The 67,191-nt window shown below is 61.8% G+C and overlaps 3 protein-coding genes across 3 annotated transcripts; 1 reads left to right on the top strand and 2 right to left on the bottom strand.

The window, feature by feature from the left end:
• Positions 1–7,397: 7,397 nt before the first annotated feature.
• Positions 7,398–15,184, bottom strand: Mymk (myomaker, myoblast fusion factor). The gene is made up of 5 exons (XM_076843040.2): positions 15,050–15,184; positions 11,371–11,485; positions 10,386–10,534; positions 8,048–8,164; positions 7,398–7,547 (listed from the first exon to the last, which is right to left on the bottom strand). The coding sequence occupies exons 1-5, from the start codon at positions 15,182–15,184 to the stop codon at positions 7,398–7,400; spliced, it is 666 nt and encodes a 221-aa protein (XP_076699155.1).
• Positions 15,185–24,835: 9,651 nt separating this feature from the next.
• Positions 24,836–54,872, top strand: Adamtsl2 (ADAMTS like 2). The gene is made up of 18 exons (XM_076844970.2): positions 24,836–24,925; positions 25,449–25,576; positions 26,361–26,436; positions 27,551–27,653; positions 28,322–28,467; positions 28,575–28,698; positions 30,912–30,992; positions 33,242–33,417; positions 39,586–39,901; positions 40,880–41,252; positions 45,802–45,899; positions 48,501–48,627; positions 49,622–49,835; positions 49,919–50,074; positions 50,642–50,812; positions 51,467–51,643; positions 54,033–54,177; positions 54,733–54,872. The coding sequence occupies exons 1-18, from the start codon at positions 24,836–24,838 to the stop codon at positions 54,870–54,872; spliced, it is 2,841 nt and encodes a 946-aa protein (XP_076701085.1).
• Positions 54,873–58,083: 3,211 nt separating this feature from the next.
• Fam163b (family with sequence similarity 163 member B) lies at positions 58,084–59,209 on the bottom strand. The gene is made up of 2 exons (XM_076843039.2): positions 59,117–59,209; positions 58,084–58,491 (listed from the first exon to the last, which is right to left on the bottom strand). The coding sequence occupies exons 1-2, from the start codon at positions 59,207–59,209 to the stop codon at positions 58,084–58,086; spliced, it is 501 nt and encodes a 166-aa protein (XP_076699154.1).
• Positions 59,210–67,191: the final 7,982 nt, after the last annotated feature.

Genomic DNA, 67,191 nt, shown 5'->3' with positions numbered 1-67,191 from the left:
AGGCGTGGGCTCTGTCTCCAGGGACTCAGCAGAAGGACCCAGCCATGAGAGTCTGAATGGCCCATGTGGGTACCGGTTCCTCTGACCACAGCCCTGGCTGCCACTTCCCTGTGGTGCCTCTGCAAAGGAGGGCTCTACACACCTCGACGGGCTCACAAATGCCCTCCACCCTCCCCGTGTCCACTCCCACAGGTATTCCAGTTCCGAGGGAGGATGTCTGTCTTCATCTTTCCCTGCTGCGTCTCCAGGCCTTGAACAGTGTCTGGCACACAGAAGGAGCTCAGTGAGTAGCTGGTGAAGGAACAGATGGATGAAGGGATTCACTCGTTACCATCCTGTGTTGAGAATCATAGAGGTGGGATCATAGACCTTAGAGTCAGCCGCCTGGTGCCAAGGTTTCAATCTGTCATTTACTGGCTAGGAATGAGTTAGGCATTGTCCCTGTCCTCCGTTTCCTCATCTGTAAAATAAGAGCAGAAGATTTGTGTTCCTAAAACACAAGGAAACGAGGCGCTGTGAGTAGGAGCCCCCAGAAATGGGAGGTGGTAGAATCAGGTCCGCCAAAAAATTCGGATACTGGAACTATCAGAACCGGAGAGTAAGAAGAATGTTTTATATATAAAAAAGAGGAATACATTAATAAAGAATGAACCTGCTTGAAAAGGAACCAAAATACTCCTAGAAATAAAAAGCATGACCCTAGAAAAACTCCAAAGACATTTTGACAAGTTTAGACACCACTGAAGAGGGGACTGAAGGATAAGAGAGAAAAAGTTAGAAACAGGGCTTCTCCTAAAAGATCAAGAAGTGGACCAGGGCAAGCAGGAGGGCGCTCAGAAACACACTGCTAACTGGGGTTCTGGGAAAGGGGGAAGGAGAAGAGGGCTAGGGGTCAGGTGTAAAAAGGATCATGGCTGAAACCATCTCAGATCTAATGAAAGACAGCAACCCTCAGTCTAAGAAGCCAATGAGTCTGAAGCAAGATGGAGAAGGATTCCACACTCCTCATATCAGAATAAAATGCAGAACACTGTGGTATTGAAATAGAGCCAAAGGGAAATGCAGATCACCAGAAAAATAAGATAATTCACCTGGAGACCCCCGCCGCCTGCCTCCCACCATTCCTCTGTTTCCTTGGGTGTTGGGACGGAGCCCGGCATCCCCTGCTTGCTAAGCTCACATCCCCACAGGGAAGCTTGACTTCTCGGCTGTGGCGGTGGGACCTGGAAAGCCAGAAGCAGTGTCTTCAGAACGCTGAGAGCCAGTGACCCTCAGTTTCAAATTCAACACCCAGCAAAAATGTAATGACCACCCAAGGAGGTCACAACCAAGGACGTCTCCCGCAATCCTGCGACCCCAAGCCTTCGGGGTGACTTGAGGCAGAAGGAAGGGAAGGAAGGTAGGAAGAGTGGGGAGTCTGAAGGAAGGGAAGCAGACACTGAGGCTCAGAACCTCACGGGGCTTCAGTGAGGACCGAGCAGGAATTCAGGTCGGGGATGGGGGTGGACAGGAGCAGTGCACATGTTCTAGCTCAATGGAGGAAAGCAGAATTCAAAAGCTCCACCATCCACAAGAAGGCAGGAGAGAGGAGAAAAAGAAACAGAGAAGGTGGATGAAGGATGGTGATGGACCGTCCACAGCCAACCCCTGCATGTGCCACCTGATGGCAGAACAGGGCACCGTCAGGGCAACCCATAGACACAAGGCCGGGAAGCTCCAGGTCAGGCATGCCACCGCTCTGCCGAGGCGAGACCCTGGACACACCAATGCTTCATGAAGCCGCAGCAAGGTGGCTAAGATGCGTGACCTGGAGGACACGGCCTGGTGTGCGGGTCGTCTTCAGGGGTGGTCCCTGGGGTTGGAGGGTGTGGTATTCACAGGCGCCAGGAGCAGAGCCCGCAGGCCTTGGGTCTGTCTGGCTGAGTCTTTGGTCCCACTGTCCCCTAACTCCTGGGATGGGCTGGCTGCCTGGAGGCCAGAGGATGCCCCAGTGCCCTCTGCCCAGCCCTACCTGGCTGGCTCGGCAGTGGCCTGGTGGTTAAAGCCACAGCTTGCTGAGCCCCGGGGTGGCAGCAGGCACTCGTCAACTGCTGCTCCGAGACCACTGCCTCTGTCTGCCCTGACGTCTTCCCGATGTGACCGCGGCAGCTCTGCAGGCTGGCTTTGGCTGGGCTCTGGGCCCGCGGGCTCCGGTTGGCCGGGCTGTTGGGAAAACAAAGCCCAGTGAGGGCGTGGGAGTCCCAGCTTCCCGGAAGGGAAGGGGAACGATCGGGCAGGACCTGGGCCAGGCCAGGCCCATATTGGGCTTGGCCTCCTCCCCTGCAGCCTCCTGCCTGGCCCTGAACTCGGGTGCTCTCAGCTGTCCGCTGGTGACTGCCGTGGTGAGCCCAAGCTCCCTGCAGAAGGAGCCTCCATTCCTCGGCCGCCCGCAGTCCCTGTGGGGTGGGGGCAGAGTTTGCAGCCCCTCAACTGAGACAAGGTGCAGTGGGCACCGCCCCACCAGCCTGATAGTGCGATTGGGGCCCTCTGCCCACCTTCCTGACCAGGGCAGGGCAAGACCAGGCAGGCGGGCTCTCCCCTCACCTCTCTGTCCCTTTGGACCACTAGGGGCATCAGCAGGTGTCAAAGGGCCTTGTGAAGGTCGCACAGCCCTGGGGGTGGGCAAGAGGGGATGCGTCCACAGGGCCTGGAAGGGGAGCCCCTGCTCCTGCTGCGGCAGGTCAGTCCCTAGGCAGGGACAGAAACCCTTAGCAGAGCTGGAGGTGTGACCTGGGCCTAGAGGGAAGTCACCCACCCATGCTTCCATGTGCCAGGTTGAGGCCCGAGGCTCCTGCCCTGCCTCCTGGCCCTGTTCACATGCCCTCCAGAGAGCAGGAGAGGAGCCCAGCAACCCCTTCAGCAGGCACCTTTGGCCGCTGGCGACCACGAGCAATGGACAGATCTGAGAGGCCGGTCCAGCAAGGCCAGTGACAGCAGCTGCTGCAGCCATCCTCTCCCCAGGGGAGCGGCAGTTTTCTTGCTGCCCTGGGAAAGGTGTGGGAGGGGGTGGGGGGCCGCTGAGGGCACGGTGCCTGGCCAGACCCAGACCTGTGGAACTGTGAAGCCATCTGTCACAGACGCGGCCCAAGAGCTCTCACAGCTTGGTTCACTCTGCTTTTCCAGTTTCATTCTCAAGCCTGCCCCTTCCAGGCAGCCCTCCTGGCCTGCTCCCTTGACCCAGAGTTCTTGGGCACTGATCCGGAACCTTTTGTTTCCCGGGCACTTGGGTATGTGGTGCCCTAACTGGGGTGATAGCTCTTGTGATAAGGATCCTTCATTAAATTCTAGAACTCCCTTTTCTTGCCCTCAACCAATGATCATGAAAATAGTAGCAATTGCCTTTTAAAAATATCATTTAAAAATAGTGTTTTATGGGCTTTGTATGAAACGGTCTCATGGAATCTCAACAATGCCCACATGAGGTGCGCACCATTACAGAAGGGGAAGCCAAGGCTGGAGGCACGTGGGCGCTCGCCTGGACTGGAGGGGAAGGGGAGCCAGCCTGTGTGGCGACAGGCTGCTCCTGGATGCCACTCACCCACTGCCTCCGGCCGCTGCTCTCTGCATGTGACGTTTCCTAACACTTTTCCAAACCTGTCAGCCTTGGTTGGTCCCCACGGGCCCGAGGGCCTACTGGGCAGGGCTGCGTTCCCCAACAAAGGAGAGGTGGGAAAGGGCTGAGGCCACCAGCCTCCTGGGTGGCACTCCACTCTGCCTCCCCAACCAGCCAACGGCCAGAGAGACGGGCACCTGGGGCCCGCAGCCGCAGGACCTCGGCCGCCTCCTGCTCCTGTCTTCCTCCCGCCCCCAGGTCCTCCCCAGCCAAGTCCCTGCAGCCCAGCGTGACCAGGGTGACTTCCCCTCGGGCCCCTGGCACAGCTGCCCCCAACGGTCCCAGCCGCAGAGCCGGACGGGGATGAGGTCGATGGGGAGCTGTGAAGCCTTTTAAAAGGCGCAATAAAGGTTTTGGGTTTCAGATCTCTTCCTGGAGAGGAGAGGAACAGACAGGAAACTTCAGTAGCAGACGCGACAAAGGCCACGGCAAGCAGACTGCCTCAGACGGAACACCTCTGGTGTGCTCACGGAGCGCATCTGGCGGGGGCCCAGCACCCGGTGCCCTGCCAGCCGCCACCAGCTGGGGGTGCAGCCACTACAATGGCCTGTTGTGTCTACGTGCTCGGAACCGCCTTCCTGCTGCCTTTCCCTGAGCCCGGCTCTGAGAGCGTGCGCCAGGAAGGCCGTGAGTGTGCCCGGCAATGGGCACACTTGTGGTGGGGCCAGGCCAGGGCCAGGCCAGGGCCAAGGTGCAACTGACTCCGGGCACTGCTCCTTGGAAGCCATGCCCAGGCCGGGGGGGCTGGCTGGGTCTGTGCCCACTCATCTCCTCATGTAGAGATGAGCCAGCGGGCTGGGAGGACATAGCCTCGGCCACCCTGTCCTGGCAGCTGGGCGGCAGCCAGGGCCAGGTGTCGCAGCCCCTCTGCTCTGTCCCTTGGATTAACCAGGGACTTCTCAAACCCATGTGTCCCTGGGGGTGGGGGGGGGCAGGGTTACTGATGGGATGTGGGACGCTGGGTCAGACTTGGATTTCAGATCTACGCAGGATTACTGCTGGCGGTTCCAGGCAAGTGTCCCCGCTGTTGCCATTGGATCGTCTCAGGTGCGTGAGGCCGAGACGCAGCCAGGAAGCCTGAACTTCACGGCCGCCCGCACACGGGAGGCTCCATAAGCTCATCGGGTTAGAGCCACCCACCTCTGAAGAGGCGGTTCCTCCATGGCCCCGCCACACTCTAAGTGCTCTGCTGCTGAGGGGGCGCCCGGGGCTGCCATGGGGCAGCGCTGGGCAAGTTCACCAAGATGCTGCTGCTCAGGAGCCTCCAGGGTCACCTGAGCACACACCAGAGGGGCCGGCGGGAGAGGGAGTCCTGTGGACAGCCAGACGGGGATGCTGCCCCACGGTGTCGCAGTTCTCAGCTCCCAGGGAGAGGAACCCTGGGCTGGCAGGGCCAGTGGTCTTGGCCTGAAACGGCCCACCAGGTCCCTCTTGAAGTCCTGAAGGGCCGGTGGCCGTTCTCGGTAGCAAGGGAGAAGATGGCCCCTCCCTTCCTGTCCTCTGCTCCCTGGGCACCCCTGGCCCTTGTGAGAGCCCCAAGATGTCAAAGCAGGCCTTGGTGTCAGAGGCCGCTGTAGGAGGACATAGTTAGAGTGACTGGAGTGATCTGGGGCACTGTCACCTGCTCAGCAGCCTCGGTGCAAAGGTGCCATGTCCCGGGCTTTCAGGGTTCCGTCTGCAAGCTGAGCTGGGGACCTGCCTGGGCCCCCGAGAGGTGGCCATGGGGGCCAACCTGCTTGGGAGGCTGCAGTGGAGCTGGGCGCGCGGGAAGCCGGCGCAGGCCTGTGGGGAGGCTGAGGCTGCAGCATGCCTCCTGATTGTCCGTGACTTACAGACTTGGCCGGCCGCCCAGACAGCCTTCATAAATCAGCTCTGCCACGCTGGAGAGCCTGTCGGTGTGGCCCTCGCGGCTTGGCAGCCCAGCCCCTCCCTGCCCACGAGCCTCTGGCCGCTCCGATTCTCCTGTGTGCCAGGGGAGCCCCGAGGCCCTGGGCGCGCTTGTGGGGGGCAGGGAGGTACTGCCGGGTTGCCCTGCGGACACCTGCCTCTGGAGGGGCCCCAACTCCCCTCAGGGCTGCCCAGCCCAACTCAGCAGCCTGCCTCAGGCGGGGGGACACGGGTTCCCAACACGCGGCCCCCGGTGGCGGTGTGTGTGTCTTGCGCAGCATGCGCGTGCGTGATGTGTGCCTGCTGGTGCGTCTCTGTGTGTCACCAACTGGTCGGGGCACAGCACTTGGTGGGGGAAGCCCCATGTCTCCCTGTACTCTGCCCTACGATGGGGACACACAGGACATTCCACTGATCCCTTCTAAGCAGGTGGCGTCAGAGCCCAGGTTGTGGACCTCAGCTGCCTCATTTGATGGGTGGGAGTGACACCACTGTCCTGTCCTCAGGGCCTGATGAGCCATGAGGCTGGACTTGGACGTTCTGGGATGTCCTGCAAACGCCATGCTGTTTAAAGGCTCTGGGGCCAGAGAAGGGCTCAGGCTCCTGGTGACTTCTGCCTGCCCCCAGGGCGGAGAGGGGCAGGCCAGGCGCTCCTGAGATGCCTGCAGGTCAGCAGACAGGAGGCCAGCTGAGGAGTCAGCTGGGCGCTGGGAGGGCGGGAGAGCCACAGAGCCTCGCCCCAGTGCTGGAGAGCTCCCTCCCAGCCTGGGCTTGCAAGAGGTGACATTAGGACAAATCACTGGCTGTCCCACTGGTGGGAGTGGACGTGGTAACTGCTCCCTCTCAGTGGCCTGTCCGGAAACACACACAGGCCCCAGACAGGTGTAGGTAACTTCCTGCCGACCGATGGGCCTCAGGTCTCCAGGGGAGCTGGCGGGCTGGGTGCTGGGGGACTCAGGTTGTGAGGTGATGTCTGGGAGCCACCACGCCACCATCGGAACCCTAGCAGCTGCAGACAGGACCTCCCACGGCACAGCAGAGGCCCAGCGAGGAGCCCTCGGCGGAGGGCACTGCACCAGCCACCTCCATGCTGGGGGCCCCGGGCAGGGCTGCCAGCCAGCCTGGAGCGTGCCAAGGCCCGAGATGGCCCCGGGCTGCCACCTCTGCATGGGCCAGCTGCCGGCGCGGCTCCATGCCACCCGCTCTGGGCCTCAGTGGGCTGTCCGCCCTGAGCCTGGGTGCTCACTGGTAAGGGGAACAAGGCCCGCTCACACCCTGTTTTAGGAATCAAGATGTATGCGGAGGGTCTGTAGGCAGTAAGGTCGACTGATTGGGAGCTTCTTGTTGATATTGTTATTGAGACAGCTTGATCCAGAACCCGGCTGGAGGGGTGGACAGAGGGCAGGCCTGGCCCAGTGTCCTAAATGGGGCCACTCAGAGCCTGGGCACAGGGATAATAGAGGCGATACCAGTCTCCTTGGTGGGCACGGCCTCCAAGGGTGCTGGCAGCCCCCTTTGTGGAAAGCAGTGGACTAGGACTTCTGGGCCCTAGCCACCATAGATGAAGAGAGGAGGGACGGGGAGGACAGACACTGGCCTCAGGGTCATCAGGTGCACCTGTCGGTCATGAGCTTCAGAGGGAAAGTTCCTTTCCTCCCAGCGCAGCGCTGAGCATAGAGTCGGCAGAGTGAACAGGTAGCAGAGCCTGGAGGGTCTCGCCACCCTGGGGGTCTCTCAGGATGTGGGAGAGACTGCTCCTCCTGGACACCCTGGGTGGGAAGGACAGGAGGACTCCAGGAGAGTTTGTGGGACTCTGGTCCCTAAACAGGAGGGCAGGGCTTGGTGCTGGGCAGTGTGATCAGATACAAGTGCAACAAAGCGTGGAGAAGTCCAGCTTGGCTGGGGGCCCAGCATTTCCAGCCTTCTTGTTGACCTTGGGCAGCAGCAGGAAGAAGGACATGGCCAGGGCACAGTGGTAGCAGCTATGGACATAGGTGTAGTCCCAATCCTGCAGGGGAGAGCGGTGAGTCAGTCTTTGGATCCCAGAGCCCACGACCTCCCCCAGGCCCAGCCAGCCCCTCGGTTCTAGGGCCCCTCCTGTGTCCTTGCCTGCTGTGGCTCTGCAGGGAGGCCTCTGTGTCCAGCCATGGTGGCCTTTCTTATCACCAAGCCCTCACTTCCTTGAAGGTGGTGTTGCTCACCAGGCCTCTAATAGAAGACTGGCCTCCTGCCTCCCTCCCACCGTGCCCTCCTCCAGGTGCTGGGCACCAGCCCCACACCCATCGTCTCAGCTGCAAGCTCCCTGAGGTCAGGGCCTGTCTCCCGCCTCTTGTGAGCCCCAGGTCCACACAGGTCAGGATGCCAGTGATGCTGGGGATGGGCATAGCCCTAGCACCCCCCACAGGAGGCACAAGGAGTCAGGCCACGGAGCTTCCTGGTGAGGGCACAGCCGGCCACCCCACTGAGCAGGGCCACGCCCACGAGGGCTCTTCCCCACGGGGACTGTACCTCAAAGAAGAAGCGCAACATCAGGGCCAGCGCCCCAAAGCACAGGCCAGGGCCTATCTGCTGGGCGTAGACGCTCCTGTCGGGGTACAAGCCCTTTTTTTCCTTCATCTTCTGCAGCTGTGGGGACAGAGGAGGGACAGCAGAGCTCTCAGGGCACAGTGTGGGGACAGCCCCTCCTTGTGCCTGTGGCTCCACCTGCACACCCCAGGCCATCCTTGGGTGGCAGAGGAGTCCTTCCCAGCCTGGGCAGCACAGCCACTCCTCTGTACCCAGGCCCTCGACAGGACAGTGGAGGTCCTGACCTGGGAGCCTCTGGGCCAGGTAATCACTGGGAGCCCCGCTCTGGGGTGTGACAGGCTGCCCCCGAACTTCTGTCTCCCAGGCAGAGGGGAGCCCAAGGGGATCATTTAGAACAAAACATATGTCACCCCTGGTGACTACTGGTGCCCTATGGCTCATGGGGCACACATGTGGCACATGGACACACAGGTTCGCTTTACTGGTTGAAGTAGCACCTTAAATATTATTAACTCTGCAGCCCATTAAACCTGATCCCTCAGGCTTAATGTGACTGCAGCTCCTTGGCCAGGGGTGTCCAGAGCCTGGGCTGTCCTGGCTGACCCAGGATGGACCGTCGGCCCTGTGGTGAGGCATGAGCCTGGGGCAGGGGCAGCACCCCAGGCTCCATGTGTCACCATGTGGGGAGCACAGACCCCAAGAACAGACTTGCACTGGGCAAGGCAGCTCTGGCCACCAAAGGAGCTTTGAAATGGTGCCCAGCTTTTGCTTTTCTGGAACTTGCCATTGCCAACAGGAGCTGAGGACCTTGGGAGGGAGGTGTCGAGGGTCATAGGGAATGGCCAGGGAAGAGGCCTGGTCCTGCCCTGGGAGCCCCACCCAACAAGCTCTGCTTCTGCTCCCCAGAACTGTTCCCAAGTCTCTCCCCAGAAGTGGTGAACCTCAGGGGGCGAATGGGCCCTGGCTCCAGGAAGCTACTGCCCGTGGACATCCAAAAGGAACTACCCGTTCAGTGGTCCAGAAAACACAGTGTGAGTCCCAGACGCTGGCTGTCCATCTCTGCTCCTGTGGACAGCCCGTGGCCTGAGGGCAGTGGAAGCCTCCTGGCACTTGGCGGGACATGGGGGAGTGAATTCTATCCTGGCTAATTAAAGCCTGGCCAGAGTCAGATCCGGCCAAGCAACCCGGGCAGGAGCAGGAGGGGTTATCAGACCCGGGCTGTGTTTATGCATTCCAGCATGCTAATTAATGCCGGACCCCAAAACCCCACCCGCAGGGCTTTTCAGGCTCCTGGGTCAGCCCGGGGCCAGCCTGGCGTCCAGTTAGCTGCTGCCCTGCTGGGCTGCAAGTTGGGCGCGGGTCTCCTGTACCTAGCTCCTTCCCCCCCGCCCAGCAGAGTAAACCCCAAGGTCCTGGGTCACGAAGGAAGGGGGACAGTTGGCCACCAGAACCTCTTCCCTCCGGGCAGCTGGGGTCTGAGTGCCGCTCCTTCGACTGCCCTGAGAACCGGGCTCACTGGGGCCCCCACAGCCCGTTTGGTGCTGTACCCAGCGCAGCTCGCGGCCTGCTGTGTATGCCCAGGCTGCGGAAGACCAGTCTCCTCCACCCTGAGATGGGGACCCAGAGACGTAAGGTGGTGCTCCACAGGGCAAAAGCCGGTAGAATGGCGCTAGCTGGGGTCCGGGCTGGAGCTCCTGGCCCTGTGTCTGCCTCCAGGCTCCCACCCCGACTCTGGGGCGGATCCCAGGGATGCCATGTCTTTACTTGGCCGGCTGGAGTGGGTTCCCGGCCTCACAACCAGGAGGGCTTTGGTACAATGGAGGGGTAGGAGGCCTGGGAGCCAGAGCAGAGGGCCTCGTGGACTCTAGGCCACAGGGTGCTCTGACCCTGGCCACAGTACCCGCCGCCACATGTCCTCCTTCCTGGTACAAGCAAGTCCGAGCGTGCCCCCTGCAGGAGGTGGCCCTGGCAGCCCCAGCTGCTCTCCAAGGCCCGCTGGCTCTTTCTCTACGGACACAGTACCACCCGAGGCGCAGTCCTGCTGTGGGGTGCTTAGTGGGTCACTCCTGCATCTTGGGCCCCCTTGGGCTGCAGATGCAGAGCTGTGGGAGCCAGGCTGAGGGCGGCTCAGCTGGCCCAGTGCTGGTGCCCACCGACGAGGGCAGTCAGTGCAGGGCCAGAGCACCTGTGGCTGGTCACTGAACTCCTGGTCTCACCGCCTGCACAGGCAGGAGGTCACAGAGGCTCTGAGGCTGGAGCAGTGGGGGCGGGGTCACAGGCTCCCTGGAGTTCCCTCAGCTGAGGCACATGCAGTACACACCCACTTGGCCGCGATGACCAGGACGGCCATGCCGATGGGGCCCGAGTACACCCCGTAACCCCAGCGGTCGTGGTAGGTCCGCACGGCGATGGTCAGGACGCCAAGCATCACAAACGTTGACCTCTGAGGTTCGTCAAAGTCGGCCAGCGCTGGGGATCAGAAAGAGGACGGGAGTGGTGAGTGGCCTTCCTCGTCCCTTGTGGCCGCACCCCTACCCTTAGGTGCCCACGTGGTCGTCCCCTGACCAACAGGACCCAGAGGCTCGCCTGGTCACTGAGAAGTTCCATGGCCACCAGTTTCAGAGGAAAGGTAAGAGCTGCCTCCCCAGCTTGGCCAGGGCAGCTTGGGGCAGATACTCAGCACCAAGACTCGAGTGAGTCAGAATGATGGCTCAGCAGGAACCCGGACACCTGAGAGAGACCCGAGGGGCCGCGGGGGGCTCAGCAGGACCACCCGGACACCTGAGACCTGAGGGGCCACGGGGGGCTCACAGGCTGGTCAAAAGGCGGAGGCCTCAGGCGGCTGGGCCCACACACGTGGACACTGCTCTAAGAGCAAGGTGGAAACCTTCCCTGGTGGTGCCATGGATGGTCACACATATGCCAGGCCAGTCCCCCCACAGAGCCATGCCCACATGAGGCCCTTGAATGGCCCCATCTTCCTAAAACCCTGGGCCAAAAATGACCTCGGTGAGCAATGCTCCTGGAAGCAGACCCGGAGCCACACCCTGACCTGTGCGTGGGGCGGAGGCTGGTGGGCATGCACGCAGTGCTCTGTGTGCCCTGCTCTTTAAATTTGTCACAGCAAGCATCTGTCAAATGAGTCCCTTAAGAGAGATAGGAAAGTGAGAAGGCAGCATTCAAGGAGTGAGGCTTTCTCGTGGCCGAAGCCCAGTCTGAGGGGCAGGGAAGGCGGGGTTCCTGGAGACCAGGTGGTGCCGGTGGTGGGGACCCGCTCTGGCCTGCAGGGCAGGGCGGCCACTCACCCATCAGGGAGACCCACATGCTCAGCGCCGTCCCGTAGATGCTAAAGTACTGCAGGAGATCCTGGCGCAGGAAGCAGAGCACCGACAGGCCGGGCCCCTCACAGGTGTGGTGGAGCTGCCGAGAAGCAGGGCCGTCAGGGGCACAGGGACAGGATGCTGCCCCCAGGGGCCGGCAGTCCCCCGGCATCACCAGGGAGCCGGCTGCTCACGAGCTTGGAGACACTCAACCACCCTGTGCCTCAGTCTCCCCATCAACAGCAGGGGTGCCACTGGGTGTGGCCCCCACAGTGTCTCTGTGGACATCATCCTGGCAGAGACCTCATACCTCCTCTCGCCTCCTTGGCCTAAGGCTGGCTGGTCATTTAGAGGAAGCCTGCCAAGGTGGGGACCCTGAAATGGGACCTCTGGGTGTCCCCGGCCTCTGGACTTATTGAAGGCACACATCGGGCCTTCTCACACCCGTCTTTGGCTCCAAGAACAGAGCCATCTGCCCTTTGGAGCCTGGGGGCCTTTCCTTGTGCCAATGTCCCCTGTAATGTCTGCTCTGCATCACAGCAGTGCTGTCAGGTGGGAGTGGGCACAGAGAGACAGGTTGCTGCGGGCAGAGAGCTGGGTTATGGTGGCCAGAGATGTGCACTTTGGCTAGATGCCCAGGGGCTGCCGAGAGGTGCTGGCCGGCAGCTTTCCATCTCCTCAGAGAGGAGGGAGGGTGTGGATCCCTCGAGCAGGACCCAACACAGCACACTTGGTTCCCCTGCCTCTGGCCTGTGCTCGGCTGGACACTTAACAGCAATTCTAAAAACAAAATGCGTATGTGGAGTGTTTTCCAAGCAGTCAACTCACTTCTTAGGAAAGCAGCTCTCTCCCCTTTTGCATTCACATTTCATCGTTTTAAGTAATATTTAATTACATGACATAATTGTTTTGACAGGTTCAATGGCATAAACAAGCTCGCCAGCCAGCACAGTGCGCTCTTGGTAATCCCAGAGCCGCGGGAGGCCAGCGTCTGGAGGCAGCAGGGGTACTGCAGACGGAGGGGCCCTGGGCAGTCTGGAGAGTGGAGCAAGTCGGGTGGACAGAGAGATCTCCCGTTGCCTGCAGCCCTACGCAGCCCCTCAGAGGCGTTAACAAGAGACACAGTGTCCAGGACTAGGAAGGAGGTGGTCTTGCCTGTCTGCTCTGGTCGGCCCACCCAGACAACCGCCTTGAGCTTTGGACACTACATCTTTCTTGAGGCAATATTGGCAAAGAGGGTAGAGGAGGATGATTATGTGCAGGACATGACGGCTCAGGAAAGGGAAGCTTCAGGTGGGGGCTGATGGAGGTGTTTAAATGTCTGTGGGATACAGAGGGTCTCCTGGCTCCTTCCCAACCACATCTCCTACCCCCACCTGCTGTCTCGGTCTTCCCTCGCATCACAGATCGCTGTGTGTGCTTGACTCATCCACTGGAGATTCTGGCGATGTTTGTGTGCTGCCCACCCCCGCCAGGAGCAGGAGAGTCTGTCTTATCCTGGCAGTGATGCCAGTGGCCAGCCTGGTGCTCACCCAGGTGTGCAGGTGAAGGGAGGAGGGTGCTGCCCACAGGGTAGGAGGGGCCTCCCTCACCTGGTCCAGGGCTCCTCCTGATGACTGCTAGTTCTGTGTGATAGAGGGGCACCACCGGCCCAAGGGGGCCTGGGAGGTGTGGCGATTGGCACTAGCCTCCGCCTCCAACATGGGGTCAGAGTAGCCTAGCTAGTGTGCCAGGCTGGCTGCTGGCTGGGTGGGCAGGGCGCAGACTCTGCAATCAGCACCTGCAGAGAGCTGTTGAGGGAGCTCAGGCAGGAGCTGACCCCTTGGGGCCTTCTCTGTCCAGTGGGATAAGGACATTGCCCTGAGGGCTCTCTAGAGGCCCTGGTTAAAGCGCCCAGCACCTGTCCCAACAGGAATGGTCACTGTCACAGAGGCTCTTGTGGGGGCAGAAGCCATGTGGAGGACAGGACTGTGGGAAGTGCAGACTGTGCCTTGAGGACATTTGTCATGGGAGACAGCTGCCTCTGCCACTCAGGGTAGGGCAGGGTGGGGCTGGGTGGGCCTCAGAGGCTGGCCTCAAAGGCAGCTGTGGGGTCAGTCCACAGCAGGTGGGTGGGTGGGGGCTCACTGGGCGGGTGCCTGTGATCTGCCGGGCTGGGCCTAACGTGGGCCTTGCGGACAAGGCCCTAGCTTCTCTGCCTGACCCTGAGGCCCTCCACCCACTCAGAAGTCTCCTCCTGGCCCTGGCCCTGGGCTTCTCCACAGCCTCAGTCTCCCCATCAACAGGCCGGGGTCCCCCGAGGCGGCGGTGGCGAGCTGGGTTACGGTGGCACCCGTGCCCTAGCCTCCCCAAGACTCAGCCTCCTCACCCATCACTGGGAATCCCAAGGCTAGCTCCTGGGAGGTGCGGACACCTGGCATGTAGCATACCGGGCACAGTCCCCTCCCTGGACACTGCCTCCTGGCTCCTCCCCATCAGGGTAGAAGTCTCCCACCTGGAGAGAGGTCCTAGGTCATCGTTGTCCACGTGAGCCCACGACCTGGGGGAGGTGTGCTGACCCCGCCCCACCCCATAGCCCGAGCACCGGCAGCTCCTTGGCTGAAGGCCCTGTGGTGAGTGCGGCCCCAGGTCTGGTTCTGCCACCAGACACTGAAGCTGTCTGAGGGAAGTTGAGCCAGGAGCACTGGGAGCTCTGGGGCGTCCCGCAGCTGGGAGGGACTCTCAGGGGACCCAGAGGCTAGGGGGGACCACATAGCTGGCTAGACAGATAGACAGGGAGACAGACGACGGCTTAGGCAGGTGATCAGAGGTGGATGATGACAGATGGCCGATCCCCCAGACAGGTAGGTGGTTAGCTAGAGGGACCCATAGGTAGAACATGTGGATCCGGGGGTGGAGCTGGAGAGGAGGAAGAAGTAAATCCCACGGGGTCTAGCTCCAGAGAGCGAGAGAGGCTGCCGCAGGGAGAGGAAGCGAGGAGACGGGGCCTGGAGGGAGAGCTAGACAGCCAGCCAGCAGGAGAAGCAAAGGCAGAGAGGCCACGGCAGGAAGTGAGGGGGAGAGCGACCCCAGAAACAGGGGCTTCAAAAGCAGCCAGCCAGTGCTAGGCGCTCCCCTGAAAGCCAGAGAAGATCACCCCATGACAGTTACCTGGAGACGGAGGGGAGCCAGAGAGGGAGCTGGGAACCAGCCAGACATGGAAATGGAAGGAAGAACCCAGGGGCAGAGGCAGCCCCAGGGGGAGAGGGCTGTGGAGTGCACCCCGCTGGACGGTGGGCAGCGGAATCCTGCAGCTTGACTCACCCAGGCCCAGGTGTCCCCTGAGCCCCGCTAGTCCCTTCCCAGGCCTGCTCACCCCTTCCTCCCTGCTCAGCTGTCCCAGGGCCAGAGCTGTAAGGTGGGTGCGGAGGGGCAGCGTGGAAGGGCCTAGTCCTCCCAGCTGGTGGGCATCACGGTTGGTGTCACAGTGCCACTCGTCCCAGGAAGCTCTGGCACAGATGGGGAAACTGAGGCCCGGAGGGGAAGGGGGTCCGGAGCCTCTCTCTCTGGTCTCCAGACCCCACCCTGGGTCCTTTCTTTCTCTCCCAGGTCAAGCCGTCCCGCCCACCACAGCCGGAGCAGTGCCGAGGGCCTCCGGGGTCTTCCTCCCACGCCCCAGACTCACCGCCTCGAAGAACATGGTGAAGAGGTAGACCATGGCCTCCATGTGGAATCGCCTCTTGGCCGCCACACTGACAGTGGGGAGAAAGGCCAGGCTGCTGAGGGTGGGCAGCAGCAGTTTGGCCACGAGTGTCCCCATGGGCAGGAGAGGGCACTGGCTGGGGGCAGGGCACACAAGGAGAAGGCCTCGGCCCTCGGCAGGGCTCCGCTGGGGTGGCAGCTGCAGGAGTGCCCACGAGGAGGCCCGAGTGCCCCAGCCTGTGTGAGCCCCACGCGACAGCTGACGAGCCACGTGACCAGCCTCGCCTTGGGCCTCTTTTTTTTTTTTTTTTTTTTCTGAAAGCCCAGAGGAGCTGACTCAGGAGGCCTTGTCTGTTTTCTCTGGGAAAAAACCTTGGGACAAAGCCCCCAGGCATGTTCTCCCTGGGGTCTGGCCACCTTCCATCCTGGCCTCGCCCAGGGATGGGCAGACTGGTGGGTGCTGCAGCTTTGGCCACGTATCCAGGGTGCGGAGGTGCGAGGCCCTGGAGCTCAGCCAGCTTGAGCACCCAAGGCTTTGTTGATACGCCTCAGCCCTCCCCCGTCCACGGGTGCTGCCCACTGTCTGCATGGGTTCCTTTGCTGGTTCACATCATTCCATACCCAAGGTGTCCAGCAGGACCCTCTCCCATGGGCTCCAAGCACAAGCCCGGACTCCAGCCTTCCTCCCCTTCTGTCCACATGGCTCCTTTGCTGGCCTTGAGGAAAGGACCTCTCTTGTTGCAGAAGGTCTTGGGGGATCTGTCTGGCAGGGCACCCTCGTCCCCCAGCCAAAGAATGGTTGGCCTGTGATCCTGCTTCCCAGCAGGCGCTCTCTCTGCATTGATGGGATTGTGGTCAGCTAAGCCACTGTCACCACCTTTCACCTTGTCACTCTGGCATAATTCACACTGGACAAAACACAGGTCTCAAACTTGCAGTGGTGAGTTTTGACATCCCCACTGGGTTGAGCCCAGCCCCTGAGACCCTCCCCAGGCCAAGGCGGCGCTGTCCCCACCTCTGTCCAGCTGCCTTTGCTCTGGGTCTTGGAGGTAGACTGGGTAGTGCCTCCTCAAAGCCTGGCTTCTGTCTCTGGGCCTCTGTGATGCTTGTGACCTGGCCCAGACTGCACCAGGGGCTGCGCTGGGGTGGCTTGTGACCACCCGCACTTTCCTTCCCCTGGGAACTGGCTCAAGGCAGGGGGCAGCAGGTGCCGGTGGCATGATGGTCCCAGAGGCTGTGGCTGCTCCTGCGGCTGCTCCTGCCCTGCCTTCTGGCTGGGAGCGCCCACATACCTTTCCAGAAGCCTCTTTCTTGTCTGAAGTTGGCTGGAACCCGTTTCTGCTCTTTGCAATGAAACGTCCAGGTTGAGACACCTGGTGGTGTCATTCTTCCACAGGATGCTTTCAAGGCCCCCGCATCCCTCCTGGAGACCACTAGGCCATCCTAACCCAGACCTTTCCCCCAGACCCAGGCCTCCTGGCCCCCTTCCACCATCCTTGCCCTGTCCTCCCTCTCCCTCTGTGGTCTGGAGAAGGCCTTGCTAACTCCCATCTGGGCAGTGTATCTGGGGGTGCTTCCAACCCACAGCACCCCTGCTTCCGTCCCAGCACCTGGCCACTGATGGGTGCCCCTGTCCTGCAGGAGTGCTGGTGGGTGGGTCCTCGTTATCATCCCCCTGCCCTGGCACACTGTGGATCTCCAGCAAGCACTGACTTAATGAATGACTCTGTTTAAAAAGTGAATGAAATTCCAAGGAGTGCCGCGGCCTGTTCAGCCTGGCCTTCCAGGAGCGCAGTTGCCTCTCCAAATGGGAAAACCAGGCCCTGCCGCGTGCAGTGCAGGGGGAGGCACGCAGCCCCAGGGGCCCCTCCTGTCTGAGGCCTGGGTCGACCTTGCTCCTCTCCTCTCTGCCCCAGCTCCTGCCCAGCCCCAGCCCCACCCAGGAGGAACAGGGGGTGAAGAAGAAGTGATCCAAGGTCGGTGCCTGAGAGGGGTGCGGAGCGGCTCTGGAGCCGTGCAGGAGCAGGACATTCCACAGCTGGCTTGCACAGAGCGTGTGCGTTTTGCAGCTGTGAGCTCCGGGCAAGGCTGCAGGGGGAGGAGAGGTGGGCCTGCACATGTGCTGTGGCCATTAAGGAGGAGGGGGCCGAGGAGGGACCGTCCCAAAGTGGGGAGACAGGTGTCTGGGTGGGGGGCAGCTGGGAGCCTCTGCACAAAGGCTGGACTGTGAGCTGCCTCTGAGGGGTGGCTGAGCACAGAGTGGAGGTGGGGGTGGCCGTGTGTGGCTCCCATGGAGCCAGGCTGCCTGGACACAGACCAGCTGGCTCTGGAGAGGGCATTCAGCTCTGAGCAGGACTGAAGTGACCCTCGGTTCTCCCTGAAGAAAGGAAAGCCATTGGCCTGGGGGCCTGGGGCTGGGGAGGTGGTGTGGAGGAGGCAGGAGGCTGTTGTGGGGCCTCGCTGCCCCTGGAGAGTGGGGAGGCTGGGTTCACCTGGGCGGCTCGGAGCCGCCTGAGACAGAGTTGGCCCCCTGGTTCCTCCCGCCCCCAATGCTCCTGCCTGCCAGCCCCCCCAGCCGCAGAGCTCCTGTGCATGCCCTCTTTACTCCAGCCCCGCTGGCCTGCTGCTGGGCTGCTTCCGTCACACTCCAGTCTCAGCCTCTCCCTGGGCCAGGACGTGCCCCGTTGGGGCCGCACGGCACTGTGTGTGTGCTGGGTGCTGATGGCCCCTTGTGCTCTCCCCGTTTCACAGAGGTCGAAACCGAGGACCAGAAAGAAGCAGCGGCTGTGTCCAGGCCTGCAGGCCGAACCTGGCACCCAGGCCCAGTGCCCCCACCCTGGGAGGGCAAAGCGGCCTCCTTCACCCTGGCCCACAGGTCCCTGGTGGCCATTCCCAGCAGGCTCTTAGAATGATTTGGCCTCAGCTCCAGGCCTCTGGTGGGGTGTGAGTGGGTGGTGTCCCTCATCCAGCAGGTGGCGCTGGGGTCAGTCCCGGGGCCAGCGTGTGGAGCCAAAGCTGACCACCCGCACCCCTTCCCTTGCCCCCTCAGCCTCGGGAGCGACCAGTTTTATAGAGTTGCTGAGATGCCTGGAATGCCACGGCTCCCGCCTCCGGGACAGCTGTCTGTCTGCCCGGCCCAGGAGAGCCCGGCCAGCCGCCTCTGCGTTTGCGTCCTCCAAAGTTTGAACCCCCAGCCCATAGCGCTGGGTCACCCCAGAGCAGGCGGGTGTGCAGTGGTGGCTGAGGCTGAGGCTCCCTGTGCTGGGGGAAAGACAGTCTTCCCAGGGACCCCAAGCCTGGCCAACCTCAGGAGGCTCTGCCTCTGCGCTCACCATGGTGGCCCCATGTCTCGGCAGCAAGGTGGCGATGAGCTGGCAGTTCGAGACACCTCAGCTTCACATCACCCTGGGTGGGTCGGGCAGAGGCCCCACCCCTTCCTGGCACCTCTGTGGGCCCTTTGGCCCTGTGAGCCTCAGTTTCCTCCTCTGTGTCCACCCAGGCAGGAGCACAGGGCAGAGCTGGGGCAGGCTCACCCTCACATATGCTCTGTGCAGCCTGTCCCCTAAACCAGAGGCTTCTCGCCCTCTGAGAGGTAAGTGGCTGCCTGCCACACCCAGGTTCTGGGGCGCGGCTGGGAAGACAGACTCATTGCTGGATGGCACAGCCCCTGTGCTGCCCCCACCCCAGCAGAACCGTATGTAGGATGCTCCTGCGAGCGCCATTTACTGAGTGGGGTGGAGCGGGGCAGGACACAGTCAGTGGCGGCCGTGGCCAGGACAGAGCCGCTGTCTAGAAAGCAGCTCTGGTGAGAGAATCACCAAAGGCTAATGACAGCGGCAGCAGGCAGAAGCCAGGAGGAGGGGCTCCCACCCTGGGGTCCCCGACAGCATCCCCATCAGCTCCCTCCTCCGCCACACACCCCATCCAGGGGCCCTGGCAGCAATGGCGTTCTAACAATGCCTGGTCCTTCTAAAAGACACCAGAAGACCCCTGGAGTGCTGGGCAATGCTGAGCTCCCTTCTAGCCACCCAGCCTTCTAACCTGTTTGCGACCCACATTTTGGGACAGAGAACCCCTTTTCTGTGGTGTCTAGGCTGCGGTGTCCTGCGCTGTCCTGGTCGTCCACAGGCCCAAGTCCCTTGGAACATCCAGCCCCGGCCTAACAGAAACCACCAGACTCCTGTCTAAGAGGAGAGGAGAAGGAACCTGGAAGTCCACCTTGTGGGCTATCCCAAGACCTGGGGCCACCCAGGGGTCTTCAGCCCCCTCTCCAGACAGATTCCATAGGTCTGGGGGTGCTGTCCAGAAATATCCAGTCCTCAGCAGGCTGAGCCCCAGGGGGCTTCCTGTTGGGGAAGGGGCCCTCCCAGATGGAAGCTAGAAAGCCTGTGGGCTCCTGGAGGCCTGGGGGAGCTGGGGGAGCTGGCCGCTGGCTGCACCCTTGTCCCCGCCGTGGCCCCCGCTCTTGCCTGCCCTGGCTTGATTCTCCACAGCAGATCTTTCAGATTTCCTCAGGGCTTGGCTCCTGAACCTGCCAGGCCTTTACGGAGACCCTTTGCTGAGGAAGGGGCATTATGAACTCGGGGTTCCGGAGACCCTGGGCTCCAGGCCCAGTGGGCAGGCCTGCCTCTCACCTGGCCCTGTGCTGGACTCACAGCCGAGAGGCCAGGCAGCACTGTGTGGCTGTGAGTCAGCTCCAGCCACACTGTGGCCTCGGTTTCCTTCTCTGTCTGGACATGACCATGTGGCCTGGTGTGGTGTTGTCAGGGTGGAGGAAAACGGCGTAAGGAACCCCAGGGCCCAGGGTCCAGGAATACGGCTGCCCTGGCCCTGCTGCGGCCTCCTTCGGGATCAGCTCATGAACTCACGTGCACTCCCCACAGCCCCACGTGGAGACCGCCTCCCGGCCCCATTGTGCAACCGAGGAAGCTAAAGCCCAGAGAGTCTTCCAACGTGCCCAGAGTCACCCAGATGGAAAGACTAAGATGGGATTATAACCCAGGAAGCCTGGCTTCCGGCCAGACCAAGACCTAGGTAGGACACCTGGCATGGCCATCATGGTCACCTGAAGACCAGCTGCTCTCCACAGGGCAGGGCCTTCAGGTGCTGCCTCCCAAGGGTGGGCTCCAAGGCCTGGGCTGGCCTGCTGGTCCTGTGGGCTCTGGAATGAGTCTGTGGGTCTGGCTGTGGGGTCTCTGTCCTCTGGGGCTCTCTTCTGATGCTTCCCTGTGCAAGACAAGCCTCAGCTCCTAGTGAGGCTGTGTCCACCCCTGGGCGCCTCCCAAGTGGTCATCTGGTGACCTGCTGGCCTCTTTTACCCCAGCCTCTTCAGTCCCCCATCTTGGTCTCTTCACCCTCTTGGCGTCCCCCAGAAACATGTCTGCCATCTCATTCCCAAGCTCCTCCCCTGATATCTGGAGAGCTTCCGTCTAAGACAGGTGCCCTTCCCAGTGCCAGGGCCACATGGCCGCGGCCCCTCATGAGGGATCTGGGCCTGGGGGAGAGTAGAGAGAGGTGCTGCTCCCGCATGCCCTGGAGGACAAGCAGTCCCCGGCATATGCCACCGAAAGACCAACCCCGTAGTGATGGCGGACGGCCGTGGGCCAGCCATCTGGAACTGAGAGGCAACAGCTCCCGCTCATGGGTCCCAGCTGCAGGTCAGGGAGACAGTTCCGCCATACAGAGTGCTAGGCCCCTGAAAGGCCTCCTGAGGAGGTGGCCTTGAACAAGCAGCCAGAGTGGGGCTGAGCCTGTGGAGATGGTGCTGAGGGGGGTCCAGGGGGAAGGGCAGGGGCCAGACGGGTGGCCTGGCACAGTTAGCTCCTTAGTGACTGCAGGCTACCCAAGCCCCAGGCACCAGCACTGTGGAGGAAGGGGCTCAGGAAGCAGGACCCCTGGGCTGGCTCCGCGGGCGATGAGTGGGGCTGGAGTAAGATGTGATCTGCTGACCTCAGAGGCAGGGGAAGCGCCCTCCTCACCCAGCGCTCACTCCCATTCACCTCTGAAGTTTGCATGTTAGTGTTGCCTTCCTATGGGCACAGGAGAACTCGAAGGGTGAGTTCCTGCTCTTACAGGTGCCGGGGACCCCCCTGGGGACAGAGGACAACAGCTGTTGCTGGACAGAGTGAGCTGGGAGGGCAGCTAAGAACCTGACCTGGGAGGAGGTGGGAGGAAGGGCTTTGGGGGCTCGGATCTGGGAGCTTCTGGAGGTCAGGTGTGGGGAGTTGAGTCCTGGAGGGTCATACACCTGGAGAGGTCACAAAACTAGGGGTTCTGGCTCCAAAGGCCGGTCTCCTAGGTGGCCAGGCTGTAGCTTGGGCTGTCCCGCCAAGCCAAGGGAAGACGCTGGGGGTGGTGGTGTTGGTCGACTGTGGGCTCCTCCCCAGGGAAACCGTTAGTCACTCTGGCACTGGTGGGGTGTGGGCACCAGAAGTGCCAGGAGAGCTCATGGTCTGTGCCAGGGCCTACGGGAGTTGGGGGAGGAGAGTGGGGCAGCAGAGGCGTCCATGTCCCTGAAGGGACCAGCATGTGCATGTCTGCCTTATATACGTGGCACTGTGCCAGCTGTGGGTGACAGGTCCCAGCGTGTCTGTGCTGTGGCACACTGACTGCAGGGGGCAGCGTGGGTCTAGGCTAGGGTTAGGGTCAAGGTCCGGGGGACTGGGAGCCCACACACATCCCAGCTGCTACAGCAGGAGATGCTGGAGTCCCCCCCGCCCCACACCCCTGCCCCCGGAAGAGGAGCCAGTGCCTAGAGAACCAGTCCACAGGGGTGGGGGGGTCCCCGCTGTGTACTGCTGAAATATATGGCCTGTCACTCAAAGTCACCAAGCCTCAGCTTCTCATCTGCAAGATGCAGAAAACAGAGATGCCGACCTTGTAGTTCTAGGCTCTTAGAGAGGCTCAGCTCGGGGTGTGAGCCTGGTATAGCATCCCTGTTATACTAGCTGCTCTTTCCTGATCTTTCTAGCTAGTGGTCAGATACAAGGCTGAACTTGCTGAGGATGCGACTCTTAGTCAACCAAGGAAGTAGCTGAAAGAGCTCATTCTCCAGCAGAGGGGATGGAGGTTGAGAGGAGGGAGTGTCTTCCAAGCACCACCTATGACATCTGTGGCAGAGAGGCAGGGGCATGGGTGAAAGGGCTCAGAGGGCCTTCCAAGCATTGTCCTGGTTTCTGTCCCGAGGCTGGAGGTGCCTGTTCTCCAGGAGAGGGCTGGGGAGCCTGGTGTGTGAGGGCAAGTCCCTTGCCCTCAGGGTCTGCCAGGCTTCCTAGTGGGGCTGGCACAGGCTCAGCAGGAACAGGGGCCCGGAGCCCCAGGCTGGCCTGCCAGGGGCTGCCCAGCTGGCGCTGAACATCTGCAGAGTTCCCTTCTCTGCCCGCCAACCCTGGCTATTCCAGCCGTCTGCTCTGCAGGCCGTGGGCACATCACTCTATCCTGGAGCCCCAGGCTGCACCCTGGCTGGGTCTCCCTCAGCCGCTCATCTGCTTAGGTCTCTGCATCTCAGGACAAACTCTCTGGGGCTGATGGCTGGCTGGGACCTCAGCCTTTCCCTCTGTGAGAGGGGCTGCCAGCGGGGTGCCACATGCACCCTGCCCTGTCTGCAGGAGTGGCAGGGCTGGGCCCCTGGAGCAGAAGCCAGACACCCCAGCTTCCCCAGTGACCTCAGGGTCGGGGCAGCTCCGTCTGGACACACGACATGTGCTCCCCGCTCGGGACTGGGCAGGCGGGCCTCCCTGCTTGCTGCTCCCGGCCGTGGCGGCAGCAGCCAGCAGGCAGCTGGGCCGGCCTGGCTGGGCTCCAGAGGCGCAGAGCGGGTTAAAGTGTGCGCCAGGCCGGCCGGCGGCGGGCGGGGGAGCGGCCTGGTGGGAAGTGTGAGTTCCTCCCCGTCTGCCTCACAGCTATAAAGGCGGCTGCGGCCTGGGAGCCGCCACTGGGCTGAGTCCCCTCCCGGGAACCCCCTCCCTTGGATGCTCTTTGAAGTGGGAGAGGGAGGCGGCCTGGAGGCGGGGCCAGAGGGAGGCCGAGCCCCCGCTCCGCAAGGCCCTCCCCGCACAGCGCACCTGGCTGCCCCGGTCCCTGTCTGCGGCGTCTGCCAGCTCTCACCCCTTTCTCTGGGAGGACAACCTGCTGACCCCAGGCCAGGTAGGCCACCTTGTCCCCATCTCCCTCATGTCTCAGCCTCCTGGAGGCGTGACCTGCAGTCCTTCCAGGCCAGTCAACTGCTCAGAGTGGGACTGGGAGCTGGGCGTCCTCCAGCACCCCTGGGAGCCCCCCTGGGTGGCGGGCAGCCCTGCCCAGCACAATGCAGGTGGTGCCTCAGCCCCAGCTGCAGCCCATGCTGCTGACCCTTTTGCTCTCTGGTTGTTGTTTTGGGACCCCTGGGAGAGACGGATCCCGGGTGAGCTGGGCCTGACCAGAGCCAGCGGCGTCTGGGAGCCTTAATGAAAACCAAGCGTGAGGCCTGCTCGGCACCTGTCTTTAGCGGCTGGCAGGGCTGGGGCACCAGTGAGCCACCAGGACGGCTCTGGGCACGGAGCTGGTGCAGGGCTGGGGCACAGCTGGAGATCGCGGGGGAGGGGAGGTCAGTGGGGCTGGGTTGGTGGCTGCGCTGGTAGCATGGGGCCTTGGGGCTCTGGGTCCTGACTCCAGGCTTCCGGTGGAGGGTGTGTCGGCTAGGTCAGGACACCTGCAGGTGCTGGACCTGCCAGGGAAGAAGAGTTGGAGCTGCGGGGGTAAGGGTAAGGGGCCACTCTGGAGCTAGCTTCTGGGTGGGGGTGATTCACATAACCTCTCCCCCTGAAATTTGCTAGACGTGAGACGAGTCCTACATTTGCTCAGAGGCTGGAGCCAATCGCTTGCCTTGCTGTGTGGTTTTGGACCAGTTGGCTTCTCCCTCTGGACTCTGGGCTTAGTGGTTCCTGAGTCCCCTCCTTGGACTCACTGGCAAGAGACACTCACCTCAGACAAACCCTGGGCAGAGGCTATTAGTCCCTGCTCTTCTCTTTTAGAGCAGGGTGCCTGTTGGGGATAAGGTGGGGTGGGGATAGAGCCCAGGGGCTGGGAACTCCCCTCGATTTGATTGGATTTGACGCCTTGCAGGTGTTCTGGGCCAGAGGCGTGACTTGTGGGGAGGGGTAGGTTGCTTGGTCCTGGCCACTGGCACAATGGCTCAATCTGCACTTCCTCCAGGCCTCTCCCTGATTCCATTTCAGGCTGGAGGGACACAGATAGCCGGGCTGTGTGCCGAGTGCCAGCTGCCACTGGATGCCTCTTCCTGAGAATGAGCCAGGGTGGTGAGGCTGTGGCCTCCCCGAGGCCACATGGACAGGGCAAGGGGAGGCAGGGAAGAAAGGACTGGGCAAAGCCCCCCGGCCACCTCCTTGCCCTCTGCAACTCCCTCTGGCCAAGGAGGAGCCCGGGGCCCCTCCCCCTGCCCTGGCCTCCAGCTGCCTGCACCATCCCTGGTTTCCTGACAGCCATTCTCCAGGGAGCACCAGTGTTCAGAGCCCAGCATGGCCGCTTCCTGGGTGCCCTCAGCTCACAGGTGGCCTGGGCCCGGCATGCACACCACCCCACTGTCCCGAAGCCCAGGCAGGCCTCTAATGGCTCACAGAGTTCCTTCTTGCTGAGCCCAGATGGATGGCTCGGCCTCTCCCTGTGTGGCCTGCCAGGCGGCCACTACCACCCAATCCCAGGCAGGCTGGCAGCTTGGGGCACTGGGCAACCCTGAAGGGCTTTTCTCCAAAGCAGTGCCTTGCTTCCTAGGATGGACGGTGGACAGTGGCATTCGTACTGGGCCTGGTGCCTGCTGGCCCTGACAGTTGTGGCTGGGGGTGCAGCGTCCACTGAAGCCTCGGTGAGTAGGCTGTCATTATCTGGCCCCACCCCGAACCTCAGGTGCTATGGTCACTTCCAAATGGATGGCTTTGGAGGGGCTCTGTGACAGGCGTGGGGTATCTGCCTGGGTCCCAGAGTCCCTGGGGCCTCAGAAACCCATCCACAGAGCCAGTCAGATCAGCCCCTCAGCTGAGGCTCTGGCCACCGTGTGTCAGGGTGCAGCCAAGGGTGGCCGGGTGCCTCCCCTCCAGCAATGCCCTGGACCAAGGCGTGTGCTGGGGGGCTCGTGACCTGCAGATGCATGGGCAGGCTGTGCAGAAGCAAGTGCGGCTGCTGGGGTGAGGCCCCTGGAGCCCTCCAAGCCCCCAGATGTTCAGATCTTAAGACAGGACATGGCCTGGCACTCAGGGAGTCACTCCAGAACACCTTGCAGACCCGAGCCTGGCACTGTGTGGCCAGCAGGATCCCTCAGGCCCAGGGTCAGGCCTGTCCTGCTGGGCACTTGAGCCCCTCGCTGACCGTCTGTGGGGCCTCTCACCCAGGACAACAGCCTGGAGGGGGGTGCCGATGCCACCACTTACTGGTGGGGGGAGTGGACCAAGTGGACGGCGTGTTCCCGCAGCTGCGGGGGTGGGGTGATGTCCCAGGAGCGGCACTGCCTGCAGCAGAGGTGTGAGCTTGGCGCGGCTGTGGAGGGGGTGGCGCATGGGGTGGGGCAGCCGGGGGGCGAGGTACGGGGGTGGGCAGCTGGGCCTGGTGGCTCCTAGACTGGGGGATCTCACATTTGAGGAAGTCAGGGTCAGTCTCCCGCTGGCTGCTGCCAGGGACACAGCTTCTGCTGGGTCCTAAAGTTGTGTTAGAGCTCACCATGCTCCTTGGTAAAGGGGTGCCTCTCACGGGAGAGGGGGAGGTTTCTAAGGCTTGCCATTGAGGGGTGAGACCCTCGTCTCTTCTGAAGGTCCCAGCTGAGTGGAACAGGCAGGAGCACAGTGCAGGAACATAAGCCCTCACTATCAGGCAGACTTGATTTGAGTTTTTCCTCTGCTACTTTCTTTCTGGCTGTGTGACCTTGGGCAAGTCACGTCACTTTCTCTGAGTTTGCTCGTCTGTAGCATGGGGAACTTGCTGGAGCTCCCTCATGCTTCTGAGTACATACGAGGAGACCATGTGTTTTCTGCATCAGCACAGCACCAAGTGCGTGGCGAATGCGGTGCCCTTATAGATTCTGTGTAGCATAACCCTGTGCTGTGCTGGGCCTCTAGGAACCAATCCATCATTGTCCTTGCCAGGCCTGGGGTGGGGTAAGAGTCAAGTGGGAGAGAGGAGCCCCGACCCCAGCAGGGAGAGCTGGGTGCCGGGGCTCTGGAGGGCGGTGGCCCTCCCTGAAGGGGTGTTGGGCCTGCAGCTCCTGCTCCGGCTCTGGCTCAACACCCCGCACCCTGCCTTCCTGCCAGGAGGAAGTCTGTCCCAGGTGCTGGCAACAGGACCTGCACGGGCACATCCAGGCGACACCAGCTCTGCAGAGTGCAGGTGAGGCCGCCCGCCTTCCCCTGCTTTCAGGCAGGTCCCACTTGGCACCCTGTGTCTTGTCGCCCTGACCCCCTGGCCTGCCTCCTGGGCCTGCCCTTCAGGAAGAACCAGGGTGGGGTTGACGTCCAGGCTCAGACTGAGCTCTCTTGGGGGTCAGACTACTGTGTCATGCCCACTGTCCTCTGGGCATGTGTGGGACGGCTGGACTTGCTGAGGCTCCCGTGACTTCCAGTGGGGCCCGAGGGCTGGGGGCACTGCCTGCAATCGTGGGCCAGGTGCTCCTGGGCAGACCGCACATGGCTTCCTCGTCCCCGCCTGTAAGACAGTCCTACTGGGCTGCTCTTTGGGGCTCCTCCAGCTCTGTGCCCCTTGAGCTCTCTTCTGCTCCTAGGTGCCCCCAGCCTCTGCCTCTTCCTTAGCCTTGTGCCGGGAACCAGGGTGGTGGAGCAGGAGCGCTGCCTCTGGGCGGCCAGTCTTCTCTCAGTGGGGCCAAAGTCAGTCTGAACACGAATGCCTGCAGACCCCAGGGCAGCTGGGACGTGGGGTCCTGGAGCTGGCTCCTTCGGGCTGCTGGGCAGGCCTGGGCCAGGCAGGCAGAGTGGCTGGGGGTTCCCATGTGTGCACCAGCACCTCTGGGATGGCCTTCTCCAGGTCCACATTCCTCCTGGGACGGTGCTGCCATTTGCGAGCTCCTGATGGAGACACCTCAGCACAGTCCAGCCCCAGCATGACTAAGCCGCCCCCTTGGTCAGGGTCTCCCTCTGCCTTGGGTCCTCCTCTGTGGAGTCAAGTGTCCCCTCCTGATTTGGTTCCCATGCATGGCCAGCAATGGTGCTAGGGTGTTGTAGGTGCCTTGGGGACACCGGCACCCGTGTCTGCCTAAGAAAGGAGAGCAGGGGAGGGCAGTGTGGTCAGGGCCATGGCGCCCATCCCCTCCACTGTGGCTAGGTGGAGGCCAGGTGAGGAGGACCACCTCCCTATGGTGGTGGGAGAGAGGGAGCCCCAGCGAGGGCATGAGAGGTCGCCATGGGCTGTGGCCCTTAGGGGCTCAGACTGGACAAAGGTGCCCTCTGGGGCAAAGTCCCTCCTGGAGCCCCCACCTCTCCCTTCCCAGGAGTGTCCACCAGACGGGAGGAGCTTCCGAGAGGAGCAGTGCGTCTCCTTCAACTCCAGAGTGTTCGACGGGCGGGCATACCAGTGGAAGCCCCTGTACCCTGGTACTTACAGCCCTGCGGACCTGCCAGGTGGGGGGGTGGCCTTTGTAGTCCCAGGACTATCTCATGGTGGGGGCGAGGCCTGGAACAGGGGTCTGGAGGTTGTGGTGGCAGCTGTGGAGCCTGAGCACAGCCCAGGTCTCCTGCTCCAAGGCCTGGAGGTCTCCTGTCCCGACCCGTGGCCTTACCCGGGACAGTTCCTGGGGCTGAGTTTCCTGCAGCCTGGCTTTAGGGTCAGCATACTTCCCGCTCACTGGCTCCTGGCTTGGACAGGAACCAGCCCAGACAATCCCAAGCAGGGACTGGCTACAGGCCCAGGTCCCACAGGGCCTGTGGGTGTAGTGGCTATCTCCCCCTCTTTCTCTCTCTGGGCTGGGGGCAGGTTGTCCAGGCAACAATGTAAATGAGTTAGCCTGTCCTGCTCCTGGGGAAAGTGCTGGGCCGGGGTCTCAGGCGTGGCCCTCACTAATAGGAGGCAGAAGCCAGAACCAGGAAGCCTGGATTGGGCTGGATAATCTGCATCGTGGTCCATTTCTGCCACTGAGACCCTGGGCAGACCCGTTCTGCCCTCCGGACCTTGGTGGGGAGGGTGCTGTCTCAGCAGGAGGAAGTGGGGAAGATCCTGGAGTCCAGCACCCCCTCCCCACCGAGACCCCCTCCCTCGCCCCCAGATGACTACGTCCACATCTCCAGCAAGCCGTGCGACCTGCACTGCACCACTGTGGACGGCCAGCGGCAGCTCATGGTCCCCGCCCGGGATGGCACGTCCTGCAAGCTCACCGACCTGCGAGGGGTTTGCGTGTCTGGAAAATGTGAGGTTGTTAAACATTGTAGCAAAGTACGCTGCTCTCACGCCGTCCAGGGCAGCGGCGGCCCGGCCCCGCCACGGCGCCCTCCCATGGCCATCTCCCTCGCTTCTTGCAGCCCATCGGCTGTGACGGGGTGCTCTTCTCCACCCACACGCTGGATAAGTGTGGCGTCTGCCAGGGTGACGGGAGCAGCTGCACTCACGTGACAGGCAACTACCGCAAGGGCAACGCCCACCTTGGTGAGTGCCATGCTGGGGTGCCGGGTGCTGGGCACGACCTCCCTGCTGGGCACCTTCAGACGAGTTCTTTCGAGTTCTTCCCTCTCGGGCCACCTGAGTGTCCACCAGGTGCAGGGGCTGGCCCCGCACTGAGACCCCTCTGACCGGCACCTATTGTGTGCCAGAAGGCAGTTGACATGGGGACCATATCCGAGCTACGAAGCAGCCTGCAGGGAAGTGTTGCTGCCACACGTAAAAGAGAGGAACTGAGGCACGGGCCCCAGCCCCAGAGCTGCTGTGAGAGTTGACCCTGAGCATGCCAGCTCCTGGGGCCCACCTCTCAGGGGCTCCCCTCACCTGTGAGTGGACTCCAGTCCAGAGCCCCTGACCCCTGGGAGTGCCGGAACCTCTTCAAAGGCATGTTTATATCCAGCTCTGGTCTGGCTGGGGGTCTGTGTGTGTGACAGGCCTTTCTACTCTTGGTCAGAGGTCACTTCTATCACTGTGTCAGGTGTCCACTGAAATCCATGTGCCATTGAGCTGGTTTAGCACAGCCTCCTGGTTGGGGAGCTTGAAGCCCACTAGGAAGGTGGGGAAACTGAGGCCCAGAGTGGGCATTACCTGCCCAGAGTCCTCCAGTGAGTCTGGGCTAGAACCAACGCTGTCAGGGCCACTGAGGGGTCCAGGTGGTGGAGGATGGTCCACCCCTGCACAAGGGGTAATTATGGAGTTAGTGTGGCTTCCAGAAGGTCCCGGGGGAGGGTGCTGGAGAGGGTGGGACTTGGACGCGCAGCTAGGGCAGGGCATGCTGGACAGGGTTGGGGAAAGGAGGGGTGGTTGGGCAGCGCAGCCAGACCGGGGTGTGAATTATGCATGTTGAGCGCTTGCCAGGCGCGATGGGCAGAGGCCCTTGTCTTGGCTGCCTTGATGTGGGAGGGGCCGTGTATAGCCGTTGGAGGGTGCCTGTCCCTCCCCTCCTCTCACCAACCTGCTTGCATGGCCTTGAGCTGGACCTGGGGCATGGAGGTGGGGCCTGTGGTCACATAGTGCATCTGCTTCAGGGCACCCAGGACGTGCTGGGGTCATGGGGCTGCAGCCACAGACAGGAGGCACGCCCAGGGGAGTCCTCCACCAGGAAGGAGCAGGAAAAGTCCCAGCTATATCTGGGGGTGCCCCAGGCTGGCAGGGCACCGAATCAGGTCTGGCCCATGTTAACTCTTCCACGCCTCGTGACATCGCTCCACGGCAGGCAGAATTGCTGCTCAAAGCTGCCAAGATGGGCAAAGGGGGCAGCATGACCTGGCTGTAGTCCCTTAGTCACAGAGCTGGGCGGGCTCTGACTGAGCCCCCACTCCCTGGACCCCCAAGGGCTCACTGTGAAACATGGGCCAGGCCAGAGCCTTCAGGGACCTGTAGGGTGGGGTGGGGTCTGGGAGGGTGGGCAAGTCCAGCCTGGCCTGCAGGAGCAGCTCGCCTGGGTGACAGAGACTCTGGGTGACAGAGGCACGTGGACTCTGCTGCTGCCCACAGGGAACCCAGGACGGGAGTGCCAACCCCAGCAGGCCCTGCATTCCTGGGCCCCTGGCCCCTGTGGCAGACTTCCCTGTTCAATCCCTGTCCTCACAGGGTGTGCCCCCAGCCCCTCAAGCCCTGGGTGGTTTGCAGGACTCTATGGCTTCCCCTCCTTCCTAGGGACGTGGGTAAGAGACTGAGCTGGCTGAGGTGCCCTCAGACGGACTGAGAGGCCTGGTGCTGGGAAGGCTGGGCCCTCAGGGTCCTCGTGGCCTTGCCATCAGGGTGACGCTCTGATGAGATGGGATCAACAGTGATGATGTGCCATCCTGGAGAGGATGGTGCTGAGCCTGTGTGCAGACGAGGGGACCGAGGCCTGAGGGCCCAGTGATCATCCTGGCCCCTTGGGTGATGCGTGGCCATGAGACCGAAGCCCACGGGCTCCAGTGTGTTAAGGTCCCTGAGGTACACAGAGTCCCTCCCCCAGGTGGGGCTGGAGCTGGCCCCAGTGAGGAGGGGGCTGGCCTGTGGCCTCGGTGGGAGCAGGCTGGCCAGGTCAGGGGCTGACAGGAGGCTCAGCCTCGGGGACAGCACAGGGCATTTCAGGGGACCAGGGGAATGGACCAGCCCCTAGACTGCTCCCCTCACCTGCCGGCAGCTGCCACCAAGGTGCATTCCTCAGGAGAGGTGACGGTGGCTTACCGACTTCCATCTGCCTCCAGGTTACTCTCTGGTGACGCACATCCCTGCTGGCGCCCGGGACATCCAGATTGTGGAGCGGAAAAAGTCGGCCGACGTGCTGGGTGAGCTGCGGGGTGGTGGGCAGTGTCTAGGGGTGAGGAACTTTCCTTTGGGAGAGGGATGGACAGCAGTGTGGCCCCAGAGCCAGTGTGACAGTGGCCGTGGGGGATCCTGGGGAAGCCAGCCTCTCCCCCCTGCGCAGAAGGTCTTTGTACTCAGAGCTGCTGGACAGGGACAGGGTTGTGGCCTTCGGTGGTGGATTCCCTGTCACTAGAGAGGCTGACCCAGCCAAAGCTGGGGGTGCTGGAGGTGGGGTCCCTGTAGGGTGCAAGGAGTGAGTCTCAGGAGGTGACAGGTCAGGTAGGGCTGAGAGGAGGAAGGTAGCCAGTCCAGGGTCCTGAGTGACCGGGAATCAGAGGTGGGATTGAGCCAGACTGGGGCCTTGTGTCGCTCTTCCCCACCGTCCCCAGTGGGAAGCAGGGGCTTGGCAGGGAGGCTGCTGCCTTGAGGTGTGTTGGAGCTGTTTGCAGAGTGGCCAGGTGGTGAGGCCCTATCTTGGTGACACATTTTGGATGGGCTCTCTGTGAGGCCAGAAGCTCCACCTGGCAATGTGTCATGTCCACACCCCCAGGCAGTAGGCTGAGTGGATTCCCTGTCACTGCCAAGGCAGGCAGGTGCTGATACCTGTGAGCTGCCCTGCCCTGGGCCCAGGCTGTGTTGGGAGCTGCTCCCCAGCACAGGCCCAGCCTGCTCCTGACCTGTGCTCCCTCCCGCTGCCTCCCCTCCCCAAGCCTCACAGTGAGAGCCAGGACTCTGGGGATGCTGAAAAGGGGAGGGGCTTTGCTGAAAATGCTCAGCTTGGGACCCAGCCTTGTCCCTGCTGCCCCTTCCCAGATGCCCTGGGTGGGCGCTCTGTGTACCCCCTGGAAGGAGCATCCAGTCATTGCAGGTCTGTAGCTGCTGGCCCCAGGTGTCACCACCCTGGGTGCTGCTCTGGACAGAGCTTAGGAGCTGGGCCCCTTGCCAGGCCAGTTGCTCTGTCGCTTGCTGGACGGGCAGCGGCGAGGCCAGGACAGGCCGTGTTCTCTGGGCTGGCTGCAAAGTCTCATTCTTGAAACAGAATCGTGGAGACGCCAAGGGCAGCCTTGGAGAGCTGGGGAGCCGCAGGAAGGAAGGTCCTCACTGTCAGGAAATAGGCTTTGGACGCCAGCCCCAGCTGAACCCTGGGCGCGTACCTGGAAGCTGAGCCTAGGAGCTGAGCCGAGACAACCAGGCCTTGGCAGAACTTGGACTTTGCGTTATTTTCTGACGTTGTTACGTTAAGGGTGCTTTTCATGCAGACACGTCCTGCTTGTTGCGTCTGTCTGATAATAAATTAATTGCCCCGGCTCCTCTGTTCAGATTGCATCAGCGACTTTGGAAGCTGTTCTCCTCTGGCAGGCCGGTTCCTGGAACTGGTTTTAAGGACACCCTTTGGAAGACAGAGTGTCCCTGAGTGCTGAGTCTGCCTCCTCCCTCCTGTCCCTGTTCCTGGAGGATCTGAGGGCCTCAGCTCGCCCTCCAAGCCCAGAGAGGACCAGCTCCAAGCAGGCAGTCCCTTGGCCTTGGAGCACAGGGAGACAGGCTGCTGGGGGGTTCAAGCACATTCCTCTGCCCTGAGCTTCCAGCTGGCTCCAATCAGGCCCTGGGAGTGTCCACCCACACCCACCTCAGGGAGAGGGTGACAGAACGGGCCCAGGCTGCCCTCTGGCCTGGTTGGACCCCAGCAGGCCTCAGTCCAGCCTGGGTGGACAGGCTGGTTGGATGGTCAGAGTGACAAAATTGGTCCCTGGAGAGGGCACAGCTGGTCAGCCTGGTGTGGTCTCCAGGAAGGGCCTGGTAGACCGTGTCTGCACCAGCTAGATCAGGGCTGTAGTGTCACTGCTTTGGGCACTGGATAAGGCACTGATGTCCCCTCCTTACCACCAGGATAGAAGCTGAAGCCCCTCAGCTCCTCAATGGCAGTTGGGAGAACTGGCCCAGGGTGTCCCTGGCTGGCGATTCTAGCTGTCCCGACGAGTCTGTGGTGTTTATTTAGGCTGATAGGAAAGTGCGTATGCACCTCTTCAGCACTGACTGGCCAGGGACATGTGCTGGCCACAGTGTCTGTCTGATCCTCCAGGTGACATTAAGCTTCCTGTCTCTGTGGCATTTAGGGAAGGGCTGGGGGGCTGGCTGTGGCTCCCTGAGGAAGTGGTGCCAGCTCCCTGCCCCTCATTCCTCCCTCTTGCCCATCTGTTGGCCCACGTGACCCGGTGGCTTTGCCTTTCAGCTCTGGCGGATGAAGCTGGCTTCTACTTCTTTAACGGCAACTACAAGGTGGACAGCCCCAAGAACTTTAACATCGCGGGCACTGTGGTCAAGTACCGGCGGCCCATGGACGTCTATGAGACGGGCATCGAGTACATTGTGGCTCAGGGGCCCACCAACCAGGGTCTGAATGTCATGGTGCGTGTACCCCAGGAGGTGGAGATCACAGGGATTGTGGGGCTGCTCCTCAGAGTCACTGGCAAGGGCCTGTGGGCCACTGGTCCCCATGGTCTTGTCACGTGCACACTCATGGTGCATGGCGGATGCTTGGATTGGGGCTCTTTCCATCAATCACTGAGATCCTTGCTCACTAGCCCCCCCCACCCCGTTTCCTCCTCATTCATTCACTCAGCCTCCCATCAACTCATCAACCCATTTATCCATGCACTTGCCTCTCAATCACTTGCTCTCACTCAGTCTCCTATACATCCATCCGTACACCCATCCACCTACCTATCCATCCGTCCATCCATTCATCCACCTATCCATCCATCAATCTGCCCATTCATCCTTTCACCCATCCATCCACTCATATATTCATCTATTCACTCATCCACCTACCAACTATTCACACATCTATTCATCTACCCATCCATCTATCCACCCATCTAAACAGCATCCATCCATCCCCCATCCATTCTCCATCCATCTCTTCATCCATCCATCCCTCACCCACCCATCTCCCCACCATCTCCCATCCATCCATCCCTCCCCCACCCATCCCCCGCCCATCCCCCCACCCATCATTCAGCACGGCTGTACCTTCCTTGCCGGCTGGCACTATGGGCAATGCTGTGCTGATCCATTCTCTGGTCATCAGGAGCCTCCCAGGGAGCTAAGGCTTGGTCCATGCCCACTCCACAGTTGAGGGCTTTACACCCCCGTCTAGTTCCATGCTGCCCCATTGACACTGTGGTGTTTGTGCCAGGTTCCCAAGGCTGGGGGACAGAGCAGTTCTTGTAGCCCCTGGCCCTCACCTGACCCTGCCTCCACTGGATACTCAGGTCTTTGGGGGCTGGCTCAGGGTCCAAGCAGCGGGCAGGGGAGTTTGGCCTGTGCGTGGTGCTTGTCACACTTTCCATGGCTGGCATCTGGAGATGCCAGGGTCAGGAGGTTCTGGGGCTATTAAGGCCAGCAAGCATTTGGGAGTGCTGCAGGACTGAAAGCCACCCACCCACTGGGTTTGGCTTTTCATCCCCCGCCACGGCCAGTTTTCATGGCCTCATGTTGTAGGTGCAGAAACTGGGCACAGGGAGGCTGGCGACTTGCCCAGTGATGGACTCATAGCAGCACCCCTGGGGTTCAAGCAGCCCTGCCTGGAGTTGGAGCTAGTGTCCCCTGGAGGCATCTCTAATCAGGGTGCCCCCCACACTGCCTTCAGGCTGAGGAGGTGCCCTACGTGGCCCAGAATCTCACGGGCTGGTATATTTCTGTGCCTGCGCTCGCCTGGCCTTTCCTGGAGCCTTCCTGAGATAGAGTGGCCCCCGGCTGGAGGAACAGTGCCAGGGGCTAGGGTCCCCAGAAATAGCTCAAGGCTGGAGGTCCGATGCAGGTGGCTGGGGAGGGTCTTGGAAGCAGTGCTGGTGGGAGGGCTGGCTCAGGACTGTGGAGCTGTGGGCTGCGATCCAGGCACAAGCGGCCCTCAGCCCATCCTTCCAGGTCAGCGTGAACTTGAGCGAGGCCTTTGTGTAGTCTGGGTGCAGTTGTCCCTAGGGAGGGGTTGGCCTTGCGGAGAGAGCTCCCTCTGGCTGAGCCTGGGATGGGGCTCAGTGTCCACGGCCCCTGCAGTAGGCCCCTCAGGGTGAGAGCGGGGCGCACCAGGCAGCCACTGGCCCACGTACCCTGCTGGGCTCTCTGCTCCTGTGCTCCCTCTGCACGGAGCTCTCCTCTCCAGCTCCAGTGGGATGAACTGTGGCTGGCCCGGGGGCCACACCCCATGCCCCTTGCTTCCCTCTTCCCTACCTGCTTCAAATCCCCCCGCACATGACTGGCACCTCTGCTAATTTTAGTGACTTTCCTGGTGAGGTGATCCTGGTCTCCATGGCGTTCTCAATTCCAAGGCCGCTGCCCTCGTCCAGACCCCATCAACACTGGGCAACAGGCCAGGCACAGTGTGCACACTGGTAATCCCAGACACCTGGGAAGCTGAGGCAGGAGGATTGCAAGTTTGAGGTCAGCCTCGGCAACTCAGCAAGGTCCTAAGTAACTCAGAGAGACCCTGTTTCTAAATAAAAAAATAAAAAGGGCTGGGGATGTGGCTCTAGTGGGAAAGTGTCCCTGGATCCAAAAAAAAAAAAAAAAATTGAGCAACAGGATACCAGGGGAGGCCCAGGAGGATGGGTCAGCATGTGGCGTCCTTCTCTGCTCTCCACATTGGGGTCAGTTACCCTGCCAGGATGGCCATTTCTTTCTTTTGGAGACAAGGTGCCCACAGAGACCAGGTGGCTACAATGACTGACAGTTTAAGGAGACAGGCTGAATGTTTTGGTGGCCCCACTCTCATGAGGGTCTCGGCACCCTAGGTCCTGCAGGGCTGGGGAGTGCAAAGCCCCAGGCAGGTGGCCGCTGGGAGTGCCAGCCCTGCTGCTTCTGCCTCCTGTGTCATCAGCCATGGAGTCCACCTACTGGGACCACGTGCCATGTCACAGATGTAGCCGTGGCAAGGGGCCTGTCACTGTGCCTCCTTTGTGGCCCTTGCTTTGCCATGGAGCAGATCCCCTGCCCATGTCAGTGTCTGCGTCAACCTATCTCGTGTCAAAACCTCTGTGAGCCCCCGGGGAGCCCTGTGAGGGCAGCCAGCTTGCCCCCCAGCAGCTGAGTGGCCAGCTCTGTGCTGGTTTCAGCAGGCTGTGCTCTGGCAGAGGAAGTGGCTGAGTACCCTTGGCCATGCACACCCTTGGTCATGCGTGATTTCCACCCTGTGTAACCAGGAAAGCCATTCTACTCGGTCCGCAGCTGCTCAGCAGCTCTTACACGTCAGCGGTGTCCCCGTGTGCTAAGCACTAATGAACAGGAGTGCACCAGGAAGTCCCCTGGCCTTTTCCCTCCAGGCTGCTGACCAGTCAGCCAAGCTCTCCACATGGCCCATGATGCTGGCCTTCCTGCTCACAGGCCATGCTCCTAGTCAGCCTGTGTTTCTTGGTGGTCAAGTCGTCCTGCCAGGAGGGTTTCCTACACCCCTGAGGGACAGTTCAGTGAATCGGATCCTCACCCTGCGCTGGCTTCTCCACACCAAGTTCAGGCACTTCCTGCCCCCCACTTGGTAGCCAGGGTACCTCCTGCAGTCCCCGAGAGCTCAGAGTTGTGCTGCTGCAGGAGTCTTGGTTGGTGGCTGTCTGGGACACTGCCAGTGCAGCCTGGATCGTGGCTGTGGCACAGCTGTCCCATGAGGACTATGGAGTTGAGAGAACTCACGGCCTGACTTTCTTCTCTGGCTGCCTGGCTGCCTGTGGCCGCAGGGGTCCAGCCCCAAGGCTGGCGGGTGTTTAAATGAGAAGATGGCATGGCTGGCTCCTGAACCCCAGGGTCTATGCCATGATGTCCCCCTGGGCTTGCCAGAACCGCCACATGACATTGCTTCCCACACACCTCTGTTCCCCTGGGGTCTGCCAGTTCCTGTGGCCCAAGTGGCCAGCTGTGTGCGTCACAGCCTGGACCTGCCTCAGAGCCCTCTGTGCTTAGCACGCCACTCAGTGCTCTCTCCTTCTCTCCCTTTCTCCCTCTCTCCTTCTTTCTCTCCATCCCCTCTCTCTCCCTCTCTCCTCCTGTTTCCCTCTCCCTCTCTCCCTCTCTCCCTCTCTCCCTCTCCCTCTCTCCCTCTCTCTCCTTCTCTCTCTCCTCTCTCTCCTTCTCTCCCTCTCCCTCTCCCTCTCCCTCAGTACTGGGGATTGAACCCAGGGATGCTTTACCACTGAGCCACATCCCCAGACCTTTTTCTTTTTTATTTTGTGACAGGGTCTCACTACGTTGCTTAGGGCCTCTCTCAGTGGCTGAGGCTGGCCTGAAACCCGCAATCCTCCAGCCTCAGCCTCCTAGGTGACTTGGATTACAGGCTCGGGCCACTGTGCCCGGCGAGTTGGCAGCTATGTTGCCAGTGGGTGGGCTGGACTGACGGTCCTGGATGAGGAAGAGACCCTCCCCAGGATTCTTCCTGTGTTCTGGTGACAGACAGGCTGTCCACAGGACTCTGCACAGGTGGACGGGCTCCCAGCCCTGCACCCTTGGGTCCTGAGGCTGGCACTGCCCTGTGGCCTGCCGTAGGCCGTGGCGCTGTCTTGGACGGGGTTGGACAGAGTCTTGTGCTTACCTTCTGCACCATGGCTCTCACCCCACGAGTCAGGGACCCATTGGGAGGTCCCCCCAATGGTGACCCACTGGGGAAAGGGGAGCCTGAGACCTGAGCCACACTCCAGTTGTTTCCACCACGAGCTTGCACAGTCCAGGAGTGACGGTGCCCCGAGTCCCTAGTTGGTGTCCCTAGTTGGTGATGGCAACTGGGACCCTGGTTCCAGCATGTGGACCCACCTCTGCAGGGAAGTCAACCTGGTAAACGGTTTCGACCTTTGGGGAGGAAGCGGGGTCATCCCCGCACAGCCTTTGGGTTCCTCCTGGGGCCGGGCTGTGCGCCCACTTGGATATTCTGGCTGAGAACTGGCTCAGGGAGCAGGGCAGGAGCCTGGCACTCCTTGGGGCAGTGCCCCGCCCACCACGCCTGAGTTCCTTGGTGGACAGATTGCACTGGGCCTTTTCTGTCCCCTGGTCTTTCTCTAAGGGGCCCTTTTTCCTCTTAGCCATGCACAAAGGTCTCTGTGGACCAGGCCCCCACCAACTGCCTTGACCATTTCAGGATCCAGTCACTCCATGGCAGCTGGGGATGTAAGAGCATCTCCTGCCACCAGCATCTTCCTGGCCTGGGAGACACCGCACTGTCTCTCCAAGGGATGCTGGAATCATTTTCCACTGTGTTTCTTTTCACTCCTATGAATAGAGTGTCCTCAGGCCTTCCAGCAGAAGCTGGTCACCTGGTGTGTTGACCAGCCTCTTCCCTGATCTGCCACAGCTGGGGGCACTTGCTCTTCACTGTGGGGGCCACGAGGTAGCATGTCCGCCCTTCTCCCTCATGGGTGCTAGCGGGCACCCCCTCTGGTATGAGTGCCCCCCAGCTCCTGTGCTGGCTTTGAGAGTCTGTGAGTGACGTCCCTTCTCTTGGACTTCCCTAGGGGAGTGGATGGGGATTGACCTCAGCTGTTGGTCTGGTGGTCAGGAGAGGGGAGGCTGGGCCAGTTCCTGGGGGCCCAAGGACGGTGTCGTCACTCAGAGGGAGCCCCAGATTTCACAGGGTGGACGGGCCTCTCTGGCCCGAAGATTCAAGGAAGTCCACGTTTTCAGGCACTTGGGTCAGCCCCCACACCCACGTCCTGCGGTCCTCTCCCAGCCTGACCGCGCCCTAGGTGTAGTGGAAGGCAGGGTGAGAAGGCAGCCTCTGGTTCTCTGGCCTCCTCCACCTTCTCTGCCCTGCAGCTGCAGGAAGTGAAGGCTCTCTCGTGGTGTCCACGCGTGGCCCTAGAGGGTGGGATTCGGCTGCCCCAGCCAACTCCCAAAACCTCCCGACGTTGCCCACAGCGTGTCTTCTCCTGTGGGGGCCCTCTCACCAGGTACGGCTGCCTCCGTGCTCCGTGCCCCCCACCTCGGGCAGGCCTGTGGCCCTGGTGGCCAGGTGATGCTGCTCCTAAATCCATTTCCAAGGACCACTCCTGGGTTTCAGGGAGGAGCCTCTGGACAGAGGCTGTGGAGACCCTCCTGGGGAGGGGCTGCAGGAGCCCCTGGTGGGGGGGGCGGAGCTGCCTCCAGTTTCCACGGAGGTCTCACCTGCCTGCAGGAAGCTCTGCACTCCTCTGGCCCCCCAAGGCTGTCCAAAATTGGGGAGAGACTGGGTCTTTGCGTCCTCCGTGGGCCTGCTCCGGGGGCCCTGGGGAGAAGGCCTGTGGGAGTATTGCTCCAGATCTCTGTTCCATGGTGACGATAAAGTGCAGGTTGGGCTGTAGTTGGCTTCAATACCTAAAGATTCTAGACATGGACATTGGCCATCACCAAGGTGGACAGCACCCAATGCCCCTGCCTTGATGTGCCCTGTTCATGGTCCTCGGACAGTGCTGCCCCCAGGCCTTGGGGAAGGCAGCATTCTTGGGTCAACCTCGATTCCCTGGGTGGGACTCAGCCGGGGGCCAGGGCAACTGGGTCCTGAAGGGTATGTGGCGAAGGGCTGGGGGGGCGGAGAAGGAGCTGGGTCCGCTTCTCCCTTCCCAGGTGTGGAATCAGAACGGCAAGAGCCCCTCCATCACCTTCGAGTACACGCTGCTGCAGCCGCATGCACACAGCCTGCAGCGGCCCCTCTACTTCACCTTCCCCGAGCCTGCCTCGGCCAGCGCGGAGAGCCAGGAGCTGGGCGCCGGGCTGCTGGGCTTCATGCGACACAACGGCTCACTCTACGGCCAGGCCTCCTCGGAGCGGCTGGGCCTGGAGGTGGAGCTGGGCCTGCGCAGGGGCCAGGAGACCAACGAGGTGTGCGAGCCGGCCAGCGGCGGGACCTGCGAGGGGCCCCTGAGGGGCAAGGGCTTCCAAGGTAACAAGGGAGAATGTGGGTCGGGTCCCTGGGGACAGTCTCTGGGTCAGGGCCCTTCACCCCTGTGAGGCCTGCTGAGGAGAGTCAGGGTGCTCACACACCCTCTCTGGGCCGGCCCAGTGCCGAAGACTCTCCCTGTCCTGCTCCCGCACGTTCTTCCAGTAGCCAGTCTTTCCTTGGGAGGAACGACTCGGCAGGCTCTCAGATTCCCAGATCCTTTAGTCCTTCACATAGAATCGCGTGCACTGGGAGTGCTGTGGGTGCTCTGGGTGAGACGGTGCAGGCACCATGTTAGCAGGGGCCACTCTGTGCCAAGAAAGCATTCATCCCTCTTCGTGCAGAAGCCGTGTCCTCCCAAGGAGTTTTGATCCATGGTTTATTGAATCTAAGGACATGGGACCACAGATGCTGGCCGTAGGTCCATGGTCGTGAGGGTCTGACAGAGGAGGACACTGAGGCTCAGGGAGAGGAAGTGCCCTGGCCCAGTCCGGCACCCACCCACCCTGCAGGAGTTGGGAGTCAGGCTCGGCCAGCCTGCCTCGCGGCTCACGAGGCGAGCTCTGGGCTCATCTGTGCACATCCCGCGGGCAGCCGTGGCTGGCGGGCACTTCTCGCCTGGGGCTGCAGCCCTCTCTCCCCTCTGCCTGGGTTTTTACTCGGCCATCTCCTTGGGATCTCTGTGTCTCTGTGTGGCGAGGTCTCACCCCAGATGCCTTCAAAGGGGACCCTTACACCAACAAGGACACTCTTTCCAAGCCAAATCACATGCTGAGGGTCCAGATGGGCTGGACCTTGAGGGACCCTCTCCAACCCGCTGTGGAGGCCTCTCTGTAGAGATGACCTTGGCCTTCTGGGCATGTCCTAGCCCCCTTGGCCAGGGAGGGGCCCTCTGACATAAATCGTCTTGTGTGTAGGATTTATAAGGATGGCCTGGCAGTCAAGATTAAACTCCTAGACCGCCTGTCTCTCTCTCTTCAGACCATAACGCCACAGGGACAGCTCTCTTGGGCGACAACGATGACCAAGAGGTAGACACCCATTTTACCCCCCGGGAGTTCCTCTCTGCCAATGCCATCTCCGACCAGCTCCTGGGCACAGGCTCTGACTCTAAGGAGTTCGCCCTCAATGAGACCATGAACAGCATCTTTGCCCAGGGCGGCCCTCGGAGCCCCGCTGCTGACAGCCTCTATGTGGACTATGAGGAGAACGAGGGGGCTGCTCCCTTCCTGGTCAATGGGTCCTACTTGGAGCTGAGCAGTGACAGGCTCTCCAACACCTCCTCGGAGGCCCCGTTCCCCAACGCCAGTGCCAGCCTCCCCGCCATGGCCGGGAACAGGACCCACAAGGCTAGGTAGGCGGCATGTCCCCTGCCCTGTCCAGGGCCCTCTGGGGTGGAGTCACCACAGGGGGCTGACCCAAGGGCTGGTGACGTGGAGGGTAAGTGGGAGAGAGCACCCCTTCCCAAGGTCCTGGAAGGCCACCCTGTGGATCTCAGCATGAGCTCAGAGGCCTGGGCTGTGTGTCCTCCCCTAAAGTTAGGGCCCTGGGTCAGGTGTCCCTGGCAATGGCTGCCCAGGTGTCCCCAGCCCTGACTCCAATCCATGCCACTGACACTGGGGGAAGGAGGCTGGCAGTCCTGAGCCTGCCCCTGAGCCAGCGAAGGGGCCCAGTGTCCATACACAGGGGAATATGCAGTGGCCACCCCACCCTTAGCCTGAGGCTCCTGGGGCTCGGAGAGGGCAGTGACACCTTCACTGAGCGCCTGGGGTCTGGACAGTCACGGAACACAGGCTGTCAGACACGAGCAGGTTCCAGGCCGCCCCGAACACGGAGCCTCCACTCAACCTCCACCGCAGCCAGAGAGAAGGTGGGGTGCCCAGGGGCTCCTCAACCAAGGAGCAGACCTGGAATCAGGGATTAGGATGGGCTGGAGCTGCAGCTGCCATGGACCTAGCCCAGAGTCCAGCCATGGCTGGGGACACCTGGGAAATCAAGGCTGGGGATGCCTGGGCAGCCACAGGTGGGGACAGTGGGCAGCCATGGCTGGGGACGCTTGAGCAGTCAGGGCTGGGGACACCTGGACAGTCAGGGCTGGGGACTCCTGGACAGTCAGGGCTGGGGACTCCTGGACAGTCAGGGCTGGGGACTCCTGGACAGTCAGGGCTGGGGACACCTGGACAGTCAGGGCTGGGGACTCCTGGACAGTCAGGGCTGGGGACTCCTGGACATCAGGGCTGGGCCTGGAGGGCCGTGAGAATGGAGCCTCTCTGTGTCAGAGTTGACGGGAGCAGGTAGCCCAGCTCTGCAGTCAGTGCTAAGGACAGACCCTAGTGACAAGCCTCTGGACCGAAGTGGCCACCCTCCAGGTGCAGGGCTTCCCAGAACCCCCGGTGGGCAGTAGGGCTGGTGTCAGCCTCTGGAGCCAGGCACAGCAGCCCGGGGCAGCAGGGACGGGATGTCGGCTGAGCCGCTGGCTTTCATTCTGTTTTCTGGTGGCCCACCCAAACCCCAACTTCAGAGCCCCGCCCCCAAGTCCTGTGGTGCTGAGGTCAGGGTCCTTGAAACTGGGGAACTGGGTTTGTGGGAGATTTGGGGTCACTTTTGGGTGATGGGGTTTGAGCTACTCCTCACCCATCTGCAGGGTGGCAGAACGAGCCTCCCAGGAGCCAGGGGCTCTGGGTGTTGTCTCCTCGAACTGAGACACCCTGGGCATGGCCGGTGGACTCTGGGGGGTTCCTTTTTTTTGGTGTGGGGCCTGCTCTTGCCCCTCCTCCCATCCGGCCACACAGGGCTGCCTGCTCACCTTGACCCTGCACCCTCACAGTTTCCGTGGCCTGGGCCTCTGCCCACTCAGCAGGACCTGGTGATCGATAGGGAGTGATAGATTTTGCCTTGGGGGTGCAGGATCTGAGTCCAACCAGAGTCGGAAGGCACCTGCCTGTGTGACCCGGCCTGTCCCTCCGCACTGCCAGCCCTGTCTCAGGCCAGGTCCCCCTCCCCTCCCAGAGCGCGCAGTGATCACGGCGTCTCTGCGGTGAAGCACAGAGAGGTTACTGGTAATGAATGGAGCCTCAAGGTGGAGGGACCTCCAAGATGTGTGGCTCAGGACTGTGAAGGTGGCCAGCTGTCTGGTGCCCAAGCCCTCTGAGCAGGTTTATCAGGAGGGAACAGAGACCCTCTCTTTAATTCGGCTTACGCCTCAGGAAATCTCAGGAAATGCAGGCACCATGTGGCCCAGACAGAGGGGCAGAGCAGGCCGCGGGAGCTGGACGTGTCCCTGCCCTGCCCTGGACCTCAGTTTCCCACTCTCTCTGAGGGGCTTGTCAGGGGTCCCTGCTGCGGCGGGCAGTCCTCCCAGGCCGCTCCCAGCCCAGCTTCTGAAGCCTCAACATCTCAGAGATCCTCTGCTGCTGCCTGTGAGTCTCACCAGCCCCTCAGCCGCTCGGGAGGAGTGGATGCCCGGCGCCTGTTGATAAAATGGGTTGTCAGCACTCAGAAGGCCCCAGTCAGTGAGATGTGACCGCTCCCCCGACTGGGCTGCCATCAAAGGATGCTACCGGTGGGGTCCAAAGATGGTCTGGGGAGATAAAGGGCCAGGGAGGCCAGGGGGAAACTACCAGGCCAAAATAGCCGTCTAGGCGGGTTGTGCAAACACAGGAAGTGGTGTCTGCTCAGGAGATCAAAGGGCAGCCCAGAGAGGAAGGGCTATTTTCATCTTCTCAGAAATGCCTCAGACAATCAAGGGAGGGCCTGTCACCAGACTTGCCTGGGGAAGAAGCGTCGGTGCCACAGAGGCACACGCCTCCCTCTCTGAAGCCTGGGGGGAGAAAGGAAGAGAGAAACTTGTGGCTTATTTATAAACACACGCGGTCACTTCAGAGCTTCTGCTGCTGGGTTGTAGGAGCCTGTGTCCTGCCAGGCGGGCTGGCAGGAGCCCCTCTCAGGAGACGGGCAGCACCCGCTTTGGGACGGAGGGAGGGAGGTGGGCGGCTCAGTGACTTCCGGGGTGCTTGCTTCTTGGTGCTGCTTCCCATAAGGGAATCTGTTAGTGTCGCCCTGTTGTGCCAATATATGCAGGGTTGGTTCCAGAGCGGCATATGCTCTGGCCCACGCCTGCACGTGCTGGCGAGAGTGGTGTGTGGGCAGCCCTCCACGAGTACCTTTGCGACTTCCAATCCAGAGGGTTATTTTGAACCTGTGGCTGTCTCTTGAGTCAGGTGTGAGTCACACTGTGCGCTGGCTGTAGCTCATGTGATTGGACAGAGATGGCAGGCTCCCCCAGGAGGGGCTGGGGCAGGGACTGCATCTTCTCATCTCCTTTTGTTCTTGGGCAGAGCTGAAAACTGTTGAAAGCAGGGTGGGGGACCCACCAGCACAGCTCCAAGTGTCCTGAGCCCAGCATCAGGGACCAGTTTACCCGGGTTCCCCTCTCCTGGGAGGATCGCCCTCTGCGAGCAGCTCTAAGCAGATCCCGCTGGTCCCTTGTTCTGAGGTTTTGGGGTCTTAGACACCCCCCTCCCCTTTTAAAGTTTTCTCTACTTTGTAAGAAGAGGGAGGGGAGAGGCTCCCTTCTCCCTGGAACCTGGGCAAGGCTGAACAGACCGGAGGCTGGAGCCCGGGGAGGCCCTGGCCTCACTGCCTGGCCTGCTCCTCCTGGGGCCCTCTTGGAGCCACATCATCTGGTTCGCCATGGAGCCCACCCTGGTAGGCCATTTCCTGGGTTCTCAGTGCCATGCCTGCCAGGCGATGTTCACCCCAAAGCTCCGCTGGAGCTGGGGTCCTCCTGGGGAGCATGAACCAACCCAAGCAAAGCAGAAGAGCTCCTCACAGCCTCGGCTAGCAGCTCCGTGCAGCCAAGCCTGTCTCGTCCCAGAATCGACCAGCAAGCCCTCAGAACACGATGCCCATGACACTTGGCCTGACCACCAAGGTGACATGGACCCGGAAAGAAGTGGCCCCAGTTTAAGCCTCGTGTAGGGTGTTAGCCAGATCCTCTTTAGCCAGCCCAGCCGGGCCTGAGGGAAGTGGATTGGGCCTGCAGCCGTGTCCAGAGGGGAGGTGAGGCCCAGGTGAGCTGCTGTCGGCTGGGCCCACACTACCTCCCCTGGCCCTGGGGCTGCAGGACTCCTTGGGCTGCCCTCCAGCTTGGGTGGCATGTCTTCCAGCAGACGTCCCGGGCTGAGGGAGCCGCCTCGACCCCCCTCCCCTGCTGGGCCTGCAGAGTGGGGGCCGAGGCCGACGCCGGGCGCACCGACGCTTGGGGAAGCCAACTCCTAACAATAGTTGGCTTCGGCCCCTGAGTTCTGGCCAAGAACTGTAGCTGGTGGCTGGCGGGGACCCAGCATGCCTCTTCCCGTTAGCAGGTCTGTGCCGCTGTCCCAGACACCCCACCCCCAACATGGGATGCGCCACTCCCCCGGCACAGCGGACTTCGAATTTTGATAATTGGAGTATTTGATAATTGGAGGCTGAATGGCTGGTGCTCCCCTACACTCAGAATCCCAGCTGAGGGAGCAGTAAGGAGAGGATTCTGGAACGTTCTCAGGACCTCAGGCCCCCTGGGGTGGGAAGAGGGAATCCGCTGGCTGTCGTGAGCAAGTACAGCAAGGTGCTTGCGGGAGGCACTGTCCCCCTCCCTCCAGCACTGCTGGAGGACTTCGGGGGTCCCTTCAGCCTGCTCAGAAGAGGTACTCAGATGGACAGAGGCCAGCATTGTCCACTCCTGAAGTGTGCCCCCCAGGGGCTTTGCCCATTCTGTTCTAGGAAGTGGGGGCCTGGCCCTCACGGGTGGGGATCCCTCCTGGGCCCAGAGCAGGGACGTTGTGAAGGATAATGCACCTCCTAGGAAAAGAGGTGCAGGGCGTCTGGCGTCCTCACGTCCCTGCCTGCCCTCATTTCAGGACCAGGCCCAAGGCACGCAAGCAAGGTGTGAGTCCGGCTGACATGTACCGCTGGAAGCTCTCCTCCCACGAGCCCTGCAGCGCCACCTGCACCACAGGTACTGGGAGCTGTTGGGCCTTGGGAGCTGGGTCCTGGGGTGTCCAGTAGAGCATCCTAGTTCCCATGGGCTGCTGGTCCTGGACCCCTCCCCACGGCTGCCAGTACTGTGTCCCTTCTCAGACAATCAGAGGCGGCCTCCAGGCCCAGGGTTTTGCTTTTGCTTATGGCAGATGGGGAAGGGCAAGACAAACCCTGCGGTCCACTACTGAGGGGCGGGTCAGAGTCCAGGACCTCTCAGCGGGGAGGGGCCAGGGCAGAGAGACCCTCCCCCTGGGGTTACCTGGTAGGACACTCCAATTAGAAAGTGTTGAGGGGGATCTGAAGCCACGCCTGTCAGGAGGTGTGGCAGCCACCTCCACACTGAGACGCTGGCCAGAGCTGCCCCTGTGGCCTGCTCTTTCCCTACCCGGGGGATGCTACGGGTTACAGTGGGACACAGGGCACTGGAGGGAGGGGGAATATGGTAGAGAGCAAGGGCCAGCTGGGGACGACTGTATCTAGGTTTGTGATGTCAAGTCTTGATTTAGAGGACACTCTGTGGCCCCTCAGGGGCGTGATGCTCCTGGTTTACCCAGCACCCCCAGCTGGCCAAGGCTTTGGGTGCCCACACTCCCTGGCCAGAGAGGACACCAGGCAGTCTGAGTCTGGCTGTGTCCCTGCTGCCCTGGTAGCATTTCAGGAGACAGCCCTTGAGTAGGAAGTTGTAGTGGACCACACCCTCGGTTCTGCCCACGCTGACCCTGCCTCTCTTGTGCTCCTCCCGCACCCGGGGGCCCCCTGCGCCTGCATCCTGGTGGAGCGTGGCACAGCATTTGAACCCGCTGTTGGCTGACCACATTGCTTCCTCTTCTGTGGCTGGAAATGAGATGTGTGCTTTATTTCACAAGTGGCTGTGGGGACCACTGGGAAATACGGGGCAACCCATCGTGGGCACAGCCAACCCACAGGAGCCCTTGCTGGTTGTGGCCATCACTGCCATCTGTCTGACCTGAGGCTGTGGCATCGAGTGAGCCCCACAGCAGTGGGTCCCTTGGTCTCAGCAGTGAGTCACAGGACTGCCCTCCTCATGGCGATCTGAGGGAGCTGGGCCAGAGGGGGTGTTGCCGCAGCACCCAGAAGCTGGGTGTTCTGGGCTCCTCCTCCTGGCCCCCTGCCTCAGGACTCCAGGGGTGCTGGGGCTGTGGAGATGGTTGGGAAGCATCTGGACACATCACTGTCTGGAGATGTGACATTGTGACATGTCATTAGGACAAGATGGTCTATGTAGCAAGAGTCCTGCTGGACAGTCCTGGATGGACAATGTCCCCAGGGAGAACATGACACCACCATCCCTCAATACCCAAAGAGTGACCAGGGAGGGGGATTGGGCCTGTTCTGTGTAGCTCAAGACGCGAAGCAGGACCCAGGGGACTGTCAGGGCAGGTCTGGCTCTGGGGGAAGGATGAGCTCTGTGTATACCTGTGCATCTGAGGCCATCCAGGAGTGGACAGAGACAGCCAGTTCCCTGTCACTGCGGGAGGCTCCTAGCTGGGCCCATGGCACTGGGCAGACTCGTCAGAGCTGGGGTGCCCTCTGTGAGTGGCTCCCTGCCTGGGTCTCCCACCCCCTCATGCTGCAGGCCCTCCCCCTCCTGTGCTTGCCTCTGATGCTCACAGCTGAGCTGTGCTGGAAACCCAGGCCGGGGTGTCCAGGGGTGGACCAGCCATGCAAGTGTCGGCAAGTGTCCCATGGCAGGTCATCGTGCAGAGCAGGCTCCCACCCCCGGCCAAGGTGTGCTGGGGACGGTGGCCCATCCTGTCTGCTCCCGCGCTGGGCTCCTGGCCTATGGCAGAGCCTGGAGGAGCTTTGCTCCTGGGACTGGTGTCATGAAGAGGTGTTCAGAAAATTCCCCAGGGATGAAGGGGAGGAAGTGGGAAGGGGCGCGGGGGCTGGGCTCCTCTGCCTGGGGACTGGCTTCCGGGAGGGCTGCCTCTCTCACCCAGCAGACCCCGCCCCACTCCACCTTCCCCCTGACTCTCCCTGGCTCCTTGGCAGGGGCTACCCCGTTGAGGGAGCTTGGGCCTTGTGCCAGGGTGGGCAGGAAGACGAGAAGAAGGCAGTGGAGGGTCTGGGACACCATTAGGTGAAGGTGGCCCTTTCCCTACGTCCCCATGGTGGGACCCAGAAAGATCTACATGAAGAGTGGTGATTAAGACAGCTCGAGAGCACCTTTGCTAAGGACTGGGCGTCTGCTCTCACCCCGAGGCGCTGGAGAGGACCTGAAGGTCAGGTTCCACGCTGTGGTCTGCCCGCGGGGTTAAAGCAGGAGGGCCAGCTGTGAGGCCAGCTGTGTGGCCAGCTGTGTGGCTGTGAGGGTGATCTGAGTTTGCTCAGAGGCAGGGTTCTCCACAGGTGAGCCGGCACCTGGCTAGATGGGGTGGGGCTGTGGAGGGACGAGAAGAGGGGGCCCTGGCCCTGGGCAGGGAGGGACACCTGGCCCCCAGCCTGCCCTGGAACTCTCAATGGTGCCGTGAGCCGGGAACTCTCATGGTCCCCAACCCAGGGGGCTCTCAGGCCCTCTGCCCACCACCTGCCCTCAAGCCCTTTCCCTGCCCGACAGGGGTCATGTCGACTTACGCCATGTGTGTCCGCTACGACGGGGTGGAGGTAGACGACAGCTACTGTGACGCCCTGACCCGACCCGAGCCTGTCCACGAGTTCTGCGCGGGGAGGGAGTGCCAGCCCAGGTGCCTGCGCGGGGCCCAGCGCACGTGTGCGCCACGCACTGCAGCCCTACCTGCCTCTGCCCGGAGCAGCAGTGGGACCCTGTGGGATGGAGGGCAGTGGGCTGGGGCCCCCTGCAGGAGGGGCAGAGCGAGGGCTGCTCTCTGCCGAAGGCTGAGGATGCTCCTCTGTGCTGCTGTTGCCGGGTGTCTTTGCCCCCAGGCCTATTAGGAACAGCTAGGAGTCTATAAGCCAAAAAGATTATTCCCAAAATAACAACTGGCTCTCCCCGAGATGCGGGCAGAGGCTGTCTTTCCAGCCCCAGGCCTCCTGTCCTGCCTTGTCGATACAGAGACGGAGCCCTAAGCACACCCTCTCCTGGTGACAACCAGTGTGGGAGCCAAGGTGCCGAGCGGTCACCCCTGGGAGGCCACACTCTTCTGGCCTGCTCTGTCCTGGGCATTTGCTCCTTCCTGGGAAGGGTGAAGACCCCGACTGTCCCAGAGTGGGCCTGTCCCCTCAGCCCTGAAGGCTTTGAACCTGTTATTCTAATCTTCCCAAGGACCCCAGCTCAGGTGGGAGGAGAGGAGGAGTCTGCTCCGCACCCTGGCTGGGCCTCCTTCTGCTCATTTCCACCTTTGCTTGTGGAGAACCAGAGTACCCAGGGGCCACCTGTGCCACCCACCTGTGCCACCCAGCAGTGTGGGGGCTTAGGGCTCCAGGTCCCAAGAGGGGTACAGCAGGCGGGGAGGGCGTCGGGAGCAGAGTGGGCCAGGGAACCAGGCTGCAGGCCTGCAGGTGAGGGCAGAGGAGGTGGCTGGGCCCTGCAGGTGGATCCTGCAGCACCCCACAGGCCTCCTGAGGACCCCTTCTCCATGGCCACAGCTCCACTGCCTCACCCCTTCCTGCCTGGCTGGGCTGTGACTGGCCTCAGCCTCCCCGGGGTGGAGCGGGAGGGGAGGGTGGGGCTGCAGGGCAGGGCTGAGGCTGGCCCCTGCCGCCCTCCCTCCGAGCCAGGTGGGAGACCAGCAGCTGGAGCGAGTGCTCGCGCACCTGTGGTGAGGGCTACCAGTTCCGCATCGTGCGCTGCTGGAAGATGCTGTCCCCGGGCTTCGACAGCTCGGTGTACAGCGACCTGTGCGAGGCCGCGGAGGCCGTGCGGCCCGAGGAGCGCAAGACGTGCCGCAACCCGGCCTGCGGGCCGCAGTGGGAGATGTCCGAGTGGTCCGAGGTGAGCGAGAGCGGAGGAACCGCGTGGCAGGGCGAGGCAGGCGGCCCGTATCCCCTCCACCCCTCACCCTGGCTTCCCCGCAGTGCACGGCCAAGTGTGGGGAGCGCAGTGTGGTGACCAGGGACATCCGCTGCTCCGAGGACGAGAAGCTGTGTGACCCCAGCACTCGGCCTGTGGGGGAGAAGAACTGCACGGGGCCCCCCTGCGACCGCCAGTGGACTGTCTCAGACTGGGGACCGGTGAGGGAAGGGCGGGGCAGGGAGGAGCCCGAGGCACTACCCTGCCACGCCTGAGTTTCCCATTTTCCTGGAGTGAAGATGTCCGTCACAAGGGACCAAAACCCTGTGCAAGAAGCGTGCCAAGAGCATGCTCCCTGTGCCCGTGTCCACCTCCGCCTCCTTCTCCCTGTCTCTGCCTCCTTCTCCCTTTTCTCTGTTTCTGCCTCCCTCTGTCTCTCCCGTCTCTGTGTCTCCTCTCTCTGTCTCTCTCTCTCTCTGTCTCTCTCTCTCTCTCTCTCTCTCTCTCTCTCCATCTGTCTTCTCTCTGGAACAGAGCTGCTCACATGATGGCCAGGGTCACTACTGGTGGGAGGGGCACACGTGACCTTTTGAGCTGTGCTTTTCTCTGTGTGTTTTGCATTGAACATGTTATTTCTGTAATTAGAACAGAAAATGTTATTTAAAAACTGGTTTCCAGGGCAACTGCTTCCCCATGCTGCCCTGGGAGCTGTTCTTCTCCCTTGGACGCGTGGGTTGGGGGCTTGTGGAGTATCCCTCTAACTCTGTCCCTGCTGTCCCCTCCCACAGTGTAGTGGAAGCTGTGGGCAGGGCCGCACAATCAGGCACGTGTACTGTAAGACCAGTGACGGACGGGTGGTCCCCGAATCTCAGTGCCAGATGGAGACCAAGCCCCTGGCCATCCACCCCTGTGGGGACAAGAACTGCCCGGCACACTGGCTGGCCCAGGACTGGGAGCGGGTGAGTGCCCTGGAGCCTGGGCGGCTCCTCAGGAGAGTGTGGGGCCAGAGAGAATTTGCCCAACGGTGGGAAGGACAGATTGGTCCAAATGAGGAATTAATTGCAAATTGTGAAGGTGTGATTCACTAAAGTTAATTATAAACACAAAAAGCCAAACAGGCAGGAAAACCCTTAGTGTTCTCCTGAATGCAGTGGGCACACCTCGGTGGTGTCTGCTTGGGCCCACATTCCTGGTGGGCAGGGGCGCGTGCCGCGGGCCCTCTGGTTTGACGTCCATCCTCACTGGCAGCCGTCACCCTCACCCTCTCAGATCAGTCACCCTGCATTGCTCTCAACCGCTTGCTTCGGCTGCTTACGATTAACCAGATAATCTTGGGCCAAGTTGTTTTCTGCTAAATTGATTTTGGCCACATCCTCCTTGGTCAAATTGCCATTAGCCAATTTGTTTCAAAACAGATGGTTTTGGGCGAAATTGCTTTTGATCAAATCTGTTAGGGCCAAATGGTTATGGAGCGGCGTTCTGGCCAATTTGCCTATTGATCCAGATATTCTCGGCCAAAGGCTCTTGACCAGACTTCTATCCCCGGAAGTTGCTGGGTGGATTGTCCTGGTGCTACTGGCCCCTGGCCGCTGACCTGTCCCTCTGGCCCTCAGTGCAACACCACCTGTGGGCGTGGTGTGAAGAGGCGGCTGGTCCTCTGCATGGAGCTGGCCAATGGGAAGCCGCAGACGCGTAGCGGCCCTGAGTGTGGGCTGGCCAGGAAGCCCCCTGAGGAGACCACCTGCTTTGAGAGGCCTTGCTTCAAGTGGTACACCAGCCCCTGGTCAGAGGTGAGCGCCTGTGGTCCCCTCCTGCCGCAGAGGTCCCTTCAGGGTTCTGTCCTTGGTAAGCCTCTCAGTGCACTAGAGCAGTGGGTGGAGGGCTGCCCCCTCCAGGAAGCCTGCCCTGATCTTGCCCCTGCTGGCCCTGCAGCGCTTGTCCAGGGCCTCAGGGGCCTGGTTGTTTTCCAGACTCACACTGTGGCCTTTAAGTGGTGACTGCGTCAGCATGTGGGCCTGACAGACCCCAGGGTGAGACGCAGCGAGGCAGGTTTGTGGGACTTGGGGTACACTAGATGGCAGACACTATGCCCACAGGGCAGGGCAGTGTCTCTCCTGGTGCCAGTGTCAGGCCTGGCCCTTGCATGATCCTGTGGACTCCTTGGTCCCCAGAACTCCCAGCCAGAGGGTGCTGGGCTGGCAGTGCCCTCACCGCAGGGTCCCCGGGCCTGGGGGCAGCGTAGGCCCAGGGCAGCCTGAGGTCTCCTCCCTCCCAGACACCCCTGAGGAGGGCTCTTTTCCATTTCTCAGAGGAAGAATTAGGAGTTCGGCGAGCTGTCCAGCTTCCTGAAGGCCCCACAGTTATTGGGAGGCCCTAGGGAACATGGGAGCCCTGGGCCCAACCCAGGGGGTGTGGAGAATTTGCAAAGGGAAGGAGTCCCCAAGCCAGCCCATCCCGTCTCCCAGAAGAGGAACCCCCTCGGGGTCAAGCACCCTGGTTAGCCGGGGCAGCGGCTGTCCCTGGTGGGTGAGGCAGGGCAAGTGCACCTCCGCTGTCCCGCATCCTCCCGGGAGGCTGCTGGCAGTGTCCAGAGCCCAGGCCTTGCCAGCGCTCCGAGTCTTTCTTACACCACAGCCAGCCTTGTCCCGACGTCCGCTCTCATTAACTCACCTGGAAGTCCGCGGGTGCTGTGTCCCTAGCGCCTGCAGTGAGGCCACAGGCTCCCAGAGGGGCCCACAGGGAGGCCCAGAGCCAGCTTTGAGAATCACTGGGCGGGGTCCAGAGCTGCCTGTGGCCTTAGTTTCCACTCAGGCCAACTCTGAGAGCTTAGGGACAGTAAAGAGGTATCCGAGGGGACTTGGAGCTCAGGACCTTCCCTGAGAGTTTCATAGTATGTCCCAGACACCAACACGGAGGCCACCGGGGCCTGGGCCGCTGGGACCAGTGGGTGACAGGGGCCTGGAGGTGGATTCCCAGGAGTGCAGCCACTCTTCGGAGCACAGGGCTGGGACCCCCAACCCCACGCAGCAGACCCTGCCTTGCACGAGTCCTCTGCTTCCTGCACCACAGGGACTTGCTCCCCCAGCAAGAGGGGAGAGACTGCGGCAGGGCTGGGGCTTCCGGGAGGAGGCGTGGGCAGAGCCAGGCAGAGGGCTGAGGAGATGCAGGGTCCCGGCCAGGCCCGGGGTGGGGGGAGGAGGAGGAGGGGAGGGGCAGGGGAGGCCTTCTGGGGCTGGGGTCCCAGGGAGCCATGCAGACAGATGAATTCTGGGAGGACCGTGGGCCTCTGGGGGCAGGTGCCTAGCAGGCGTTGCTGGCAGGTGGGCTAGGAGGGAGCCGGCCCGGGAGCAGCGGAGGAGGAGCGCCTCCCTGTTCCCCAAGGCCGGGGCGGGGCGAGGGGGCTGGTGCAGATGGCCGTGGGTGTGTGGCCTGTCGTCCCTGCGCGGCTGCCTGCCACCATGTCAGGCACTGCTTTAGGGTTTGTTCCTCAGCTGCCCCATCCCACCCTCTCCCCAGGGACAGGGGGCCGGCGCCGGCAGCCCTCCCGTCTCCCGGGGCATGTCCACAGGCTTCCCTGGGTGCCCGCCAAAGGTGCATTGTCCTCTGGCCGTGATGCCAAGCCAGCCGTCTCTCACCTCCAGCTGAGCCAGTCCCCAGGCTGGGTGGGCAGCCGGCGGGCAGCCTCCTGCCAAGTCCTCCCCGTTCTCTCTGTGCCTTTGGAAAGAAAACTGGAGGGAGGGCAGGGCAGAGGCGCCCACCCACTGCAGGGAGCCCAGGCCCAGGTCCCAGGCTCGCTTGGGTGGTGTGGGGTCACCCATATCAGGAAGCCTCCGCCTGTAGGACCGTGGCAGGAGGATGGTAGCTTAGCGTACCCAGGGGACATCTGGACAGGGATCCAGCGTGGGGGCAGTGGCTTCAAAGACATGTTGGGTTGGCCATAGTAAGTTGTCGGTGTTAGAGGCCCAGGACAGCAGGCACCCGCCGAAGGGGGAAGGGCCGACCCAGGGCCACCCACACAGTGCCTGGGGAAATGGTGGAGCTGGGGTGAGAATCCTAGTCTCCTCACCTCCCACTCAGCCCGGCCGCAGGGTCTAGGCTCCAGAGAGCTCCCTGTGCCCCGTGTGGGCAGCGGGTGGCGTCGGAGAGGCTCTGCCACGCCATTGGGCTCTCCCATGTCAGTGCACCAAGACCTGCGGCGTGGGCGTGAGGATGCGAGACGTGAAGTGCTACCAGGGGACCGACATCGTCCGCGGATGTGACCCGCTGGTGAAGCCCGTGGGCAGGCAAGCCTGTGACCTTCAGCCCTGCCCCACAGAGCCCCCAGGTGAGAGGGGCACCCGAGGGCAGGGCTTCCCAGGGGCCTGTGGCCAGAGCCAGGGCCTGTGGGACAGGCAGGTGGGAGGGCACCCGGAGCCCTGGACCAGGATTCTGGTGCTGCCCTGGCTGTGGGGAGAAGGGGCCAGGCAGGGCCTCTGGTTGGGTCCTGGCAGGTGGACAAGGGCTCTGGGATGGCAGCGGCAGAGGCAGGTGGCGATTCTGCTTTGGCTTCTCAAGTTGGGAGGGGGCAACTGTGGGCTCCAGGGGATGTTCAGGATGTCCAGGGGACAATGTCTTCCTCAAATCCTGGCCCTTGAGGTGTCACCTCTCCCAGTGACAGATCAAGCCTCTCGGTGGCTCCAGGACTGGCTGGAGGGTGCGGGGTGGGAAAGAGGTGGCAGAGACCTGCAGGGGACATCCATCATGGCTGAAACCACAGGTTCCTATTGCCCAGAGGGCAAAGCCCTTGCCCCCGAGAAGAGACTGTGGGGGGCCCTGCATTTTTGCCTCTTGGCCTCCTCCCAACACCCTGCCCCATCACCCTGTCCCATCACTTCCTCAGATGACAGCTGCCAGGACCAGCCGGGCACCAACTGCGCTCTGGCCATCAGGGTGAACCTCTGCGGCCACTGGTACTACAGCAAGGCCTGCTGCCGCTCCTGCCGGACCCCCACTCCCAGGCCTGGCCCTGCAGCCCCTTGAGACTCGGGTGCCTGCCCTGAGCTTATGTGGCTCTGCGGCCCCTCCCTGGACACTCGTCCTGTAGGCCCCCCGGGTGTGAAGGCCTGAGGCGGAGCCTCGGCTGATCCTCGGCTGATCCTCAGCAGACTTCCATGGCCTGTGCATCACTGCTCTGCCAGCCCTGGGACAGCCTCCAGCACCCACCAATCCCTCCCCAGAGCTGCCCCGGCTGTGGGGACTGTACCTGGAGCCAGAGGGTCCTGTGTTGGTGGCTGCCACCTCCACCCCCCAGCAGCCCCAGAAATATGGGGCCCAGAGTCCAAAGCCCAGCATGGAGGTGAGACCTGCCCTTGGCCCAGGTTCTGTCTGCAGAGGTGCAGCCATTCCAAGGTGACTTGCCAGGGCAGCCAAGGGACACAGACCATCAGTCCCTGGAGGTACTGAGGCATGCTCCTTCCAGGGGACCCCATCCCACGACCTAGTGTTAGCTCCACCTGCCCTGCAGGAGCTGTGCTCAGAGGGGCATGCACTTTATGCCCCTGAAGAGGCCCTTTCTCATGGTGCACTGGGCATGGACAGCCGGGTGTCCTGTATCCTTGTCAGTACTCATCGGCGTATGTTAATAAAGTGGCCGTATTTATGGTGGCATTTCGTGATCTCAGTTGCTTCTGGCAGGAAGACTGGCAGGCACAGGGGCTGAGAGCCAGGGTGAGCCATGTGGGGATTCTGGCTCAGCAGAGGGTGTGCAGTCAGGCGGCTGCAGTAGTGAGGTGTGCAAGCAGTCAGGAAGCACAAAGGGAACAGGGGGCCAGGGAGCGACGTCGGGGCTCAGTGCTGGCTTCAAGCCTGCTGTCAACTGGCGTGTGTCCCCTCATGGAGCCTGAGCCCCAGCTAAGGATCAGGGCACCGCCTGCAGGTGTGTTTGGCACCATGTTCTCAGTGCCCAGGTGGCCTCGGGCAGTGTCTCCTTGGAGCCCAGGTAGCAGGGAGGCCCACAGTTGCTTGTCAGTCCCCTGCAATTTGGGGATGGACTATCTCCAGCTGGAACCCAGAGCAGGGGCCACCTCAGTGCCTTGTTTCACCAATACAGTTTCTGAGGGACTTTGGGCTTTGAGGGAACCGAGGCAGCAATCAGCCTGTGCACTCTTGCCCTTGTGTGTGTCTGCACCCATGGGCATCGGAAGGCTACCACCCAGAGCAACTGTTGGGCTCCGGCAGGAAAGTTCTACGGTCCCCATTGCATTGATGCTAAAGCAGGCCCAGAGATGGTCAGCCTGTTGTCCCAGGTAACACAGCCCATTACCCACAAACTTTCTAGAAGCTCAGCACTACAGTGGTGGTTCCCAATCTCAGAAGATTGACTCACCTCTAGGGAACTAAAAAACACAGCGACTTGTTGTGGCAAGTCCTCCCAGAAAGCCACTCCCAGTCCCAGGCCCTGGACCCCACCAGCCAGATCAGAAAGGTGACTGTCTGACACTGGGCAGCTCCAGGAGGGGGCCGCACTGCAGGAGCCCAAGAGCACTGAAGACACGGAGCAGCGGATGCGAGACAAGGTTTATTGGCTTCGCTTTCCCAGGGAGCCCAGGGCTCCGCCAGCAGGCCCCGTCCTGGCGGCATGGAGGGGGCTGGGAGGGGTGGTGCTTGTTTCAAGGAGATCTAGGAACTACACCAGAGGGAAGTGGCCAGGAAGAAGGGAGGGACATGGAAGGGCTGGGGAGTACCCTCCGCCCCACCTCAGCTGATGCCCGGCGACTCCACAAGATGCAGGACAGGGTGGGATGGGATGCAGGCTCTGGGGGTGTGGGGAGCTGACTGCACAGGGCCCGGGGTGAACCCCACCATGGCCGAGGCGGGAGGAAGGAAGAAGAGGAGGGAAACTCAGCGCCCAGGCCGAGGGTCTCCACCAACTGCCCCGTCTCTGGAAACTCACGGGCGCTGGAGTAAGAGGGTGAAGGTCCTGCTCGGGCCTGGCTCGGGGTGGCCCAGGCCCTTGAAGGCTTATCTTTTGGGAGGTGCCTGTGCTGAGCGCCCACCCACCCGTGGCTCCATGGTAGGACCTGGGGAGGGGGAGGCTCCCAGAGGGAAGGGGCTCTTGGGTCCTGCTGCCCAGAAAGAGAAAGTTGCCTCCTCCTGGCAGGACAGCTGTGCTTGGATGGCAGTGGCGTGGGTGTGGGGCAGTGCCCCTGGCGGCCACTGGGCACCATCTCCTCCAGTGATAGAGAGGGCTAGAGAGCGGGCAAAAGTCCCCGGGAGACCTGGTTGGAGCTTGGAGGAGCATGTGCTCCCACTCAGGAGCAGCGAGCTGGGACTGGGCTTGGGGGGAAGAAGGCGGAAGGGGGGGGGCATCTCCCTGGACATGGTGGCTCCTGCTGAGAATCAGAGCTGGAAGGACTCTCTGAGGCCAGCCTTCCTCAGGCAGACAGGGAGACTGAGGCCCATGGATGGGAAGGCCACCCAGGACTCCAGGTGAGTCGGGGTCCTTTGAACCCTGGACCACGGCTCTGCCCACCTCCCTGCCCCCCAGGGGTCTGCCTGCTGGCCTGGCCTAGGCTGGGGACCAGCTGTGCAGTGTCCCCTCTTCCTCTGCCTCCCTCTTCACCAGAAGCAGACCAGGGGCCAAGTACACCAAGAACCTTGCTGTCCCTAAACTCTCCCTTCTGTCCATCTGCCAGGCATTTAGGGCAACAGTGTATCAGCCCAGCAGGTGCCTGTAGGGGGTGGGGGCAGAAAGAGAGGGGGGGGGAGAAGGGGACCCGAGTTCAGGGGCGTGGAGTCCCTGTTGTCCCCGGGAGGCCTGTGCTGCGGGGCCCCTGGCATCACAGAGGCCACCCCTTCCTGGCACAGACAGGAAGACCAGGGCCCCGGGAGGGCATGGCATGGCCCAGGCCACACAGCCAGGAAGCTGAGTTGGGGTTGGAACCATGGCCACCGTCCCGTTCCTCCTGGAGGTAGGAGCCTGGGCCTGTGCCCAAGAGCCAGGCCCTGCCTTGCTCTGCCATCCCCACCTGCCCTGGCATCGGGCCTCTACCTGAAGCAGCCACACTGGGGTTCACTGAGCCTCATCCCTGCAGAGGGCTTGGGGCTCCTCATGCCTGGGGACCCCTGAGGACAGGGATGTGAGGAAGGCTGGGCTGAGCCCGGGCTTGGGCCTGGGGCCCTGGGGACATGCCATGGGTATTCTGTAGTGGCCTGGAGACCTTGTGTGGCAGTGCGGGGCGCGAGACAACCGTCACACGTCTGTGCTGACACTGCGGCTCCGGGAGAAGGCCTCGCGCATGGCCGACAGGCGGTTGGGGTTGAGCGCCTGTAGGCCCCCGAAGCCCCCGGCGGGCAGCTCCAGGTCCTCCTGGCTGATGCTCTTATAAGCCACGCGCCCCCCGCCGTTGCGCACAGCCTCGTCCTCGTCCTCTGGCTCTTGCAGGAAGAAGGTTGGCGGCTCGTATTGGGAGCAGCTGCGGCAGAGTGTGCGCGCCTGTGGGGACTTCTGGCGGAAGGAGGTGGAGGCGGCCGGGTATAGCGCGGGCCCGTTGGTCAGCACGAGGTTTCGATTGGAGTGCAGGGGGGGCAGGTGCGAGTGCACGGCAAAGTCCGGCTCCTCCTCGTCCTCCTCGGACTCGTCCTTCTTACAGCAGTAGTACTGTGGGAGAGGGCGACTGTGCTGCATGACACCCCACGTGTGCCTACAGGTTGGCCTACGCCAGAGGGTCCCCAGGGTTCAGGGCAGCCTTGCTGGGAGCCGGCCCGCTCACAACCACCTGCCAGTCTTGCTGAGGCCAGCGCTGCGCTCAGCACCTTGCGGTGGCTCACTCCCCTCGTCCAGAAATCCCCCATCTTCACTTTGCCAATGGAGACCGAGGATGGGGGCTGCAGAGCTGGGGTCCAAGCCCCATCCAGCCCCAGTGTCCAGTTGTGGACACCGCCCTGGGCCACCTCACCCTGCCCAGAAGGCTCCCCACCTCAGGAGGACACAGGGCCTCTGGAGGCACCAAAGCACAGGCAGGCCGGGGAGATGCAGGGCGGCCCCTCTCGCCTCTGCCCTCCTGCTGGGCAGCTGTGTGCCCGCCGCTCAGTGCCTTGTCCTCTCTGAGCCTTGGCGAAAGCCCTGGGTGAGTGAGCAGGTGGCCATGGACCCTGAGCCTGGCAGGTGGAGTCCTCGCCAGTGCTATCTGCTGGGCGCCTCCTCTGAGATCTGGCTGTCCCTTCTTGGAGCCTCTTGGGCCTCCCCTGCCCTGGCCCTACCCTGCCCTTGGGGGGGGGGGTACCTGGAGCCGGCAGTAGCACAGAACTGCGATGATGCAGAGCAGAATCACAGTCGCCAAGATGCCCCCGGTGATGACCACAGTCCCGGCTGTCATCCGCCCTCTTCTCCATCAACAGCCTGTGAAAACACCAGCAGCCCCGCGGGGTCACCCAGACCTCTGTGCAGAAGACACCTTTCTATTTCAGAAAGGAAAGAAACCAGCCAAATGGGAGCAGGTACCCCCAGACATGCATGTGACAGGTAAGGGCTCAGGTTGGAAACAGGGCAGGTGGGAGGAGACGAAGCCCCCTGAGGTCTCTGCCAGCCCCTTCCCACCCCAGCCTGTTTCTTGTCTGCAAAAGGTGGGAGCTGCTAGCACAGTTCTGTCAAGATCTTGCACTCAGCCGTGAGCTGGGCTCCAGTTCTGGACCTGTTTCTTGCCTTCTCACCTAACTCGACCATTCTTCTTTTTCTGAATCGTTAAATTTCGGGTGCAACATAATTTCTGATCATAATCCATTGTTTAACATGACTGATGCTTTTTCATTTAAATATCAATAGTAACAGAATGCTTGGACATTGGACATAAAATCTACTATCTTCATTTTTTTGGGGGGTGCTGGGTATTGAATCCAGGGGTGCTCTACCACTGAGCTACACCCCAGCCCATTTATTTATTTATTTATTTATTTAACTTTTGAGACAGGGTCTTGCTAAGTTGCCCAGGCTGACCTCCAACTTGTGATCCTCCTGCCTCAGCCTCCCCAGTCACTGGGATTACAGGTATGTTCCACTGAGCCTGGCCACTGTTTTTAATTGTACAGTCTAGCACTGTCAAGAAGATTCACTCTTAAGATTTTTTTTTTTGATCTTACAAAACTGAAAGCCAGTTCCTTTTTGATATCTAGGCTGTTTACACTGAGAAAAAATATTTTTAATGATGTTTAGGGTAAGGGGGCTCCTGGATCACAGAAGCTACCTCAATGCCCTCTTCGGGACATATTGTCAGAGGTGGGAAATTGGGCTCAGGGACTTCCTGCCTGGAGCCCTGCCGTAGACATGGCCCAGCACATGAACGCGGCGGGCAGACTGACCCTGGAGCCCATGCCCCCTCCCATGAGCATCTGCTCACCTTTCAAGGTGTGGGCACGCAAGGTTCAGCAACCCACTCACGAGTTCTGGCCGTCCCCACGCCCTCTCGCGAGCCAGTGGAGTGGCCAGAGTGGCTGACAGACCCCTTCCCCTATGCCCAAGTCTTTTTTCTTTTTTTGGCAGGGGCTGGGTGGCGGGGGTAACTGGAGTTTTGCAAGATCCCAGAGCGAGCCAGTTTACCCACCAACACTGGTGCCAAACTGACAGACAAGGACTTAGCAAAGCACCCAGCCTGCGTGCTCCAGGGGCTCCGAGATGCCTGCTCCCGGCCGGCTTGTGCCCCAGCACGTGCTGGCCTCCAGGCCAGGCCAGTTCTCAAAAGCCCTCCTCCTGCCTCCCTGCGCCACCAGGGAGGAAACCACCACCGGCCTGTGCGCTGGGTGCGCAGGGCCTCACCGCCCAGGCGCTCCCTCCTCTGTGGCACTTGGCTTCTGCCTCACGGTCAGGCGGCCTCTGCTCCTCTCTGGTCCTGCTGTTGCCTTACCGGGGGGTTCAGAGTCTTGGCCCAGCTTTCCCACCAGATCGCTCGGGCAGCCTGAGCTAGCCCAGACAGGCTAGTCCATGGGGACGCGCGGACCGGCCACTTCAGATGCGGTCCATTCCCGGGCCGTTCACCCTGGTGCTTCTGAGGGAAGTGCAGAAGGGCCTCCCGTGCGTGCCAGACTGCTGGCCCCGAGCAGCCATAAGGAAGGGCACAGGGGCCAGTCTCACCTCTAGCCACTTGCAGAAAAGCGGTGACCCTTAGTTCCTGTTCTCAGCGTCACGGTGACGCCACAGACTCCCTGATGAACCTGGATCCCGCAGCCACCCCTTCTGGTGTTCAGTGGCCCCCCTGGGACTGCGGGTCTGGAGGCCCCTCTGGCGGCTCCCGGGTTGCTCTGGTGGGACCCCAGGGATGGCCCCACAGGGTGGTTCTCAGACAAGGCTGGGCGGGGTGCCCGCAGCTCCTGGTATTTCCTGCTGGTGCGACTGTAGGGTCGCGTCTGCGCTCGAGGCGCTGAGCCTGGTGGTGTCCGTGGTGGGCAGCTTTTTCCACTTAGGTCAGCCTCTCTCCTCTATGTGATCGTCTTCAAAATTGTCTACGACCAGTAGGTTCACTAACAACGCTTCTGAACTGAGTTTGGGTTTCTATCCTTTTTGTGCCGGCCCCTTTAGGTACGCACAGTCAGGAGATGGTTTCGAACTCACTGGAAAGACCTCAGAGCAGTTCCCCCACCAACTCCACACCTGTGTGCCTTTATTTTTCTCTTTTTAAAAATTTTAAATGAATTTAATTTTGCTCATTAATCATAGAAAACATTTGGTCCCAAAGTCCACAGTGTGACACCATGGGCATTCAGTCTTGCTTTTGCCCCTGCCCCTCCCCTGCGCACCCCCAGAGGTGACAGTCCCACTCAACTCCGGGCTCACCCTCCCATGGCTTCTCCCCACCAGACCAGGCGCACTCCTTGCCTTTCACATGCAGGGGCTTTCCCTACATCGTCTCTGACCTTCCTCTGCTTCTCCTGCTGTCTTTCCCTGGATGGACAGGGCTGGCCTTGCCCCCTGGCAGCCACCTCGTGCCTGGCACATGGGGGAGCCCGCTCCCGGCTACCCCGTGGGGGCATGAGCACAGGCGCCCACCGCCCCTTTCCCAGCGTCTGCGGCAGGACGAGCTCCGTGTGCACGTCCCTGGAGGGCTGGGGGGGTCTGCCAGAGCCGCTGGGATTTGGGTTGATCAACCCTCCTCCAAGAATGCACGAGAATAACCAGCAGGCGAGGTCTGGCTGGGGTGGGGGAGGCCTTGGGGTGTCCCCACCGACTCTGAGTCAGGTTTGCAAGGGTCAACACCAGGCAGGGAGGTGCCCGTGGAGGGGGGACACAGACACATACCGACAGAGGGGCTTGCTGGGACACAGGGGCCTGGAACCCGGCCCCTTGACAGGAAGACAGCAAGAGAGGATCCAGACAGACACACAGGCAACTCCAGATACAGGCAGACAGAGCAAGGTGCAGACAGCCTGCTGCAGACAGACCCAAAGCAGCAGAGCCAGGCGGAGACAGACAAACCGCCAGACACACAGGACAGAGACGGAGCCAGGGACCTCACACGCTCCTGGGAGCTCTGCCTGGCAGCTCCAGTCCCACACAATTCCCCAGGTGGCTCAGGCCAGCTGGCCAGCTGGCCCTGCTGGGGACACAGGCTGACAGGCAGGATCCAGGGAGGCAGCAGCAGGGCGGGGCCGTCCAGATGACTGGCACCATCTCTGCAGAGGTGAGCTGAGGCCAAGCAGGCAGGTGCCCTGGGATGGGCCTCAACTGTCCTGCCCTCGTCCCCACTTTGGGTCTCACAGGGACACTGATATGTCCTTGACCTTCCCCTGAGGTGGCAGAAGGGACTCTGGGGAGTCCTCCTCTGTGGTCAGGAGGACAGCCTGAGGAGGAGAGGTCAGATGCTGGGACGCTGAGGTTACTGGGGACGAGACTGAGGCCCAGGATAGGCAGGGGCCTCCCAGGAGTCCAGCCAAGCCCCAGTGTCCCATTAGGCCAAGCTGGTCTGCATGCATCGTCCTGGAGAGCAGGCCTCTCTTGTAGCTGAGAGCCTCAGCAGTCCTCACTACCTGTGGGGACCACAGGGCCTCGACACAGAGGCCATTCCTGCCCATCGTGCTGTGTGACACTTTCCAGGCTGGCCCTCCTCTCTGTGGGATGCAAACTGCGCACTGGAGGATGATGTGACCTGTCAGGCCCCAGCAGCAGGATGAGGAGGCCAGTGGTCATGACCATCCACCTTAGGGCAGGGCAGTGCCCTCTGTGGCTCCCTCTCCCTGCACGAATGCCCTGGACCCCATGGCACGCTCCTGTGGGACACTGAGCCCTGTCTCTGTGACCCTCCTCTCTGCACCCTGCCCCTGGTGCCCAGTTGTACCCCTACTGCTGCCTGCTGGTCATAGCTCACTGGGGCTGGAGTGGACGTGTGCCCCAGGCTGGCTTCTCTCCTGAGAGATGGAACAGGTCCCTGCTGGTCCCGGGACCTGGGCAGACATAAGCGGTCTAGCTGTGGCCAGGCCTGGCATTTTGTGCCGTGTGTGTGGACAGCCAGCAGGAACTGGCCCCAGGGGAACAGGACAGATACAGATGTGGAGAAACCTGTACCCTGCTGGGGTCCTGACCCAGGTGCGAGACCCTCCCCTGGGAAGACCAGCTGAGTGGGCTTCTGATATCTGCCCCAGAGCAGACACTCATGGCCCTGCTGCCTCCAAGGGGACTCACTAAACTTGGGGAGGCGAGAGAGAGGACCTGGGTATCGTTAGCTGTCGTGATGGGCTGAATGCACTCACTGACCACAGCTGAGGCTCTAGGCTGGGGCCAGGTTCCCCAGGGAGCACGTGCCTGGCTGGGCCCCAGGAGCTGGGACGGGGAGTAAGACGCAAAGATCAGGACTGTGGTGCTCAGGCCCTTGGGGCAGGCAGGCGGGGGCTCCAGACAGTGCACTCGAGGGACCCCTACCTGCCGGCCCCGCTTGGCCTCCAGTGGGCTACAAGACCTGGGCACTGGGGACTCTCACCAGGGCAGGTGCACTGTCAAACAGTGTCTCTCCCTGGGCCTATGTCCTTCCTTGGGTCACTGTGAGAGCTGGTCATGCTCCCAGGCCCGAGATGGTCCCTGGCTCCGCCTGGCCCCTAGGGCCTGAGCTGCGTCTCCTCTGGGCCTGGGTTCCTTCCAGCGGCAGGCAGCCAGGAAGGGTGCCGGCTCAGGCCAGGTGCCCAGGGCTGTCAGCAGCAGCCGCTCCAACACCCGGCCTGTCCAGCTGGAGCGTCTCCGCCTCGCTCCGCAGATACACGCTCAGGGAACAGCAACGCCCGTGCTGGGTGCCAGGTTCCAGGGCCAGGCCCGACACAGACGCACACGCTGCTGGCAGCTCCATTCGTGCCCGGGCCTGACATCATTGCAGTTAACTCCAAACAGTCCCAAGGGTGAAGGTGCCATTGTGCCCTGGCCCTGCCCCTGCCCCCTCTCTGCTCTGGCTGTGCCACTAGCTGGGATGCCTTTCCCTCTGACCCCCCACTGAAGCCAGGCACATGCCGTCCTCCTCTAGAAAGCCTTCCTGGACTTCACCGAGCCTCAGAACCTCAAATGCCAGTCCTGGGAGGGACCACGCCCCTCCACGCAGTGAAGAACATAACCCTGAGCTCCCCTCCCCTCCTGCATCCTGCTGCCCGCCTCAGTCTTCCAGGCAGGGACTCTGCCCCGCCATGCCCCTCAGGCCCGCGTCTGCTGGGGCGTTCAGCTGGCTGTGGCCTGGGTCAGAAGCCTCCCTCTGGCCCATGCCCTCATCCACGCAGGCAGGCAGTTTTAGCCAATGGACTCCTCCCACTCCAGGACCTCAGTGGCTCAGCCACAGGACACACTTAGAGGGTCATGATGGGAAAGAGTGCCAAGAGGCCAGTGGAGACTGCAGGGGAAGGGACACAGAGCCTCTGCTGCATGCTGGCCTGGGACACAGCACCCAGGCACCAGTCCTGAGCCCAACCAAGCTGCTGCCTGGGAGTTGAAGGGAGGGCTTGGGGCCCAGGGCTGGAGACAGAGCATTAGATGCTGGGAAGCTTCCTGGAGGAGGCGGCCCCTGACTGGTCCAGGAAGAGGACCGTCTAGACTGTGCTGGGCCTGCCGTGCGGGGAACAACACAGGCCGCCTCGGAGGCAGGGAAGTGCCAGGCGGTGACAGCCTGGCAGGGATTCTGAAGCCGCCTGCTACCAGCCAGCGATTCAGTGGGGCTCGCTGAACTGTTGCTCTGCCCCCTGGGACCATAAACGGTTTTAAAGCTTTATAAACAGCTTTGCTTCCCACCCCCACCCCCACCCCCAGCTTCCACAAGGGCAGGCTGTGAGATGGGCCCTCTGCTCCACCTCCACCCTGGATCCTGTGCTGGGGGGCCCTGGTGGGCGACGGTCCCCTTCCAATAGCCCCTGTCTCGTCTGGGCAGCCGCCCTGGAGCACCGCCAAGTGGACAGGCTCTGTTGTCTCCACACCAACCATCAGGTGGTGGGGCTGGGCGGGGCAGAGGCAGGAAGCACCTGGCGGCAGAGCCAGACCCGCCTCCACCTGCCTCCCTGCGGAGCTCTCGCAGCCTTCCACTGTGCTGCTGCCCTCCACCACAGGACACACGCTCTCAGGTCCTGCCCTTCTCCCGGCTCTATTTTTCTGTGTCCCCTCTTGCCCATCTCGCACTTGCCTCGAAGGCCTGCAGCAAAGCTTGATGAAGGTTCTGTCTGCCGGCCCAGCCCCTGCAGCAAAGCTTGATGAAGGTTCTGTCTGCCGGCTCTCCTGAGGGGCCCAGCGCTCCGGTAGGAGCCAAGAAGCCAAGCCTGGCCAGGCCTGCCGGCTCCTGTAGCCCAGGGACTTCCAATCCCTGGTACCAGAGCTGGGGGCCTGGTGAACATGGCTCCAGGCTGCAGCGAGCCCAGGACCTGCTGGCTTAACAAGTGTCCTTCCAACCAAGTGATGTTGGGGCCACTCATCACACAAAGTGAGGCTGGGGCAGAGAGGGCTGGCTTTGAGGGGCCAGGTCAGGGCCGGGCTGGGAATCCGCGCTTGTGGCCTCTGAGGCTCCCCCTAATGTGGCGTTCTCTGAGGACTCTGAGGACTGAGATCCTTGCTCCACAAACGCATCCATCTGGTTTCAAAGTGCTCCCGCTACCTGGAAGCCCAAGGGTCCGTCCTCCTGGAGCAGAGCAGAGCGGCCCGCAGAGTTCCTGTCTAGACCTCCTCCACATTTGTTCCTAATTTCACGCTCTGCGGGCTCCTGGATTCCTGCGCTGGGCTCGGTAATAAACAGACAGGGAAGTGCAGCAGCGCCGGCTGCCCCAGCTGGGCTCCGAGATGTTATCCAGAGCCAGCCAGGGACAGCCTCACGGAGGGGCACCAGGGGCACCGGGAACGCCTGCCCCCAAGTGCAGTCTGCAGCCCCGACCAGCCCCTGGAGCTCAGCAGGCCAGGGCCAGGGAGGGCCCAGCCGGGTTCCCAGGGGCTCTCGTTCTGTCGGGAACCAAGAAAATGCCCACAGTTGGGGAATTAGTGCATCTAGGCCCAGGATGGGGGCAGGTTGCTCAGGAAACATGTGGTGCCCTGGCTTGCCAGCTTGCTAGTCTGGGCTCCCTGAGGGGTCCCAGAAAGAGCACAGCGACCCAGACATTCCATCCAACATCTCTGGTGCTTTCTGGATGTGCTGAAATTCTCCCTGGGCCCTAGATGAGGCGCCCTGGGTCAGCCTGAGCGCAGAGCCTCACCCTCAGTTCCCTGCCCTGAGCCGGGCCCACAGTGGGTGCTCTGCGTGAGCCAGTGACTGACGGACTGCCTCTGGTGCCCCTGAGCTCCAGGAGAGCGGGGGAAACCAGACCCTGCAGAGCCGGGGGCGGCTCGGGCCTTACTTCAGCAATGGCAGGGCTGGTAAGAACCATGCCCATGGCCTCCTGAGCCACCTGCCTCATGCGCTGGACGTGTCTGATGCCTAGGTCCCCTCTGGGGCTTCCCCCAGGTTCATGGCTTTCCCTGGTGGCAGAGGAAATGCCTGTCACAGATGGGAAGCTGCTGTCTGGGAGGCAGTGTCTCTCAAGCCAGTGGACGGAAGGAAACCTTGATCCACATTCTCTGAAAGTACACTGAGGCCAGAAGGGAGCAGTGACCCAAGGAGACAGGAAACCCGTGTCCTGCTCTGAGCCCAGGGGCCTGTCCAAAATCCATGTCACAAGGCCACCTCAGGACCTGCCCCTCAGGCCAGGAGCTGAAAAGCCAGAGGAGGCCCAGCACTCCAGCCTGGCTGGTGCTGGGAAGGGGACCAGAGTAGGGGGCAGCTGTGGGCTGGAGGAAAGGAGCTGGACCAGAGGCCATAGTCAGGGGATGCCGGGCCCCAGGGCCATGGCCAGGACGCAGGACCCTGGAGGAGGCAGGTGTCTGTGCAGTTGG

Source organism: Callospermophilus lateralis, chromosome 2 (genome assembly GCF_048772815.1).
Source record: "Callospermophilus lateralis isolate mCalLat2 chromosome 2, mCalLat2.hap1, whole genome shotgun sequence".
NCBI lineage: Eukaryota > Metazoa > Chordata > Mammalia > Rodentia > Sciuridae > Callospermophilus > Callospermophilus lateralis.
This window is presented reverse-complemented; position numbering and strand designations above follow the sequence as displayed.

What these genes read in the sequence shown, in the direction of transcription:
- Mymk (XM_076843040.2), bottom strand. Translation starts at nt 15,184, where the DNA reads ATGGGGACACTCGTGGCCAAACTGCTGCTGCCCACCCTCAGCAGCCTG. An exon ending in TCACCATGTTCTTCGAGGCG is followed by an intron (nt 11,486 to 15,049) that starts GTGAGTCTGGGG and finishes GCTTCTCGGCAG; the next exon opens with CTCCACCACACCTGTGAGGG. An exon ending in TGGTCATCGCGGCCAAGTGG is followed by an intron (nt 8,165 to 10,385) that starts GTGTGTACTGCA and finishes CTGTCCCCACAG; the next exon opens with CTGCAGAAGATGAAGGAAAA.
- Adamtsl2 (XM_076844970.2), top strand. Translation starts at nt 24,836, where the DNA reads ATGGACGGTGGACAGTGGCATTCGTACTGGGCCTGGTGCCTGCTGGCC. An exon ending in GAGGGGCAAGGGCTTCCAAG is followed by an intron (nt 39,902 to 40,879) that starts GTAACAAGGGAG and finishes CTCTCTCTTCAG; the next exon opens with ACCATAACGCCACAGGGACA. An exon ending in CTGTCTCAGACTGGGGACCG is followed by an intron (nt 50,075 to 50,641) that starts GTGAGGGAAGGG and finishes CCCCTCCCACAG; the next exon opens with TGTAGTGGAAGCTGTGGGCA.
- Fam163b (XM_076843039.2), bottom strand. Translation starts at nt 59,209, where the DNA reads ATGACAGCCGGGACTGTGGTCATCACCGGGGGCATCTTGGCGACTGTG. An exon ending in TGTGCTACTGCCGGCTCCAG is followed by an intron (nt 58,492 to 59,116) that starts GTACCCCCCCCC and finishes CCTCTCCCACAG; the next exon opens with TACTACTGCTGTAAGAAGGA.